General features: G+C 41.8%; 1 protein-coding gene across 1 annotated transcript; it reads left to right on the top strand.

The window, feature by feature from the left end:
* The first annotated feature begins 664 nt into the window (after window positions 1–664).
* slc17a6a (solute carrier family 17 member 6a) lies at window positions 665–40,812 on the top strand. Its single transcript, XM_067993537.1, has 12 exons — window positions 665–750; window positions 2,496–2,748; window positions 3,230–3,348; window positions 18,827–18,941; window positions 19,613–19,700; window positions 19,818–19,904; window positions 23,002–23,144; window positions 27,751–27,900; window positions 29,361–29,493; window positions 35,134–35,244; window positions 37,328–37,455; window positions 40,455–40,812. The coding sequence occupies exons 1-12, from the start codon at window positions 665–667 to the stop codon at window positions 40,785–40,787; spliced, it is 1,746 nt and encodes a 581-aa protein (XP_067849638.1). The 3' UTR covers window positions 40,788–40,812.
* The last annotated feature ends 20,317 nt before the right edge of the window (window positions 40,813–61,129 follow it).

Genomic DNA, 61,129 nt, shown 5'->3' with positions numbered 1-61,129 from the left:
ATAAACTCCAACCTCCGTGAGGCTGCAACACAGCCTGGAAACCTGTGGCGAGATGATCGAATCTCTGATGTCGTTTCCATAGCATCCACAACCCAAGACAGAGCCTGGTGACGGTGAGGGATTTGCTGAATCCCGGTCAAATCCCAGAGAAAGTTGGCGATCAAACCAACACCCGCCCTCCCCCCCCCCGTTTCACCGCACTCCAGCTGCGGGCTGCCTCTGTCCAAGGTGCTGAAAACGCCACCAGTCACTTTCCCGTGCAAACTCCTCCAACAATCGATTGTGCCAGGTAGTTTTGTTTCGCCTCTGCCTGCGACTGAAAAGTCGTGCATATTTATAGACTTTATTAGCGGCGATCCACAGGCTACAACGGAGGATTTTTTTTTTTCACGCAGCAACAGTAAATTTCTGAAGCAGGATTTCCTAAACATCATGGCTGTTTCTGAATCTTCAGCAGTTGGGTGGGGACGGCTAAATAAGACTTTCTCATTTCCTCTTTGAACTTCGAATCGCAGCACCGTGTCGGTTCTTATGTGGGAGTCGTACGCTCCTCAGTAGCTTGAGAGCACTTGATCGTTCTACCAAATTAATTCTAATGAACAATCATTATCTCTAACATGACACTTTCATAAGAGCACATATACCTGAGCAACTTCTGGAGGGTATGGATACTGTTAAAGAACGGGTCTTTGCTCCTAGCAAACAGGGGCTCAAAAATTTTGCTGGGAAATCTCTTGGTCACCTGTACAGGTAAGGCTCCTAACAATATTTGTCAACATGTAAGTGAATAAAAGGGCTTAAAATATCCGGGGATGCATGTTGGATAAAGGAGTTTCTGAATCGTTTCTAGAAATGTTATTAAATGCAAGAGTTGATAATAAATGTATTTAATTATTGAGACTGTAGAATAATCAAAAATGCTTGTATTAACCTTGCTCGTTCCACATAGATGTATGTACCCAATGTTCTATCACAACCCTCTCTCGCTCCCCCTTTCCCCCATACTTGTCTTTTTAGCGTTTTCAGCTAAAAGGACTCACTCAGAGTGCAGTAAGTTAAATATGGCTGCTTACATTTTTGTTTTCTAAAATCGCGATTGCTACCATATTTACTATGAACTACTACAATGCGAAACATTCTTCGATTTAGCGTGGGTTATTAAGAGACCATAGTAAATGCGAGTTTTTCTTCGCTCTGAATTATATTCCGGTTTTGTAGCTCCTGTGTGTAATCTCCACATTAGGAATCAGCCATGGAACGTGTAAATAATTAATATTTGACGGGTTGTCTGCTTCTGCATTTGACGCGTCTTTGTGCATTAATCCATAGCCTTGCATATATATCGACCTGTTTAATAATATATACACCACTGTGCCTTTCTATCAAAACAACAATCGAGTATCATTTTGATGTAGACCTTTGCGGTGTAACCAGTCAAAGATTCTTTTGAAAAACTAAAGTTAATTCAGTCTAGTTAAGTGATTATTTCACAAGTACAGTGCTTTAGATATTTTTATTTTTTCAAAATATTTGTTTGGTAAATATATATAATTCTGTCCTAACCTCAGGCTTTATTTGAAGTACTAATCAATTATTGTCAGGTTAATCGCTTTATAGTTTTTTCACATTCAAACATTACCCTCTTTAATTTATATGTAGACTTTTTAACATTGTTTTTGTCATATTTGATTATATTTTGGCCAACAAGTTAATTTATAGACATAACAGTTCTTTTTCATACCCAAATATGATTGTATTGTTAGTCGAGCTAAAGCTCCTATCGTCTTGTTCTGAATGAACAGAGCAACAGCTTTTGACGGCTAGGAAATCGAAATTTTGATTCGTTAATTCTTCCCGTTATGTTACATGTTAGTTACATTATCTCTACCAATAATATTAGTATTTCCACCCCACAATAAAATCTGTATTGACATTATTAAAGTTAGTTAAAATGTACGTTCTTCCAGATTACCTTTTTACCAATAAATTTCGTTTCTATTTTAGCGAAGTTATATCATGCAAAGAATATTTGCTGTACAGTAAAGTAAGGTGTTTCATTGAAAAATAAATGTCCCAAAGGCACATATATAGTGCGCACTCCAATACACGCATATAATCAGAATATCATTTTTCGGTGCACGTTTATAAAAATTAAAATTCCGAATGATAATTATATGGAACTAGTTCTTATTTATATATAATTTGTATTCGAGAATTATGCAAGTCGATATGATATTATTTTCGGCGTGTATCTTATTCTTTGTCGGGTTAATGTATATTTTACGAACATTTAACAGTAACTAATGCATTATATGTTAGACTATTCTATATCAGTGCTCCCAGAATGCGAATTTCAAAAATAAAACCGCAACGGTCACAGAACAGAAAGAAGTATGTTTCTTAAATTCACAAATAGTTCCTTTCGATGGACGAAAGCAATAGTCAAGACATTAAAAGAATGTTTCTGTTGGGTGAATGTGATTTTTCTGGTGCAGAGTCCTGGAGAAGAGGCAGCAGCCTGGAGAAAACATCGAGCTGACGGAGGATGGAAGGGTGCAGGACGTCCAGCCGAAGAAACAGCCGCTCTGCGATTGTACTTGTTTCGGGCTACCTCGCAGGTACATCATCGCCATCATGAGTGCTCTGGGCTTCTGTATCTCCTTCGGGATCAGGTGTAATCTCGGCGTGGCCATCGTGGACATGGTCAACAACAGCACCACCCACCACGGAAATACAATTATTAAGAAGGTGAGGGCACCGCCCTTAGTCTGGATTCTAAACACTCCATGGAATTCAGCTAAATCACAGAGCATCGCAGCTCTCGTTTTAACCTATATTTAGTATGAGAAATTTTAGATAGTCTCCAAAGCTAAAAAAAAACGAGTAAAATATTATGATTGGAGAAATGGTCTGATAGCATCATTTCTGATCCACACCACTTTGCACTAAATCTGGAACATGTCAAAATAATTATATCTAGGCCCAACTGAGATCAAATCTTGCTCTCTACCCTGCTTCCTTTCCCTTCCCTGCTACCCGCTTACGGTAAATTGAACAGATCCCAAATCATTAAATGCAGCTCTAAGGTTGTTTGATTTGTTCGATTATTTTGGAGTTTATATGACTATCTTTGTTTCTAAATATATTGAAAGATTCACTTCAGTTTCATTATAATGTAATCTGACCTGCATTTCCCCTCCAACTCCGCTCTTTCTCTCTTTTCCACAAGAAAGCGAAGTTTAACTGGGATCCCGAGACAGTGGGAATGATCCACGGTTCCTTTTTCTGGGGATATATCGTCACTCAGATCCCTGGAGGTTACATAGCGTCCAGACTGGCAGCAAACAGGTAAAATAACTAATGTGAAACAACTTGGGAATTTGATGAATTTTACTGATGTGCTAACCTGGGCCCATTAATGCAAAACCCTGAAAATAGCGACTGCTATTTGTCACATCACATATTCGATTTTTATTTCAAACATTGAGGGGCAAGTCTTGCTTTTAGCAATAATCCCAGATTTTAAATTAAATATTTTGAATACGAAGCAGATTGTTAAACAGTAATTATTGAACGGAGAATTTATTAAATTAAGACGCTGTTAAATTACTTCACAAAGTAAATGATTGAAAACAACCAGAAACTCGACAATTTGAACACATACACCCCAGAGTTTCTTGTACAAAGTTAAATCCTTATTTAACGAACTCATTTCAACAATAAATAGTATTTGCCTTTTTAAATTTTAACATAGCTTATTGGCAAAAATATTGGACTCTCATAAACCACCATGTGCTTCCTTGATGTGGGGACCATCCGCACTAGGGTTGGATTATGGTTAAAAATTGAGACCTGATCTGTTTACTTCAAATTCAATTTATCCTGAGCGCTTCTCTGACACAACAACACTGTACAACCATGCCACCTTTAAACGCACGGGTAGTGGCTTAAAAAGATCAAATAATAGAATAAAATAGTATAATCATAACATTGAATCATTTTCTGTGGGCAATCAGGTCAATTGTAATTTCACGTCCAAAATCATTTTCTTTATGCTCTAATTGTTTTTTTAATCTCAAATGCAATAATTTAAGCAATAATTTTCGTAAAAATGAATTGATGAATGAAAAGAATGGGCGATTTTCTAAACCTATTTTTGATTTGAGAGATAACCGAGGGGTGTGAAAGACGTGTAAAATTCTGAATGTTGTGTCAAATGTAAACCCGAGTTGGGGAGCAGGTTGTGGACGATCCGTTTCTATGGTGTCTGCTAATATTTTGGTACACAGGGGGTTTCATCCAACCTGTTAATTAGATCCCCTGAGACTCAAACCTAGTTCATCTTAATCCGAGTCACGCACTGCGCCGACTGGATCCTAGCGCTCGTCCAATTCACTCTAGCCAGTATGAAACGTGCTCATTTTCATTATGAACAATATATTCAATCGCATATCAAATGTTTCGGTGCAAAATTTTATAGACTTCAGCTGCAGAGGAACGTGCTCAGTGTCGGTGGTGCAGTGAGCGAGATGATTTGCGTAACATTGCGACAAGATCGACCCTGGATAATTACTTGAGAAAGATAAAGGGGTTTTAAGATTGCTGTGATTTGAAAGCTGTGATTGTTAATGGATGATTTTCTGAAAATTGCAATACCCACCGTATTTAGAAAAGTCCCCTTTTCTTGTATAATCAAACAATGGAAATGTGCAGTGACTCGTTTACATTGCAGCCTATGTCATTTGTCTCATAACGAATATGTGTTAAATAATTTAATTTCACCTCAAAATCAATGACAGTAACGTGTGCGGTGTCGGGCAACAGGAAGCTGGATTCCGTGCATTCCGCGCTGTCTTTATTGCAGATATTTTTCAAACCCTGCAGCATACATAAAGCCTACAATTTTACCTACTGACAACACAATAAATGCGTACTGGGTTTTTAATGCATTGACACAAGAATGTTTAGGAACTGGATCGTAACTTTTTAGGAAACAGTAGAGGAGGTTGGATCGTTCGCTTGAATTAGATACGGGAAATAGGGTATAACTATAAGAATATGTGCACAAATTTGTTAAAGCACAGGCCTCAACGAGTCCAAAAATTATTGCATAAGTCGTTAATTTATCTAACGATATCTAAGAATTTCCAAGTGGTTTTTAAGCTTGAGGCTTTACATATTCATATATCCGCTTTATAACAAATATTATATATCATAATATATCCCAAACTTGTCGGGATGAATCATCCATATCGCCATTCTGATGGAATGTGGTATGGTTGATGATCTTTCAGCATTGCAATATGTAAGTGATCACCTATTGAATACCACATTTCAAATGGACTGTTCCTTACAAATATTCTAAGTTTCACTTTCAGAATAACTGCAAACACGTGTGTTTCGACAGATCCTTTTAACTTCTATTGTATCGTGTTGGCCCTTTCGCCAAGATAACATTTCTAAATACTGCTGGTGTCCGAAAACGGGTTCTGTAAGACAATCGCTAGAGCGCACTCTGGTGCACTGAATTAAGAGCTTGACAATGCAGCAGGGAACTTCAAAAGACCCTCTGTAACAATATATAACCCAAAACGAATGCACGAGGTCGTGTGGAAGAATGAGTTTACAAAACGCCCAAGTCTCAGTGATTCTGAGGTCAGATTTTTTTCGCCTCACAGAAAATGCCTCAAATTGTGACTTTTTAAGAGAGAAAAAAATCGCTAGAATTATTTTATGATTTAAAATGTGTTACGATCTTATGTTTTCGATACTATGCTGTAAAACATTCAGGCAGAAATCGTGAAATAAGATATCAAATCGGTTTTAGTGTCTGTTATCTGAACATGGGTTCGGTTCAGAAGGGAATTCTCATTTTCCAACAATTTCGCTAAAATTCATTTTTTGGGACAAAGCGTCTGTCTTGATTTGCAGGATACCTTGTGTAGCACCGCAGTACCAGATTAATCAGTCTGTCCCCCGTGGAAAATCGGTGGAGTTGATTAAGTAATGTCTGTAGAGATCCAAACCAAGAGTCGTGATGGGTTGGGCATGTAAACGGTGCGGGTACCGAGAAGTACGGATAAACAAAGCTTTCTGGTGACAGTTTATGCAGGTCACTGCTTGTTGCCACGGTGGTCAAGTTCAGGAGTTTGTAACAAGCCATATGTCTGAAAGGAGTCTGGAAATAATAAAGGGCTTGGACCAAGATAGCTCTTGTCACGATTTGCAATCTCTTGTTGGCTTTGTTCACTAAAGCAGTTGATGGACATTATGGATAACCGCCAGTCTGTTACAACATGTTAAAGCAGCATTGCTAAAGATTCGAGCTATACGCGCTCTAGTCTGCACAATTCTAAACTTGAGTTTTTAGCGTATTCTCTACAACTAACGATAGCCAGCTAATGATTTGTGTTGTGCCAATATTCGGTGCTAGCTAGCAATTGCAGATTAAGTGTACTTTCTATTATGCCCCAATTGAAATAGTAACTCCAGGGCGGCATTCAATCTTTCCCCACATTCCTACAGGAATTGAAAAGAACTCGGAGAGAACTATCACAATAAATTGCACCAATCTGTTGATGTACGGTATCCTGGATATACACACAGTATCCATCCGTCCATGCTTTTTTTGCCCCTCAATTAATCTTATGGTGAACTTGGGAGATAGCTTGAGCGCCATTTGTGCAAAACAAAATTCAAACACATTTCCCGACCTTTCCAAACATATTCACTGATCGCACTTGCGGTCCTTCTATGGTCCCCGAGAGAGTTTAGCAGTGGCATTGTTTCGATTGCACGACTGTGCCAGAGCTGCGGAGAAACTCCATAGAAACTGAAGGCTGAAATCAAAAAGATGTATTAACCTGTCGTCCTTGGCTAATGCCAATTTATGCACTCTTGCCCAAACGTTTTACTGGCGCATTTTAGACACATAGGGATAAAAAAAATTGGATAGGATCTATTATTGGGCGTGGGTAGCATGGTCCGCTATTACCCCACACCCAATGGCCCCTGCACAGGTAGGATGAGACATTCGTGAGGCCTGAGGGCTTACCTTCAAGCAGCCTTGGGGGATCGTTGACAAGAGGATTCAACGCTTTCCACCAGCAGGGGGAGCCCCAATCTCTTAAAGGCAGACTGTCCCTTAAAAATCTCTTAAAGGTAGCTTGTACCTGTTATTTGCTGAAAATAACATTCTGCTGTCTGCACGGAGTCTGAACAGAGATCAGACATAGCACATGCAAAACACAGATGCAGCTCCCATCCCTATGTTTACAAACTAATGAGTTATGTTAAAACATTGAATAAATGTTGCGCACTTCTAAATCCCACATGCTCCAATCTGCTTGCCAGACCTCACCAATCTGCCGATCTGAGTTTGTACCAAGCCTGTGAGAGTGTGTACACCAAGGCTCTCTGCTGATGCACTAGAGGCCTTGGTGCAAGGGATGCACAGAAGGAGGGACATCCTATAACTGCATGAGGCGGGGTGGGGCAGGGGGGGGGGGGAAGAGGCCCTCCAGACATATACCCAAAAGACAGTGGGCGCAGTGGGGGACGAAGTCAATGCCAGGCGCACAGCATCATGAACATGGATGTAGTGCAGGAAGAAATTCAATGCTTTGACATGAATGGTCAAGGTGAGTGAGGTCAACTGTCAAGTGGCATCTCCTACCAACTGCACCATTAGCCGTATCCACTGCTCCACGCACTACACCCCCATCACCCGCATACCAACAAACTCTTTCCATCTTGGATGTTGGAGAGGCCGCATAGTGCTGAAACAACGGGCACTACACGGCTCAATTTAGCATCCTTAGAGCTTGTAAAAAATAAATATAATATATTGCACTGTTTCTACCAAAAATTGCTTAGCCTTGTATACAGCAGTTACCCAAGTGGAATAAAATCTAATGGTAACACCAGCAAAATATAAATAATATATGATGTTCCCGATAATTATACAAGTACGACTCAATTTAGGAACAGCAGTTAGGAAAATAGCTTTCAAAATACCGAATGTTAAGAAAATAAACGCTTATATTTAGATTTGAAACAGTTCCTCTTTATTGTTCATGGCCTCAATTGTTCTCATTGACCATGCATGGGACGTCCAGCTAACATGTTCCGTTATACCAGTACGGGTTGTATGCTGGATTATGTGATGATATTATTCTCGGGAAAAGAACAGGTCTAAGTGGAATAAATATACGATTTTGTTCACTAGAATGATTATTGCAACAAAAGTATGAATTGCGCTTTAAAAATATAGAGTATATTCACTGTGCGTTAATGCATCTTCTACCTGTTTGCAACACAGAAAAGGGGGAGCATCACATGTTGAGCATGATATTTAAAAAATACGTCATTCATTGGTATTTCTGAGATGTTCAAATTTTGGATTGGTCATTTCCCAAAATGCAGAACCCTTTTTTATAAACTCACATTGATCAATTCCAGGTGTACATCAGTACTGTACCAACATCACAAATAATGAATTGGTACAAGTGAGTTCATTCATGGAGCACTGGTAGCTTGTCATCTTCTTCCTCTTGTCTCCAATGATGCGATTTTAATAATTGTTTTAAAAGTCCATTTCCCCTCTTCATATTTCAAGGCGATGCCTATCGCTTGAATTCCAAGTGACCATCCTGCCCCGTGACGTTGTCCATGAGGCAATGCATCGTTATCCAATCAGAAACTCCTAATAAACCGCTTCCGGTTTACGAATAAGAGAGTAAGCATCTCTAACTTCCGGCTGCGGCCTAGTAAGAAGTGAACAGTATAATCATGGGTAGTTCAGCAATGTAGAGACTTCATCACTCGATTGGAAGAAAGATTAAGGCAGCCTTCAGGCCTCCACATGCCTTCCTTACAAAAAATCTTTGTCACCTGGGGAAGGGGCGTTTCCTGCTTTGTGTCTGAACAAGTACCAATGAGCCTATGCTGTTGGAGGGAGGGAAACTCCCTTCAAAGTAGTTTAATCAGATGTCCAAGTACATCCTGAATAGAAGTAATTAATCAGTGCCCTAAATGTTAACCATTGCCCAAAGGGCCATTCACTGAACTGGCATGTCTTGGATCAGAAGCACAGAATTGTTAACTAAAATAATTCGACCAAATTAAATTTAGTATACATGAAGCATATTTATAGCTAGAAATCCGGGATTATATTTGACATGTTAATTAATTACGTGGAGAATAATGGATAATTGGGAGTGAGTAGCAGGCTGTAATCTCATTTGATGGGTTTAGGTGACATCATAAACCACAAAAGCAAAGTTGAAGCAGTTATTACTGTTATCTGAAATCTGGAATGATATTTCCATCTGGAAATCACTTCCATGATTCTTTGCTTTTTTTATCTATTCCATGAAAATGGTGGGCAGCTTTATTTTTCTTTGGCTTCGGTTTACTTTGTCATGGTAGGTATTTGCAGCGAGGACATGCCATGCAGTTGATGGGTAATGAGATCTAAACTTAAATATTAATAAATGTTACATAATCACTGCATCTTTATAAATGATACTAAGCCATTGATTACAAGTAAGTAACAGAGCCAACATAGGGTATCATACACAGATTAATACCTAATGTGTGATACATTAAAAAGTTGAGGGGGGGTTTTAAGGTTGTGTTTTAATAGTGGCTATGAAAATGGTGGCTAAGTGCAAATTCCCCATGGGCAATTTTATGAAATGTGACTTTATTAGCGGGAATCAAGAGAACTGGCCAATTGCTTCACAATTGCGATGAAGCTCATTTCATACTCCTCAAGCAGCCAAATAGTCAACAAGCTGGCATAAATGATGGAAAATTCATTTAGCCAGTTGTGGGGTGTACATTATTTATCTGTAAAGGTTTCGTGAAAATAAAGAAAATCCCAATGTGCCAACAAGGTCCTTAGTAAGATTTCCAGGACTCACTTCTGTGCTATGTGGTTAAATTAGCTGAAACACAGGTCACTTTTTGTTACTCAAAAGTTGTGACATCACAGATATTTTCATTTTGTAAAACTGGAAAATTCTTTATAGAAGAAAAACGAGCTTATCTACTAACTATCCTTCAGCACTGTCGTGGCCCAATAAACAACCCCATGCTTTGGATTCAGAAGAATTATCCATTTTTTTAATAAACAAAGGCAAAGCCTTCTGGTAGAATTGTTTCATGAAAAGAGAATATGCTATTGCAGGTAAGCAATTGATTGAGATATTTATACAACGAACAAAGTAACCTGATGAAGTATATATCAAATGTTTCATTTTTGTCCTTTTAATATTAACTTCAATTTTTGGCATCTACATAAGTATGTATATGCGCTGACATTTACCATGAACTAAATATTTTTGCAAGTACCTCCTCCCATTTTTGAGAAAAATAGAAAGGAAGTACATCAATTGTTAAATAAATGGACAATGAAAAAATAGTTAAGATAGGAATGTTGATGCACATCAACATTTTTACTTTGGAAACTTCAAAACCACAGGTGTGAAGTGAAGAAAGAACAACTTTGTTAATTGTATAAATATCTCAAGAAATTGCTTATCTGCAATAGCATGTTTTTTCATGAAATGATTCTAGCAGAAGGCTTTGCCTTTGAATATAGGAATAGTAGGATAAGACAGGTCAATGTTTGGCTGGAGAAATGGTGCAGGAGGGAGGGCTTCAGTTTCTTGGGGCATTGGGACCAGTTCTGGGGCAGAAGGGATCTGTTCAAGATGGATGGTTGCACCACAACAGAGCTGGGACCAATATCCTCACAAGGAGGTTAACTAGTGCTGTGGGGGAGGGTTTAAACTAATTTGGCAGGGGGATGGGCACAGGATGAAACATTAGAGAGGAGAAACAAGGTGCACAGGGAACTAGGAGAGACAAATAGCATTGGAGTAAAGAATAGATCATAAATAGGAGTGATCAGACAGGGGGTAAATGTGAGGCAGTCTAAGATGAGTTTAGAGTACATGTGCGTGGTAAATAAGGTTGTTGAGCTGCAGGCATAAGTTGCCATATGGGACTACGATACAGTGGCAACAACAGAGACTTGGCTCAAACAAGGGGAGGATTGGGAACTTAATATTCTTGCCCTACAAGGTATTCAGGAAAGACAGGATAGGAAAGAAAGGAGGGGAGGGGGGCAGTGGCAGAATTGATCAAAGAAACCATTATAGCACTGGAAAGGGATGATGCAGTTGTGGGGTCAAAGACTGAATCTATTTGGCTAGAATTAAGGAACAATAGAGGAACTATCATGCTACAGGGTGTATGATATAGGCCATCAATTGGTGAGCAGGAGATAGAGGAGCAAATTTTCAGGTAAATTACAGAAAGATGCAAGAACTATAGAGTAGTGATAATGAGACTTCAATTATCCCAATATAGAGTGGGATAGTAACATTGTAAAGGGCAAGGAGGGGAAGGAATTCCTGAAATGTGTGCAAGAGAACTTTCTTGATCAGTGTGTTTCCAGCCCAACAAGGAAGGAAGCAGTGCTGGATCTAGTTCGGGGGGATGAAATGGTGCAAGTGGAGTATGTTTCAGTGGGAGAGCATTTGGGGAACAATGATTATAATGTAATCAGGATTAGAATAGTTATGGAAAAGGGCGAGGAACAATCAAGCATAAAAATACTTAACTGGAGGAGGGCTAATTTCAGTGAGTTAAAAAGAGATCTTGCCCAGGTGGATTGGAATCAAATATTGGGAGACAAAACAGTAATTGAACAATGTGAGTTCTTCAAGGATGAGATGGTTTGGCTACAGAGTGGACACATTCCCACGAGGGGGAAAGGAAGGGCATCCAAAGCTAGAACTCCCTGGATGAATAAAGATATAGAGATTAAAATGAAACAGAAAAAGGAAGCTTATAATAAATAAGTATTAATAAATAATAAATAAATTCCCTTTCCAGTGCTATAATAATTTCTTTGATCAATTCTGTCACTTGGTCCAGATGGGATGCATCCTATGTTATTGAGGGAAGTAAGGATGGAAATTGCGGAAGCTCCGGCCACAGTCTCAAAATCATCCTTAGATGTGGGGGTGGTGCCAGAGGACTGGAGGATTGTAAATGTTACATCCTTATTCAAAAAAGGGGAAAGGGATAAACACAGCAATTACAAGCCAGTCAGCCTAACATACCGGTGGACAACTTTTAGAGACAATAGCCTGGAACAAAATTAATTAGCACTTGAAAAGATATGGGCAAATAAATGAAAGTCAGCACAGATTTGTTAAAGGCAATTAATGTTTGACTAACTTGGTGAAGTAACATAGAGGATTGATCAGGGTAGTGTAATTGATGCTATGTATATAGACTTTCAAAAGGCATTTGATAAAGTACTACATAATAGATTTGTCAGCAAAATGAAAGCCCATGGGATTAAAGGGACAGTAGCAGCATGGATTAAAAAAAATTGGTTAAGGGTCAGAAAGCAGAGAGTAGTTGTTAATGGTTGTTTTTCAGACTGGAGGGAAGTATACAATGATGGTCCCAGGGATCGGTATTAGGACCACTGCTCTTTGTGATATATATTAATGACTTGGACTTGGATATACAGGGTATAATTTCAAAGTTTGCAGCTGTCACAAAACTGAGAAATGTAATAAACAATGTGAAGGATAGTATCAGATTTCAGGAGGACATAGACAGATTGGGGAAATGGGCAGACACATGGCAGATGAAATTTAACAGAGAGAAGTGTGAAGTGATATATTTTGGTATGAAGAATGAGGAGAGGCAATATAAACCAAATAGTACGATTAAAGGGAATGATGGAACAGAGAGACCTGGGGGTGAATGTACACAAATTTTTGAAGGTGGCAGGACAAGTTGAGAAGGTTGTTAAAAAAGCATATGGGATCCTTGGCTTTATTAATAGAGGCATAGAGTACAAAAGCAACGAAATTATGCTATACCTTTATAAAACGCTGGTTAGGCATCAGCTGGAGTATTGTGTTGAATTCTGGGCACCATGCTTTAGGAAGGATGCCAAGGCCTTTGAGAGGGTGCAGAAGAGATTTACTAGAATGGTACTAGGTATGATGGACTTCAGTTATGTGGAGAGATTGGAGAAGCTGGGGTTGTTCTCCTTGAAGCAGAGAAGGTTAAGAGGAGATTTGATAGCAGTGTTCAAAATCATGAACGGTTTTGATAGCATAAATAAGGAGAAACTGTTCAGTGGCAGAACGGTCGGTAACCAGAGGACACAAATTTAAGGTAATTGGCAAAAGAACCAGAGGTGATGTGAGGAAACATTTTTTTTACGCAGTGAGTTGTGAAGGGAAAAAATTTACAGGTTTATGAGGAAAGAGCGGGTGAGTGGAACTAATTGGGATAGCTCTTTCAAAGAGCCGGCACAGGCACAATGAGCCAATTGGCCTTCTTCTGTGCTGTACCACACTATGATATAACACTTGGAGCCTGAAATTATACTGAGGTAATAAATATGAATGTCTGCCCTTTTATCTGAACTGAGGCATTGATCCATTTAAAATAAATAATTAACTCCTCCACTAAAACAGTGAAAGGAGAGATTTCAGATAAATGCATTGAGCATTTGTGCTTATTTTCCCGCAGTTTTAAGCCTCATTCAGGTTTCCAACTCCTCCCTGCCAATCACACACAGTCACCAACACACAGGCTCACACACACAAAACACATGCTTGCATTCATAAGTAGTTTCAAATATTTAATCTAGAATGAGATATTAGATTGTTGAACTGTCGGAATCTCTTATATACAGATTTTCCTTTTTCTAATGCTTCATTCTGATCATGCCATTACAACCTGAAGGCAGTCAAAAGCTCCTCAAACATGCTGTGTCCTTTGCTGTGTTGCTTTATTCCCAAGAGAAGTTTCCTTTTCTTATGTTGTTTCTGTTGTCCACCACAATATTAAATTATTGATCTAGATGTCAGGTTTGCACTCAAGTATATTTATTTCTCCTAACATCTCCAGTAATTTTGTTTTCGATTACTGGCAGATCCTGTCTCATCCAAGGCACAACCAATCTAAATATTTCAAGCCAACCACATGAAACTCATATCCACATTTCAGCATTATTTTCCTTTTTCCACCCATCACCATCAAGTTCCAGTAATGTGTTCCTAATTCTTTATTAGCATAAATACTGAAATGGAGCAACATTGCAGTAGTCCCTATTATTAAATTCTTATTTAGTAATTTCATTTAGTTTCATAATACATCATCTTCCTCATCACAACTAGTTATACCAATAGCTTATCTTTCTTGTTCTCCGTTTTATGCTTTCTTTTTTCTTCTTTGCCAAGTTTTCTAGCATAAATGTTTCTCACTGAAGTAAATTGTAATATCTATCTATCTATCTATCTATCTATCTATCTATTTATCTATCATCCTTTTCTTCTAAACTGCCCCAAACCTAAAGCTGAACTATGTAATCATGTTTTCACACTCCAACTTGCTGACCATGTTGTTATAGGTGACTATGATAAATTGAAAAGATCATTTCCTCCATCCTGATGTTATCAGAATGAGTCTTCAAAAGTGCAATGAAGAGCAGATGAAAATACTGAAGACTAACTGAGTTAGAGTTAGATCCATACTCATTTTATTAGAAACCTGAATAAAATGTCAATTATGTTGCAGTTCCCAAACATAAAATTGCAGAGATGCTGACTTCCTTCAGATGATTTCCTCAAGTTCTGACTTTGAGTTATCCCTCTCCCATGTCACGATGCACAATCAATCTCCATTCTCTTCTAACAAAACCACAACAGTCCATAACAAAGAAAAAATCCTTGTTAACTTCAGGTCACAGACCTTATATGGGACTAAGATTAGTGGTACAAGTACATGACTGCTGGTATAACTCAACTGTTTACTCATTTCTTTTTGTTAATATAATGACAAAAAACATTATCCCTAAGCGACTAAGAAGGCTTGAGAACAAATCTTGAGTAGTCCAGCAATATAATCTCAATTTCAGACATATTATATCTTTAAAACACCATTTATTAGTATCACAGTATTTCATTCCATGTTTTACTATTTTATACAGAGATGAGGTGTGAAATGGTGCTGAGGGTGGATTGCAGTTTTTGTACATATTTTCTTGCCTGTGGACAGTCTTAGGGTGAACAGTGAGAGGTGCAAGTTGCTGTGATCAAATCACTTTATTAGAAAGACAATGATTTTGAGCTTTCTTGCACTACAGGATGCATGGAATAGCTGATCCTTGATCCCCTATATACAAACTTTAATTATCATAAACAGAAGGTACAAACCATTTCTTTGAGGCACTGCTGTTACTTATTTAGCCGAGTTGTATAGTGACCATATTGATTTATTACTGTTCAGCCATTTTCGTTAGTTAAAAGCCAAAAAGTATACATATGAAATAAATATAGATAAGTATGGAACACACTGATTAACAGTGAAATATTAACTTCTCTAAGGTTATTTTCTTTTTTTAAAAAAGTCTTGTTATTTAAACTACGTTAAATTTCACTTGTACTCTATGTTCATATATATTCCAATAATTTTATCAAATCATATCTTCGTGCATTTCATTTAGAAACAGAAGGTCATATGAACAATTTACTCAAATGTTAAACCAGATGAAGAAGTGGACGAGTATCTCGGATAGTTGAGCTATACAATGTATTGGTTATGGAAGACCATATCATTCAAATACGTTTCAGAAAACCATTGTAAGCCACGGCGCATGAATGTTCATTCGTGTGTGCACCATCACGACCATATATCAATGATCTTTGCGTATTTGGTAAGCGAGCGACTGTTTTCAGAGCTGAGTGGAGAGACAGTATAATTCTGGTCCATCTGATGGGTGCGCACCCAAACGTGTACCGGTCTCAAACCATAAGTGTACTACAACTGCTTTCCGAGTGAGTAAAAAAAAACTTACCGTTGGAGTAATAATAAAATTGGGATTGGTCTAAAAGCTTTTCAGGCCTTTTGATCCTATTTAATGAAATGCAGGAGCTTCAGTATATAAAGGTCATTAATAGTAAGGCAGGCGACCTTGGGGGCGGGGGATTGTATCAGTGGAGGTGACAATCCGCCCCAGAGTGTAGTTTCGAATAAATCTCAGATAGCCGAACACAGGGATAAAGTCTAACTATGTGTCCGTATTCGACTGGCTTTCCTGTATAAAGGTGTTGAATGACTGCTACACCTTGAGGCTGCTACAGGTGATGGTAACTGTAGCACAATGTGTGCAGAGTTTCTCAGTGCCAGCATCCCTTCACTGTTATAAAATGCGCGGTTTATATTTTATATCATATAAGATCTCAATATTCTTTAGATTATACAATCATTTCCATTTTACGAATTCATACTTTAAGATAGGCAAATTTTAATGAAATTATCGTTAGAATTCGCTTCTTCTTTCAATGTCATTATAGAAAGAGAGCTCCGTTTGATTTTTTTGGCTTGTAAGGATCACAAGGTCACTTTCGGAATATATTTGTAAAAGATTAGGACGCCGAGGTACCACTGGGACCGTTCTATTCCTTGTTGTTTTGCCGCAGAATCTCGAGATGGAAAGGCTGCAGTCCCAAATCACACATGAATATAATACGTATTTGTAGTCATTAAATATTTAGTCGCTGATTTATTGTCCACTGTCGACAGAAAAGTATTTACATATTTATTGGATATTTCAAAAGATCATCAGTCACTGAGATTAGACTGCGAGTTTATGAAATACAGGGCAACATATTTGTTTGCAGAATATATATTGATATGATTTCAAAATTTATTTTAAATTTTAAAATAATTTTATTCTAGCGTGTAAGGATCGAATACAGAGTTTCCTTCCTCTCGTATTCTCGTTTGATTTGTTTCTTTAGAATTGGGAGGAGAGATGGGAATAGTTTTTAAAAATTTACTATGGAAGCAATGGTTTATATTGAACTGTGTTATTTATCCTTTCCTCGGAAGTTTGTCGCTGTGATTTTTTGATGGAGACTATCCTGGGAACCTTTCATCTGTCTCAAATCACAAAGTAACCGAGGCAGTTTATTTTTACTCATTCGTTTATTTCATCCGATTTTCGTCTCTCTAGCTCTGTATTATCAGTGCGGCTCGTCCCTATAGTACCTACAGTAGGAACATAAATATGTGTGGAAGCAGCCTTAGCATGTTAACAGGATTGTGATTTCTCCGAAAGAGTAGCCCTCTCCGCAGTCTCCGGTCTCTCTGGTATTCGTTGGCTTGAAGTGAATAGATGCAGCACCGGCTAGCGATCGAATATGCCTCGTTTAAATCCCCATTTTAATTTAAACTACTGGCTAGTAACATAGAATGAACACTCGTATTAAATACATAACCGCTAACGTTAAAATATTTGGTTCTATAAATTTCATAAAATAAAGCCATCTATCTATCTAACGGGGATGTTTCAGAATTCACGTACTGTAGTAGAAATATAACACACTAATGTACAAATAAAGCCTTCATCAGAATGCAGTTTTCGTTTTGCACATCAGCTGCCCAGTCAGCAGGAATTTGAACCATCTGCCAATGAGTTATGATGGACCAGTAAATAGAGACCCTATAATGTCTCTCTATACGCTATAAATTTATTTGTACATTAGGGCCCTTCTGGCTCCAAACCAACTCGCCTTTTGTATATTTCACACAAAAGCTTTGTTGAAGTGCACGTTGAGCTATTAAAAATATATTCCTGTTGCACAGATTAAACATCTAGGATCTTAGGGTATCCACATCCTGCGCCTGGGATTTTTAATATCGCCACGCCATATGTCCGAAGCCCATTCAATTTACATTTCAGATAATGAGATATTTTTCAGAATGTGAATGATACACTCAGAGTTTTTTTGGTGAGGGGCGGGGGGAGGTGGAGGAATAAACCATTCGTCAGTGGTCTCAGCTGTGAGAAAGTGTGATCTGAATCATTGGGTGAAACTTCAAGGAGCTCGGCGCAGATTTGAAATGAATGTGCTCAGGAGCTCTGCTTTAAATTAGTGCAGGTTTGCAGTGGTGATACAATCAATGTGAACAGTTATAACCTGAATCCTCCCCCATCACACACATGCACACTCAAACACATACACACTCAAACAGATATGGTAAGACCGAACCAAATAAAACGCAGTACGCAATTAGTCATCAGTATTATGATATTCATTCATTAATTATGATGTTAAATCATTCATAATTATGAAATTCATTTATTGAACAGTAACCCAGATAACCCATCGACGTTACGGATTATTTACTCGTTTAACGCCATTAATTTGGCAATGTTGAAACTTTGGGTGAAAGGAATAATTGGATAACACGGTAAAATGAGGACTTCGGAGACACTTTCAAATTCCCTGGTGCAATGACATTATTTTTCCTCAGACAATGTTAAAGGCAACGCTGATCGAATCAGTCTTGTGTAGTCTGCGAGAAGCTGCGCTGTTATAAATTAAACTGGAAAAGCCAAAGAAAAAATAGCTTCTATAATTATTGTATTTGTTGTACCAGTTGCTTCAGGCACTGATAAGTAGATAATCAACATTTACTGCAGAATATTTAAATATTTTAAAATCTGTTACTTTCATTTCTCTGTCATTCAGTCTGGTAACAGCAGCCTCCTTAAAACTCTTACCTCGTAGAAACCCTGTTGCATTTATCACGAAGTGCAAACAGTTCGTGCAGTTTATGAAAATATTCATTGTGAAAAATATTGAGCGTAATCGAGTGAAATATCTTAACGTGAGAGACTGTTTATCTCAGAGACCAATATTGGGAAGGGTTAATGAACATCTGTGAGGAGAATGTGTATAATAAGTATATTTCTGTGGCTCTGTTTCAGAGTATTTGGTGCTGCTATCTTTCTCACCTCCACTCTCAATATGCTCATCCCATCTGCAGCTAAAGTGCACTATGGTTTCGTGATTTTCGTCAGGATCCTGCAGGGACTGGTAGAGGTATGTTTGACTCTCTCGAGGTATAGGAGCAACATCGATTAATTCTCAGAAGCCCACAGAGTCCTCACAATACAATGTAGTAAGCTTTACAAAAATTACACTTCCCTCTGACATTGTACAGCTTGTCCGTCATACATCGCCCGTTTAAATTGATGAAAACTGCATTCCCCAAGCACATAGCTTGTCTTTCCTCTTTACAGATGTTGACTGACCTATTGGGTATATCCAGCGTTTTCTATTATTATTTAAGAATTCCAGCATTTGCAGTCTTCCCTTTTCATATTTCACCTTTAAATTGTTAATGTTTTATTAAAAATTATATATTGTCATGTTTCTGAACTATTTGGAAACCAATAGCTTTAACTGTATGCATATATTCAAATTAATATTACGATTTTTGTAGGAATACAGATATCTGACTACACGTAGGTTCAATTTAAATAAAGTGTAAACTCGAGATATAGTTGTGTTATTCGGTAAATCTATAATAGTAACTGAACTGCAAGGTATGTTCACACCTCTCAAAATTCTTGACTGCTGATTTCCCTATTTTGTCCACATCAATAATTTAAAAGAGTACATGTATTGATTTTTACTTAGATGATTGATAAATTAAAGACCGGTTTGGCACTTACACTCTGTGTAAAAACATAAATGATGTATGTTTGCAGGGAGTCACGTACCCAGCCTGCCATGGCATATGGAGTAAATGGGCTCCACCATTAGAGAGAAGCAGGCTGGCAACCACCTCATTTTGTGGTAATTAGCATTTTGTTTCTCCTGTTAGTTTTTTTCTAAATGGATAAAATGTTGCTGAAGTGCAACCTTTGAATGGGATCTTACTTGTGTATTGATTTCACACTGATCTTCTTGCAGGTTCTTATGCTGGAGCTGTAATTGCTATGCCTTTAGCTGGGATTCTAGTGCAATATATCGGATGGCCCTCTGTGTTTTATGTGTATGGTAGGTTCTATATTCCAGTGAAGCAGGTGCTTGCTGACCAACATGTCTTAAATACATATTGGCCAATAAGTTTCAACACAACAAAGAACACTTGTTGTTTCTCTTATTAAAATAGTATTTCTTTTGCTTTTGCTGTTTTATTAATGTCTGGATTTATGTGACTATCAATACGAATATTACATTTCTGAAAACACAGGAATGATAACCGACAAATGAGTTTACTACTCCTAGATTGTTATGAACTTTTAATACACCAAAAATCAGTTCCCATGCCATTTAAAAAAAATCTAGAAAATTATTAAAAAGTGTAATAATGGAACTATTTTTAAGTCTAATGTGTGATCCATAGCTTTATAAATAGAGGCATAAGAGTACAAAAGATTGGCAATTATGCTAAACCTTTATAAATCACTGGTTAGATCTCAGCTGGATATTGTGGTAGAAATTTCGAATCTAGAACTAGGGGGCACAGTCTCAGGATAAGGGGTCGGCCATTTAAGACTAAGATGAGGAGGAATTTCTTCACTCAGAGGGTTGTGAATCTTTGGAATTCTCTACCCCAGAGTGCTTTGGATGCTCAGTCGTTAAGTATATTTAAGGCTGAGATCGATAGATTTATGGAATCTTAGGGAATCAAGGGATATGGGGATCGGGCGGGAAAGTGGAGTTGAGGTAGAATATCAGCCATGATCTTATTGAATGGTGGAGCAGGCTCGAGGGACTGTATGGTCTACTCCTGCTCCTATTTCTTATGATCTTAAATCCATCTTGGACATTATCACAAATGGGCAGTATCACATCAGCCGCCTGTTATACAGCCCACTTGATATTTAGTTCTATTGAAGTCAATGCAACTGATTATTGAGCGGGGAGTATAATGTGCGTCTGATTCGATACTGCCCAAGATGGATTTCTACCCCATTGTGTTTAATTCTGGGCACCACACTTTAGAAAGTTTTCAAGGCCTTGGAGAGAGTGCAGAGAAGATTTACCGGAAATGTTACCAGGGATGAGGGACTTTGTTATGAGGAGAGACTAGAACAGAGAAGGTTAAGGGGAGATTTAATAGAGGTGTTCAAAATTATGAGATGTTTTGATAGAGTAAATAAGGAGAAACTGTTTCCATTGGCGGGTGGACGGGTCACGGATTTAAGATAATTGACAAAAGAACAAGAGATGAGTTTTTTTTAATGCAGCGAGTTGTTATGATCTGAAATGCACTGCCTGAAAGGGTGGTGGAAGCAGATTCAGTAGAAATCTTCAAATGGAATTGGATATACACCCGAAAAGGAAAAAAATTGCAGGGCTATAGGGAAAGAGTGGCGAGTGGGACTAATTGGATAGCTCTTTCAAAGAGCCAACACAGGCATGATGGGCTGAATGGCCTCCTTCAATGATTTGAGGTGTTATTGTAGAATGTTTAAAAGCCAATATAGTAAATACAATTGAATTAGTTCTTCAAACTGGATGAGAGTGCTAACCATTCTTCTTGAAATCAACGGAAAGGAAAACTACACAATTTCTATAATGGGTTTCCGACTCACAACGCCAGTTTTACGTTCTGGCAGTAAGTTCATAATTACCCGCATGGTCCTTTAAATATTGTTAGAACTAAAAACCACAGTACATAAATCTGAAGTAATAAGTAACTCACTGGTGTGGCGGTTATTCTTACACCAAAAATGTAAGTAACATTACCCTGAGGGTAATTTTACAATATATGCTGCAGTGGGTGAGGTTTCTGCCACCAATGTGTATTCAGACTGTTACCCCGAGATGTTATTAGATTAGTGTATCTCTTATGCATATAAATATGCATAGTAACATTTTGTAATTGGTTTAGATGACAGCTTATGAGATCAAGGGCAACATCTGACTGGTACAAAATAACAGGATATAGCAATATGATATTATCAAATATAATTTGAATATAGAATTCTTAGTTTCAAATAAGGATTATTTATCTCGATTTCAGATACATTGATAATGCCATAATGTTGTGATGTGTTAATAAGTTCAATCACAGATATGGATTAGCGGATTTATAAACAGTAAAGCAAGCAAATTTAATATACTAAAACATATATAGTTGGTTTACAAAAATCTTCTAAGGTGTGATGGGTTAGCAATAATTGACCAAATGCATATTATGGTCCAATTGAGGAGCAGCTGGTTAATTAAACCCTCAATCTCAATCTTCATTTGGCACAGCACACACAAATGTCCATTAGACTTGACTTAAGATTATTAGGCAAAATGCAATTTACTCTTTCGAAATGTATGTTCTTATTTGGCAAATATAGCAATGAGATAAATACCAAATTGTACCCATCTGTTCCTAAAATTATCATAATTTTTAATATTGCTATTTATTAAATACATTAATTACAAAAACAAATGATTTAAATAAACCAGTGAAAGAAAAATCCTCAGGAACACATAAAAGTGCACAGCAGTTCCGTTAGTGTAAAATAGGATAGCATTTCGGGTAAGACATAAGAACATAAGAAGAACATAAGAAATAGGAGCAGGAGTAGGCCAATCGGCCCTTCGAGCCTGCTCCGCCATTTAATAAGATCATGGCTGATCTGATCCTAACCTCTAATCTAAATTCATGTCCAATTTCCTGCCCGCTCCCCGTAACAAAGACCCTTCATCAGAATCCAGGGTCTGTTCTCACAAAGGTTTCCACTCAACAGGGTTGATACTCTTGAGTTCTTGCCCACTGTCCATGATTTTCCAACGTGCTCTCATGGCGTGTGAGGTATTTTGCCATGTGTGTGAGGATTGAGAAAGTCTACCCTGAAATGTTAACCTGCTGTTTGCCTTTCAGATATTGATTGCCTGGCTGTGCAATTCTAGCATTATATGTTCTTATTTCAGATTTCCAGCATTCATATTTTCTTTCTGTATTAAATAATAAATTTGTTTTGTGAATATTAATAACTATTTGAATCAAATAGTAACTGAATAGTAAACTACTAAATGACTAGCAATTGTTTTGTTGCAGAACATTGGCATTTTGTACTATAACATCTAACTTCTAATTCTACATTGTTTATTTCCTATGTTTCTTCCTTTAATTTTTTTGGACTAGGGTCTTTTGGAATGGTGTGGTATATGTTCTGGATTCTGGTATCCTATGAAAGTCCTGCAGCACATCCAACTATCACAGATGAGGAGCGCACCTACATTGAAGAAAGCATTGGTGAAAGTGCCAAGCTTGTTGGAGGAATAGATGTATGAACACTTCTATCTGTTCTTAAATTTATGATTTATTTCAGTTAATTAAACACAAATACATCTCCGTGCAAAATTACTCAAACGTGCGCAAAGTTCTGTGCATATATAATCACATTTATTGAACTTTGTACATGCATACTTTATAAGTCCCTTGAGCTTATGTTCTTAAACATGTGCAGAACTCTGTGTCTACATCCTAAAACATGGGCACAGGGCTCTAGACTTACATACCGAAACACACATGCAGAGATCTGCTCTTGCATAAGTATGTGTATCATATTTTTTGCATACGTACTTAAATACATGCACTGAGCTGTGGGTTACATACTTTAACATGTACCCTGAGTTCCTTGGATACATATTTGAACACGTGTACTGAGCTCTAGGCATACTTACTTTAACATGTGTACTGAGCTTTGTGCATACATTCTTTAACACATACACTGAGTTCTGTGCATATATACTTAGAATCATAGAATGGTTACAGCTCAGAAGGAGGTAATTCGGCCCATCAAGCCCATGCCAGCTCTTTATAAGAGCAATCCAGTTAGTCCCATTCCCCTACTCTTTCCCCCTAGCCCTACAATTTTTTTCTCTTCAAGTATTTATCCAATTCCTTTTTGAAAGCCATGATTGAATCTACTTCCACCACCCTTTCAGCCAGTGCATTCCAGATCATAACTACTCACTGCGCAAAAAAAGTTTCTCCTCATCTCGCCTTTGGTTCTTTTGCCAATCACCTTAAATCTGTGTCGACTATTTACTTTATTTAAACTCTTAATGATTTTGAACACTTCTATCAAATCTCCTTTCAATCATCTCTGCTCTAAGGAGAACAACCCCAGCTTCTCCAGTCTATCCACGTAACTGAAATCCCTCATCCCTGGAACTATTCTAGTAAATCTTTTCTGCACTCTCAGAGGCCTATCACATCCTTCCTAAAGTGCGGTATCCAGTGTTTTATAAAGGTTCAACATAACTTCCTTGCTTTTGTACTTATTTGCCTCTATTTATAAAGCCTAGGATCCCATTTGATTTTTTAGCCGCTTTCTCAACTTGTCCTGCCACCTTCAAAGATTTTTGAACACAGTTTACCTTAAACACAGGCACTGAGTTTACACTTACATACTGAAACATTTGCGCAGAGCTTTGCACGTACATACATAAAAATGCAAATAGAGCTTTGCCCTTACATGCTTAAACACATGCACTGAGTTCTGCGTATAGTTCAACACATATTCAACACATGGACAAAGCTCTACTCACTGGCTGTTGACATTTTTGATGAGAAGGAAAAAAACTGACTTTTCCATCAGCTCTTTTCTAACAATAGATACTTAAAGCCAGTATAACAGATTGCTTGGACATTTTTATTATTTAAATATACATGTTTAAAAGGCTCGCTTTATATCGTTTGATGTAGGTAACTTTTTTTTAAAATTGTGTGCGTTGATCTCCTCCAGATAGCTTCACGTTCAGTGTAAGATGCCAAGCACGCTGATGTTGCACATTTTAAATTGCTATAATTCCGGAACCGCTTCACAGTAGCACAAGATGTGCAGGAATTACATTTCCAGTAGCCAAAATATGGAAAACTGGCATTTTTAAACCTTGTTTTAGCAGAATGAAAGGTGTTTGATAACACACCAAACATTTACAAAATAATAACTTCCTGGTCCTTTGTCATATAGGTCTGTAAATTGCTCTGAGTGGTGAATCAGCAGTGGTCACTGCTCATTAGATTTAAATTCATTCACTAAGTTACCTCATTCTTTTTGGCGGCAACTTTTTTGAACTGCGAGTTCAAATAACATCAGCGGTCTTTCCCGGGCTTTGTGAGTGGTGAGAGGATTGCTAAGGCCCCTCAACCAATGAGCTTGAAGCATGCCCCGCTATGGGAACCAGGAAGTGCAGTTCATAGACAAACAGCACAGACTAAAAATCTAGATGTGCCTGATAGGGTATTATAAAATGACATGGAGAAAGCAAAATAAAGAGAGGATGAAATTAAAAGACTGAGTTAAAAGAGACAGAAGGAAAAAGAAAAAGAAACTACATTTTTAAAATTATTTTTTTTTAAAAATGCCCAAAACTTATTAAAATCAGGAGTAATGCGACTCCACGTTTTTAAAAGTTAATTTTTATTTCCAGAGAGTTTGTTTGGCAGTTATTAAGACTTACCACATTGTTAAAACTTAGTTTAGACAAAAAAAAACTGAGCATACCTGTTTTGTGGCGAGATTAGTTCGTTTCCACCTAGGCAGGAGAGCAAGTTGGTGCTGGTCCATTGATTTTATTGATTCCAGCCAAAGATGTCCCTTTAAGGCGAAACTGTCAGATTGTCAGTGAACTAGGAAGAGCAAGTTTCGGATTTCTACGTTTGACTGCGCATGAACTTGCTCTTCAATTTTTGTCACTAATAATGGTGAGCGCTGTTCGGGTCACTGTTATTTTGAAAGCAATTTCCGGCCCAATAGTTATAGTAGCACACTGTTCTATGGAATATGGGGACATGGATTCTATCCACAAGGTACTTTATATTGCAACATAGATTATAATTTTCAATGTTACTTACTTATCATTAAGCAATATTATTGCTATATAACACATCAAGGCAGCATTTGACCGAGGAGTCCTAGTAAAATTGAAGTCAATGGGAATCAGGGGGAAAACTCTCCAGTGGCTGGAGTCATACCTAGAACAAAGGAAGATGGCAGTGGTTGTTGGAGGCCAATCATCTCAGCCCCAGGACATTGCTGCAGGAGCTCCTCAGGGCAGTGTCCTAGGCCCAACCATCTTCAGCTGCTTCATCAATGACCTTCCCTCCATCATAAGTACAGAAATGGGGATGTTCGCTGATGATTCCATAGTGTTCAGTTCCACTCGCAACCCCTCAGATAATGAAGCAGTCCGTGCCCGCATGCAGCAAGACCTGGGCAACATCCAGGCCTGGGCTGATAACTGGCAAATAACATTCGCGCCAGACAAGTGCCAGGCAATGACCATCTCCACCAAGAGAGAGTCTAAGCATCTCCCCTTGACATCCAACAGCATTAGCATCGCCGAATCCCCCACCATCAACATCCTGGGGGTCACCATTGACCAGAAACTTAACTGGACTAACCATATAAATACTGCGGCTACAAGAACAGGTCAGAGGCTGGGTATTCTGCGGCGAGTGATTCACCTCCTGACTCCCCAAAGCTTTCCACTATCTACAAGGCACAGGTCAGGAGTGTGATGGAATACTGTCCACTTGTTTGGATGAGTGCAGCTCCAACAACACTCAAGAAGCTCAACACCATCCAAGACAAAGCAGCCTGCTTGATTGGCACCCCATCCACCACCCTAAACATTCACTCCCTTCACCACCAGCCACCGTGGCTGCAGTGTGTACCATCCACAGGATGCACTGCAGCAACTTGCCAAGGCTTCCTCGACATCACCTCCCAAATCCGTGACCTCTACCACCTAGAAGGACAAGGGCAGCAGGCACATGGGAACAACACCACCTGCATGTTCCCCTCCAAGTCACACACCATCTCGACTTGGAAATATATCACCGTTCCTTCATCATCGCTGGGTCAAAATCCTGGAACTCCCTACCTAAGAGCACTGTGGGAGAACCGTCACCACACGGACTGCAGCGGTTCAAGAAGGCGGTTCACCACCACCTTCTCAAGGGCAATTAGGGATGGGCAATAAATGCTGGCCTTGCCAGCGACGCCCACATCCCATGAATGAATAAAAAAAAACAAAGAATTGTACCCAACATAATATTAACATAATACTATAATATTACCCTACTTATTACGTTCAGAGAGTGCTGGGGGTTTCTTTTATCAATCAGCATAAGAACAAAAATAAATTTGAAATTATCTCTTCAGACAAACTTCCTGTTCTGATTTTAAAAAATAACCTATCTAAATAGCAAGATCCTTCAGTAATTATTCAATTGGTTCATTAAAAAGTAATTAATAAGAACAAAGGTGAAAAATTACAGCTCTGGAATAAAATAATCAAAATGTGATGATATTTTTTCTTATTGAGTGATGGTTGTTCATAAAGGTGGACCGTTTTGATTTTCCAGAGAAACGGTAATTTGCTCAACATAGAGCCACCGAGGTTCTTCCCAAAATAAATTGGAAATAACAGAAGCTAAAACACTTGAAGTGGAACTAATTCTCTGCCACTTTGTTTTGGTACTTAACCTGTTCAACACTATACTATAGAGCAGCCCAGCTGGTAATTAAATATTTATGTCCTAAGTTTTTTAATAATTAAACCTTTGGGTAAATTGGTTGTTGATCATTTGACACTTCCATTAGCCAACATATATTTAACATTTTGTTTTACAAATATCCATTGGTTAGATGTACTAAAGTCTTAATCTGCAGACTCTTTGCACGTGTTATAGGTCACTGGTTTTGGAGAGAGGGCAGGGATTTCTTCCTCAGGGACTGCAATTGTGATATCATTTTGCGATTTTATTACAGTGAATGGAATTTAATTTATAAATGGACTTGATATAATAAAATTGACTTGCAAATACCCCAATTTAACAATGACTAAAATATGATTAGGTTTGTACTTTTTGTTTTAGAAATACAAGACACCATGGAGAAAGTTCTTTACCTCTATGCCAGTCTATGCAATAATTGTGGCAAACTTCTGTAGAAGCTGGACTTTCTACTTGCTGCTGATTAGCCAACCTGCCTACTTTGAAGAAGTGTTTGGATTTGAAATCAGCAAGGTAACTTTAATTCAGAGTGACAATTGTTCATTACAAGATAGACAATTTGCCCAGTTCTGTTTCATTTTATACAGGAGACTGCGGTTAAAACAATGCTGTTAATCTCTACAGCCTGGGTTTAAATGTAGACAAATACCATAAAGGAATCTCCTCTTTGATCTGGTAGCCAATGCAATGATGACTAAGACACTCAAACAGAATACATCATATATCGAATTTCCTCTCAATAATGCCTTGGTAACACAAGAGTGACCTGCGCATTCCTGGCATCATTGCTGTTTGTGGGATCTTGTTGTTCACAATTTGGCAACAGTGTTTCCCTACATTACAACAGTTACTGCACTTCAAAAGTACTTCATTGGCTGTAAAGCACTTTGGGACAGCCTGAGGTCATAAAAGGTGCTTTATAAATGGAAGTTCTTTCTTTACCTAAAATATGTTAATTACTCTGACCCCAGAAAGCCGGCCAGGGTTAGAAGTGTGCAGTTGAGGCACACAGAACTCCCATGCTGCCTAAATTGCATCAGGATTCCACCAAAACTGAAAATCCTGGCTAAATTGTGTAGTGTAGTCATTGCTTATTCATTGATTTGTTTTTTGTAATAACCCAAATCTTTTTCAAAAGATCCCCATTCATTTTTGATCTGATGTCACCTTTTGTAAATTCATACCTGTTTTCACTTTCTACACAAACTGTTAGACCTGAATACTGAATACTGAACTTATTACCTTCTTGTCAGGTTAACTGCACATTAATGAGTATGAAACGAGAGGTCGGAATATGATTTTTAAAAACTGGTAACACGGGTGGCTGCTAGCACATTACATTGGATTTTTTAATAGACATGCAAGCCTTGCGGGAAAAAAAATTACAAGCGAAAAGCTCTATCAGAACAATATAGCTGAGCTAAGTGGTTTTTAATTCACATGTAAGTTTGCATGGCTTTTGTTCAGTTCTCCCACACCTGAAGCAAACGCAGACATTCATAACTCAGTCTGAATGTACAACACATCAAAATCTCGAGCCAATTCCTGCAATAGACGCTACGCTCTTCAGAGTTCATCCACCTTTCACCTTTGCCCTTCCCTCCCCTTCCTCTGCAGCACTTGGCAAAGAGAGAGACTGTTTTATTTTTTTCTTCATGAAATGAACTTTTTTGTCTCTTTCTGTTGTTCTTTTTCACTACCTTGTTTTTGCCAAGACATGAGATCCTATTGAAAGCTGCGTGCAGTTTAAGCAAAATCTTTTAGTATTTTTGTTTGAGATAACCTTGTTGCCATCAGAATCCTGTTATCCATTTGGCGATTTTGGATTTGATATCAGATTATCTTTTCTGGGTTGTCTTGTTAGAGAACATTTTCACTAAGTTAATTCCAACATTTATGTCTTCTCTGTTCAGGATACAGTAGTACAAATCATATTCCTTGTTGCCTTTAATTATTACATTTTATTATTCCAGGTGGGTATGCTATCAGCTTTGCCCCATCTTGTCATGACGATTATAGTACCCATTGGTGGGCAGATTGCGGACTACCTCAGAATTAAGAGGATACTTTCAACCACAAATGTCAGAAAGATAATGAACTGTGGAGGTACATCTTTTTTAGATTTCATTATGATACTTATAAATTTATAAGCATATTCCATTCAGGCTACACCTACAATATAACAGCGGGTATAGTCATCAGAATACAAAACTAAACAGTAGTTTATAATTCTTGATACTGTTGCACAGATTAAGGTGTTGGACACTATTGCATTCCACATATGAGTTCAAGTACATGCAGTAAGAGTGAAAAGAATATTTGCTATGATGCATTATTCTTTTGTAGTTCAATCACCGTAGTCCCATCATGTTGAAAGGATGGAAGCACATTCATTTCTAATTCTTACACTCGCAGAGAGCAGAGTAAGATGACAATGGCATCTACTCTGCCTGTGAAGATAGAGTCCAGTCTCTTTAATGTAGGAGAGTAACTGCAATTACTAACAAAGTAAAAGACTGACAGTAAGAGAATGACAATCTTTAGTTCAGCACTGAAGGTTTGAAATTGCCCAAGCTATTCCAAAGCTGTGTCATTGGCATTGTAAGACTGGCAGTATTTGATTTGTCTTTGATGTATATTTCCTAATGGCATTTCAGCTTAGCACAGGAGATCAATATATTGTATAGGGCACCCTTTCCACCCAGAATTTCAACACCAAGTGCTGGATGCCAGGCTAGCTGATTCAAGTATCTCTTATGAAGGGTTTTGAATGGACCAACTTAGTGCAGAACTTTCTTGCTGAAGACAGCATCGTCCTTCACCTTTATTTCTATTAATCAACACTTTCCTGTAGGCTAGGAATTTTCTCGGAGCTGCTCCTACACCATGCCGTAACTTCATCGGAAGTGCGACAGAAACCCCAAGTGTCTTCTTCTGTAGGCTCTGGTTGCTGAGAAGGACCTAGAGGAAAGAGAAAGCAGAGTTAGGATGGCACTGACAGTTGGGATAGTAGCAGCTAACAGTCTTCAGAACTTGCAGTTGGAAGTTGTCAAGCTGGCTGAAAGTGTGGTTTTCTGAGGTGAATGAAGGGTTATGAATAATATGCAGAAAATAAGCTACCAGCCTTGCTTTCCCTGATGCTCATAGATTTAGCAGGGCTACTAATCTCCAGGGTTTCATGCTCCATTTGGGTGAGGGCTAAGATATAAGGTGCTCCTCCCCCTGACTTTGTGTGCTGCTTTGTCCTGCAGAAAGACAGAGCAACAGTTAAAGAGTGCTTATTGAAAACGAAAATGGATATGTTTAGTGCTTTTGTGCATCTGCTGCGAGCTAGAGAAGAAGCATGGTGGAAGGTCTCAACATTTTATGTTGTGTGGTAGTAGGCAGAGAGTCTTCACATGGCCTAGATCTGCAGATGATGGTTAACTCTGCCTACAGGGGATGGAATTTGAGAACATAAGAACATAAGAAATAGGAGCAGGAGTAGGCCATACTGCCCCTTGATCCTGCTTCGCCATTCAATAAGATCATGGCTGATCTTCAATCTCAACTCCACTTTCCCACCCAATCTCCATATCCCTTGATTCCCCTCGAGTCCAAAAATCTACCTATCTCAGCCTTGAACACACTCAACAACTGAGCATCCACAGTCGTCTGGGGTAGAGATAACAACACTATCTAGGAGAAAATTCTTTAGACAGAAAAATTATGCACTGTCAGTTTTTTGCCTTGATACAGAATGTTGAGGTGTAGTTGCAGCAATTTCTCTGTTGCTGGTAAACTATTTGTGTCTAGCTTACGAGTGAGAACAATTTTAGAGCTGTTCCGGTGGTGACTTCATCGAGAATTTATGATCCAGATCTATGTAAGGTTGAAAACCATGGAGGAAACTTTCAACTGCTGGCTGCCTATTTATTACCTGAAAAACAGGCAACCAGTAAATGAAAGTTTGGTGGGGACTTTGTCCACCCAATTGCAACACCCGAATCAACTTTCAGGCAGGCCTTTAAATGGACCACAAGCCCGCCCCCAAAACGGGCAGGAGGCTGTTTAAATATGCAAATTAGGGTCCTATATGTGTTGTAGGACCCCGAGTACAACAAGGAGAAATGGGCAGAGTATGCCAGTCCCATTTCTCCAGGCATTGAGGCCTAACCAGCGATCCTTAAAGGGACCACTGGAGGCCACTCCAAAAAGGTAAATCTCTTGGAATTTTTAAAACGTTTTTGTGAAGCGAGGAGGAGCAGAGTTGCTCCTCTGGGCCTGACAAAAGTCTCCTGGCCCATTCACGCAACCCCCCCCCCTCGCACCTGCAACCCTCCCACCCCGCCCAAGCAGGCGTGGAGTAGGCTGCCGATTTTCCGCAGCAGGAAGCCAGCGAGCTGCAGAGGGATGCCCGTTTGGCATTCACAGCTCACCAAGTAAATGCTCATGAGCCCTGAACCTGAATGCCACATTGGGCGAGCGCCATGGACATATTGCAAATATTGCGCCCGTTCAGCACCCAAACCAAAAGTGCCGCCTGCGGAGTCTGAGAATATCATTTAGCCCATTGATAATATTGGCTTTAGACTGTACTTTAAAAAAAAAAGACTCCTCAGGATGTGGGCAACACTGATGAGGCCACATTTATTGTCCACCCATAGATGGACTGAAAAGGTAGTGGCGGTCCTTCTTCTTGAAACACTACAGTCTTTGTGATGATGTTGCCAGGTACAGAAGTCTTATTGTTCTGTCACTGATTGACTTGCTAGGCCACTTCAGAGACATTAAGGGGTAGAAATTGGAACTTGTTGCACCTGTTTCATGCTGTAAAATGGGGTGAGGCCCATTTTCGAGGAACAACATCCTGAGCCCCAAGGATGCCTAAAAAACGTCTGGCCAATAATTGGGTCAGGCCAATTTTCAGAAGTTAGGCCCATTGCATATGCTAATGACAGGCCTAAACCCTGTTTTAGGACTTCTCAGGGAAATTAGGCTGCCCTGAGTGGAGCAGGTGCTGGGCCTCTTCTGTTCATGTTTTCCAGGTGGTTGTGGCCTAGCCAGCAACTGCCACGGAAATGGTAAGGAAAATATTTTTTGTTTTTAATTCATGTGGAGTCAGGAGGCACAGTAGTGCTCCTGCCGGCTCCATGGCATCGCTGCCAGCTGTAATCGGCTCCTCACCCGCTGTTCCTCCCCCCTCCCCCATCTTGCTGGCACTGATCTGAGGGTCTCTGCCAGCTGGAGAGGCGAAAGGCAATGGCAGCTTGCCCAAATTATTTAAATAAGGCCCGAGGCCAGATGTGGTGCATGCTGCCTGCACAGTGCCTATTCCGGGCCCGTTTTCTGGCCCAGACGAATTTTTCCCTGTAGGAATCAAACAGGGGCTGGAGTCACAACTTTCCATTGGCGGGAATACACAACTTACGGGTTCCTAGATCACTTCCACAGCCACAAGGCTACTGTTCCTTTGAAGCAAGAGATAGGCTTTCTCTGCAGGCTGTCAAACATAACAACAATAGGAGCAGATTATTGATTATAATGGGCCAAATTTTGCTGTAGCAGGGCATCTAACAGCGTCTGCCATTAGTTAGACTTGCCCTTGCGTGTTTAGATTTTAAGATTTTTTGCCTGACAAGTTGCTGAAAGTATGAGCTGATAACGTCACAGCGAGGGAAACTGGGCATCTGGGACCTGAGTGAACAGGGCAAGTAACTGTGTATCTCCTTAACCAATCAGATTGAAGGATTGTGAAATTAACAGCACCAGGACTGAGAATGAAATGTAAATTAGAGAGGGTGAATTCAATGTCAGATCAGTTAGAGAGAGAGAAATAAAGATTGGATTAAAAAAGAGACAAAAGAGACAAAGGAAAAAAATAAAATATTTAAAATTTTACATTTTTAAAATCTCCATCAATTAAAACTTGTAATAGTTAATTTTCGTTGCCAGAGAGGTTGATTGGCAGTAATTAACACTTATCATATCGTTAAAAGGGTACTTAGACTTGAAATGACTTTGACTTAACTTTCTGTGGAGGGTTTAATTTGTATCTACCGCGCAAATACTGCAACTTCACGCCATTCAATGCATTTCAATGGTGAGGCAGACAGCGAAATGCCGTTTTTGTGAAGCTAACAGCGGAACGGTGCAACTCAGACAGCAACTTTTGGATATCGTGTTTAACCACACGTCTGCCCCACGCCTGAAGTTGCTATACCATTTGCACATAAATAGCAGCAAACACCATTAACCTCACCGTTATTTTGGCAACAAAATCTGGCCCAATAAGATCAGTTTTGGGGATAGGTAGGCAATGATATCATATTAATAATGTAGTGATCTTTAGGATTGTGTTTTTAACCGGTTAATTCATCCCCATAATGTACGCTATAATTAGATCCTTATAAGATCTGTTTAAGTTTGCTGATCGTTGATATGAAACCGGTGAAGCACAAAGGAAATGCTTCGGTATTAAAACCACTTTCAATCGCATCAAAAATCTACAACTCCTGTGATACTTTTGGTTCAGCTATTTCACATTTATCCATATGGAATAATTGTTTTACCTCCACAAATTTCCTTGGAGATTATTTAATTTGCTTTCTAATATACACCATGCTAGAATTTTGCTTCTGAGATTTAAAACTATTTTATTATACTCTCTTTTGAATCAAGTGATATGTATTCTGTAGTTATTACATCATAAAAGAATGTAAACACCTTCAGTAATTATTCCCTCACCATTGCTGTGACCTAGCAATAATATTATGAAATATTGTAAATTAACAGTAATGTGTATTTTAAAAAATATGGTTGAGCAAAAGAGAAACAAATGAGTAATTCAACTCCTTCGTTCCAAATGATATCCTTTGAAATTATAATCTTGTGTTAATGACATCTCTGAATACCTCAGATTACTACTTTATTACATTTGCTGTTTGTGGGACTTTGCTAAGCACAAATTGTCTGCCTTGTTTGCTCTATAACAACAGTGACAGCACTTTAAAAAGTAATTTATTAGTTGTAAAGCACTTTGGGTATTCTAAGGACACGATAAGGCTCTGTATGAATACAAGTTTGTTTCCTTCTCAATTTATTCATTATTGCATATATATTTTTTGTTTGGTCTCAGGATGTGGGTAACTGCATTTATTGCCCATCCTTAGTTGCTCTGAGAAGGTGGTGGTGGGCTTTCTTCTTGAACTGCTGTAGACTGTGTGGTGATGGTGCTCACACAATGATGTTTGGTAGGGAATTCCAGGATTTTGACCCAGCAATGATAAAAGAATGGAGTTCCAAGTCAGGATGATATATGAATTGGATGGGAACTTGCAGGTGGAGGTGTTTCCATGCCATTGTTGCTCTCCTTCTTCTTGTTGGTAGAGTTCACGAGGCTGGGAGGTGCTGTTGAAGTAAGCTTGGTGATTTGCTGCAGTGCATCCTGTAGATAGTATATATACTGCAGCCATAATGTGCTGGTTGTGGAGGGGATGGATATTGAGTTCATCGGCAGGGGTGCTGATCAAGTTGACTGCTTTGTCCTGCATGGAGTTGAGTTTCTTGAGTGTTATTATGGCTGTACCCATCCAGGCAAGTGATGAGCATTCTATCGTGCTCTGACTTGAGCCTTACAAATAGTAGAGAGGCATCAAGATGTCAGGAGATGAGCCATTTGGTGCAGAGTGTAATTACATAAATATCATAACACCAGAATTATTAACAGTTCTCTTCTGGAAGGTAACTACTTGTATTTCATTTCAGGTTTTGGTATGGAAGCAACATTTCTTCTTGTGGTAGGATACTCACATAGCAAAGGGGTTGCGATTTCATTCCTTGTCATGGCTGTTGGCTTCAGTGGTTTTGCTATATCAGGTAAGACAATATTTTAAAAAATTCATCAAAGTACATTGAGAGTATTTTGCGAATCAATTAGAATCATAGAAGTTTACAACATGGAAACAGGCCCTTCGGCCCAACATGTCCATGTCGCTCAGTTTATACCACTAAGCTAGTCCCAATTGCCTGCACTTGGCCCATATCCCTCTATACCCATCTTACCCATGTAACTGTCCAAATGATTTTTAAAAGACAAAATTGTACCCGCCTCTACTACTGCCTCTGGCAGCTCGTTCCAGACACTCACCACCCTTTGAGTGAAAAAATTGCCCCTCTGGACCCTTTTGTATCTCTCCCCTCTCACCTTAAATCTATGCCCCCTCGTTATAGAATCCCCTACCTTTGGGAAAAGATTTTGACTATCTACCTTATCTATGCCCCTCATTATTTTATAGACTTCTATAAGATCACCCCTTAACCTCCTACTCTCCAGGGATAAAAGTCCCAGTCTATCTAACCTCTCCCTATAAGTCAAACCATCAAGTCCCGGTAGCATCCTAGTAAATCTTTTCTGCACTCTTTCTAGTTTAATAATATCCTTTCTATAGTAGGGTGACCAGAACTGTACACAGTATTCCAAGTGTGGCCTTACTAATGTCTTGTACAACTTCAACAAGACATCCCAACTCCTGTATTCAATGTTCTGACCAATGAAACCAAGCATGCCGAATGCCTTCTTCACCACCCTATCCACCTGTGACTCCACTTTCAAGGAGCTATGAACCTGTACTCCTAGATCTCTTTGTTCCATAACTCTCCCCAACGCCCTACCATTAACGGAGTAGGTCCTGGTCTGATTCGATCTACCAAAATGCATCACCTCACATTTATCTAAATTAAACTCCATCTGCCATTCATCAGCCCACTGGCCCAATTTATCAAGATCCCATTGCAGGCTGGATTGTCAGCCAGGCTGTCTCTATCTAAACAACATTAACTATATTTGTATCATTTATAGTTTATTCTACATTATCTGAATCCATTGTAGCAAATACCAGGAACTGCATCTTTTACATATCTATAGATTTCCCAGTATTCCTTATCAAAATGCTTAATGATGCTGTGGAACAGTATATTATTTGTATGAGAATATTACTGGGCAAATGAGACTGTGTATTAGGCTAGCCTTATAAGAGGATGATTGAATTATTATGTTGCATTGACAAGAAAATAATTTCGCAGTGCATACTATTGTAGACTGTGTGTGACCTGATGTTCATTCATGGTTAATGAATTTTAATGATGAAACTGAGCCAAATGTAATGAACAAAATTTGTCTCCTGCAAGCTGAAGGCCTGCAAATGAAATATCACTCTTAAACAGACATTAGCAATTGTCAATGTGAGGCGATCTCAGTGTTAGGGAATAAACGTCTTCTCAGTTTGGACACCCATTGTCAACGTTAAATACTTGCAGGACAAACATGGATGAAATGCAGAATGAAGGACCTTCTGCTCTGTCTCAACAACATGCCTCAGTCAGAAGCTCACAAGAGCAATCCAGACTGTGTCAGCGAGAAATTTTCCATTTTCCACACTAGCCATCCTTCCAGCCTCTCACAGCGACACTGCCACTTTAGTACCAAGTTAAGGGAGGTGGGTTGAGTCTGCCCAAGCTCATTTCACACCTGGTGAAGATAGAACAATTTGATTCCATTAATCTATGCTAGATTTGAACCCAAGTCTCAGGAAGTAGGTTATTGTTAAAATATAGTTCAGATAAAGATGGTTTTTCCTTTATTCATAGTTTTGTATGGCAGTGTGCCTGCCAGTTGTAAATTTGTTCCAAGTCATTTTTGTACCATTGGCATCAACTGTTGAGACATAAAATATCTTAGATTACTAAGAAATTTTATTTCCGTGCATGTTAAATTTGGTTATTAGTTCAAAAAATGTCAAACAACACTTTTAAATTCCCATTTTGCATAAAAAATGAACTGAGTCAGTAGTTTTACATTGGACTGAAAAGCAATTCATTGCCTGACCCTGCCTTAGTTAATTGTTTAAGTCTACATTCCAGCACATGCATTTTCATAACCCATTTTCTACTTTCTGTTTAGGTTTCAATGTTAACCACCTGGATATAGCACCAAGATATGCCAGTATTCTCATGGGAATTTCCAATGGTGTGGGAACACTATCTGGAATGGTGTGTCCGCTGATTGTTGGAGCAATGACCAAAAACAAGGTACAGCAACTGTTAGATCAACAACTGTGGAATGCTATGGGGTAGATTTTCAACTTGTCACCCGGGATTTATACATGGAATTGTGGATCAGCTTTAGAATGGGATATTTTGGTATTTTCTACTTTAATAATTCACGAATCATAGCATGCAAAACCTTTCTCCCCAGTTTCTATTTTCTGTGCAATTGCATCGCCACATTTTTTTTGGTCTGAGCTACAGTCTTCTACGACACTCCCCACTATGGCTAATGTATTTTTTCGATAATAGTACTACTTTAAATAGTGTGAAGTCTGAGTTGAGTGGGTTATTATGTGCTTCTAAGAATAAAATGGCAGTGGGTTAACTGCATAAGCCTGTAACTGCATTTGCAGCATGCTGATGTAGAAGCACCTCAAGACTCAAACTCAATTTAAGTGGACCACACTCTGAACATGCATTCACCAGTGTTCCCTCCATGGGTCCACTGTATTCCATTCCTGAGTGTAAACTTTCTGCTTTATTTGGAGACTAACTCTCTTCCCCAATACATCAACACAGCATCTTCCCGCACCCTAAGCCTCGCCACTTGCCTTCGCGTTCTGTCCACACTCACCACCCTTGCATGTGGCTCCACCAGACACACAGCCTGACCTCTTCTTCAGTCCATGTTTAAGGCCAGATGAGATTTGCTGCTATAAATCAAAACATCTCCAACTTATCACACTTCACAAAATTAAGGTTATACCTTTCGGTGATAACTTGGAGATTTGTTTGGTTTATAACAGTGGATCTCGCATGGTGTTGAATGTGGGCTAAAGAGCAGGTCAGGCTGTGTGTCTGTTGGGGCCAGGTACAAAGGAGTTGAGTGTGCTCAGAGGGTGGAGGCCAGTGTCAAAGCTTAGGGTGAGGGTGGAAGCCATGTTGAATTTTGGAGCATGAGATAGCAGGACTTTTGGCGAAAAGGTTTCACTTCCAAAAAAAACCCAGAGAATTAAATTAAGAGAGTTCTTGCCTAAGAATGGAAGGACTGGAACACTGTTTCAAAAGACACATTCAAAACACTGACTGATCTCTGCCCAAAGACTGCTTATAGGCTGCTAATGTAATTCTGGAAGATGGAATCTCTGTCCACTGAGCTGTCAATCCAACCCTCTTCTCAAGTGCCTCACAAACTGCTGTCAAAGTTACTATCCAAGGCGGTTGGCTATTGTTTGAACTGTAGCCAAGCGCTTCCTCATAGTTTATCTGGCTGTGTGCCTTTTTTGATATATATTAATGATTTGGACTTGGGTGTACCGGGCACAATTTCAAAATTTGCAGATGACACAAAACTTGGAAGTAGTAAACAGTGAGGATGATAGTAATAGACTTCAAGAGGACATAGAGAGGCTGGTGGAACAGGTGGACACATGGCAGATGAAATTTAATGCAGAGAAGTGCGAAGTGATACATTTTGGCAGGAATAACGAGGAGATATATACTTGAAGGTACAATTCTAAAGGGGGTGCAGGAACAGGGAGACCCGGAGGTATATGTGCACAAATCTTTGAAGGTGGCAGGATAGGTTGAGCAAGCAGTTAAAAAAGCATATGGGATCCTGGGCTTTATAAATAGAGGCATAGAGTACAAAGCAAGGAAGTCATGTTGAACACTGGTTCGGCCACAATTGGAGTATTGTGTCCAATTCTGGGCACCGCAATTTTGGAAGGATGTGAAGGCCTTAGAGAGGGTGCAGAAAAGATTTGCTAGAATGGTTCCAGTGTTGAGGGACTGCATTTATATAGATAGACTGGAGAAGCTGGGGTTATTCTCCTTAGAGCAGGGAAGGTTAAGAGGAGATTGATAGAAGTGTTCAAAATCATGAGGGGTTTAGATAAAGGAAATAAAGAGAAACTGTTCCCTTTGGTGGAAGGGTCGAGAACCATAAGTCACAGATTTAAGGTGATTGGCAAAAAAAAACAAAGGCGACTTGAGGAAAACCTTTATTAAGGAGTGAGTAATTATGATCTGGAATGTGCTGCCTGAAAGGATGGTGGAAGCAGATTGAAACGTGGCTTTCAAAAAGGAATTGGATAAATACTTGAAGGAAATAAAATTGCAGGGCTACGGGGAAAAGCGGGGGAATGGGACTAACTGGATTGCTCTTACAAAAGCTGGCATGGGCTCGATGGTCCTACTGGCTTCTTTCTGTGCTGTAACCATTCTATGATTCTATGGTTCCATCACTGAATGATTTGGCAGTTTGGGGATTTACGCCAGACTGCTCAACATTCCTTGTTACTTGTCCAAGTGGATGCTTCACTCACTACCACTGTAATATTTCTCTGCAGAGTGATGTCTCAAAGTCTTTGATATCCTTTTCCTGTAAGCAGCCACCATACCACAACTGAAGAATAGCCCCATGATCTAAATTCAGTTTTATCTGAAAATCTTAAGTTGAGGAGACTTGTCAGGGTAGCATCCACAGTTGTGACCATTCAGCATGACCAAGTAAGAATCCAGATATGATCGTAGAATGTTACATCTGCACCTACTTCAGGAGAGGAGGGCAAGGAGAGAAATGTATGAAGGAAAATTGTAGGTGGAAAACAGAGAGAGCAATTATAAACTGGAATGCTACAGAATGTTACTATACTGTCATGAAGGATTGGTAAACACTAACACAACATACACATATTTATAAAACATTTTGGTTTTTGTTCATTGATCTCCATGATTGCAGGCGAGAGGCTATTTCAACCATATCGATTTGTTTGTCATAATATTCTTTTTTGTATCAGAATTTATAAGTAGTGCATTGGTATGACAGGAAGAAGAGGTTAATTATTATTCCAGTCTGTGATTACTAAGTTGTTTGAATGCAGGAAGTAACATTTGGAGAAAACAACAATTCTAAGCATGGACTTTCCTAACTTGAAATTGAGATTTTTAACAGTGGATATTTGTAACACCTCAATCTTAACGCTACTCAGGTAAATTATGGGCGCACAAATAGGTTTCATTGTACTTTTCGTTCACAGAGTCAGGACGAGTGGCAGTATGTCTTCCTAATTGCGGCCCTGGTCCATTATGCAGGAGTCATATTTTATGGGTTATTTGCATCTGGTGAAAAACAGCCTTGGGCGGACCCTGAACAAACAAGTGAAGAAAAATGCGGTTTTATACACGAAGATGAACTGGCAGAAGAAACCGAGGACATTACTCAGAATTATGGCGCAACAAAGTCTTATGGGGCCACCACCTGTAGTAACGGTGGCTGGCCCAATGGATGGGAAAAAAAGGAAGAGTTTGTACAAGAGGAAGTTAAAGATTCCTACTACTATAAAGAACATGACGAAGGAGACTATTCATAACAGGGAGGGAAAAGAAAAGTCTGTTCGATATTTTGTAGTGTTTGTGTTCAAGATTCATTGTGATTGTTTGCACAGAAATCTGTGGTGTGAATATCCACACATAAGAATGACAATTGTTAACAGTGTACAAATTTAACAAAGCAGCATTTGAGTGCAATCTGTACAAAATGGTGGCGTACATCATCTCAGTCCAGGCTTAACCATTTTAGAAGGACTTGGGCTTTTTGGGGGTCTGCTGGTTGACCTGTGAACTGCCAGGAGATTTAACAGGAAACAAAATATCTGAACGATTAGCCATTCAGAAGAAGAAGCTTCTGACAGTTAACTGGTTCCTCATTCAAATAAAAGATAAATTCCAACTGAAGTGCTTGAAAGAATGTTTAGGTTTTGAATTGTTTTTAGTTTCAGATATTACAGTAAATTTTAAATAATTTCAGTGGATCTGAGCCAAAGTTTAATGCATACTATATGGATATTCAGATACTTGGGACATGAAAATCTCCGATAAATGATCAGGAAATGAAAATCCCATATTCTGAGTACTACCCAAAATACGCATTTTTCTTAAATGAATAATTTTATCTATAAAACCCCACTGAATCAGTACATTTACATCCTGGTTAGATATTTTATGCACTTGATAGCCAAAATGCACATCTCATTATGTCCATCTTGGCTATGTCGCAAGATTGCCTTCGATTTTCCACTAAACCAAACAAACGGTTTATATTTTACAAGTCTCGCCATTACTATGAAAAAAGTATGCAAGGAAGATTTGCTATAGAGCACACGAACTAATAATTTAATGTGAACTATTGATATTCTAGATAAGTAAATAGCTTTTATAATGAAAAAAGACAGATCACATATTTAAGAGCTATCTGCATTTGAATACTGTTGGCACTCCAAAGTAAGAGGTTATTTATCAACTACAAAGCAGTTAATGCTTTGCAAAGTTTTAACTTACTGTAAAAATCTTGAACAGGAATTTATTTTAACCCCAGATGTAGGATTTGCATCAAAACATTTGACTGAAAAACAGAAAAAGAAGGTTGGAGTGACAATCCTCATCAATAACCAAAGGTGGCATGCATCATCAGGTTTAGGAATAGCATCACTCAACATCCTTATTAGCTAAAACCATTTCCCCTCCACATTATTGGATTCATCAAGGACTGCAGCATTTGTGTACAAAGCAATAAATCCACATAATAGACTGCATTGTCTTGTACTCTTGTATGTGCTCCACTAATGTAGTTTGATATCGTTTTTGGTTGTAGGTAACAATTATGCTGGACTCTGCAACACCTCGTGTTGGCTTGAGACAAGCCACATTCTAGATTGAAATTCTGCTCCATAGATGATCACAGTCCTACTGATTATTCCCAAGATGTGTCAACCATTTGCTGCTATACTGTGCATCCCAGGTGGCGTAGGGGAGGGGGTTGTTTCTATTTGTTGGCTATGCCGTACTAGTGGATGGAGGCTGTTTTAGTGTCTGTTGTCCCAGTATACAAGTTGAGAATGGCTTCTATTACTAATGGGGGAAACCTACTTGACCTGGAGGTATTGCCCTTGCTTTGTGCCTCAAAGTGATGTGAAATGTGGTCATGCCGTTGCTGTGTACTTTGGAAAGATGTGGACTGTGTCACTTTTGTTGCTGCAAGAAGTGTTAATAAAAAACTCTATCTATACTTTTATACAAAAGTTATGTTTTTTAAGCAAGCAGTTTAAATAGATACATTTGCACTTACCTGCATGTCACCAACAATAGCAGACAGCATCACCTACATTGGGAGTTGTAAGCTTGTCACGAGCTTTGACCAATAGTTTTGAAAGATTTATTATGATGTTTTTATCATAAACTGCTATTGAAAAGAAAATATCCTTTCTGTAATTTTGCACAAATATGGATCATAGTGACAGAGGAATGAATCTCTGGCCACGTCACTATAGTTTTCTTCCCGACAATAAGCCTGATTTTGAAGTGTTGTGGGAGATGCAACAGTTTTTTTTGGCGGTGGTTTTCCCCTGTAAAAGACATTTCTCCTCTCTTTTGAGTTTTTGCTTCATGGGTTTGGGTATCTCTTGCAACTATCACAACTTTACTGGTTGCACAGCTCAAATTGCCTTTTCATTTTGTCTGTACCTGGTGTAGGAAAAGGTGCACAGTGGAAGATTTAAACGCCCTACAGTTAGTCTCAGGTATGGTTTCCACAGTTTGATTTTGTCTCCAAGGTCACCATGGTCCAAGAAAAACGTTCTGAACATATTGTGAATGGTGTTTTGAAAATTCCTTTTTGTACAATCATGGAATATGTCTACCTATGATTTGCACAAAAATAAGATGCATGTCCATTTGTGAATGAATACAAGGTTAACAACATGAACAATTATGGAGATAGGTGCTAGGAAGGCATACCTGGAGAAAGAATGGAACAATGAAGCTAGATCATTGCATTAAATTCAGCACAAACACATTACTGTTCACTGTTTTCTCTGTCTATTTCTAATAGGATTTGAAAGGACTTGATGCTAAGATGTTTCTTAGTGTATCACTGTATCTTTAATGGGGATCAGATAATTGTTTCTGTGGATCATGTGGTGAAAGGGGGAGTTTAAAGAGACTGAGGAGTGTTAGTTGACTTGTTGCTCACTATGCCTAAACAGTATGAGGGGCCAAAAAATGAAGCAAAAAGGATGCTGGCTTACATTGACAAATCAGTTGAGTTCAGATCCCCAGAGGTCATGCTGAAGCTCAACAGTGCCCTGGTCAGGCTGCACTTGGAGCAATGCCACCTGTTCTTGTTGCTGCAACATAAAGGGCCCTCCACCTCCGAGATGCAGCAAAGAGGAGAGCAACGAGTCTGGTCCCTAATGTCAGAGGGAAGAGCAATGAGGATCGACTTAAACTCGGGCCCCTCATTTTTATGTAAGATCCGTAAGATATTTAATGGGATACGGAAAGTAAACCTGAAACAATGTTTTCAGATATGCAGGGTAACAGGACAAGGGCACAGGTTCAGGATTGTGAAGGGCAAATGTAGGTGAGACGTCAGGAAGCTTTTTTTTATACACAGAGAGGGAATTTTTTTTTAACACAGTGTGAAAAACACATTACCAGGAGGGTGGTTGAGGCCAAGGCATTGGATTAATTTAAGGAACAACTGGATGCGGTGATAGATTTTTATTAGGCAAGTCTGTTAAGGGTTACACAACCAAGGTGGGTAGATGGAGTTAAGATACAAATCAGCCATGATCGAATTGAATGGCGGAACAGGCTCGAGGGGCTGAATGGCCTACTCCTGTTCCTATGTTCCTAAACATTGTAGGGCTGGTATTCTGAAAAGAGGAGATCAAGGACCTTTCTTCATCTGAACTTATCTTGTGACCTTGATCAATGAGAGTCTGTGAATTGACAGAGTAAGAGAAACAAAACTTTCTGTGTCACACTTAATCGTATGGAAAATCCTAGACAAATTTCTGTGTCACATGTGCAGCTGTAGGCTCATATGCAAATTTATTGCCGCTGATTGGCTCGAATGCATTTAATTTTCATATAAAATAGCAAGAAACAATAACTGAACAGTATCAAGTAGGGAGGTCATTTCCACCATCATTGCCTGGGTTGTAATCTGGTGGAACGGATCGCCCACCCGTTAGAGAACCCGCCTGCTTGTCATTCCATTGGAATCATTGGGATAGAAATCGGGCGTGTTCTGCAACAGGCCGGTGACCAGCTCCACCAGATTACTGTTCAGGTGGTGAAGGTGAAAATGACACATCGAGCAATCAAAACCCAAATTTACGGGCAAGAGTAACATTTAAAATTCATACTTAAATCTTAACACTCAACTCAAACCCATAAAAATTAATTTTAAGAATCCTTATTCATAAATTTACCCATGGGGGTAATTATAAACCCCCTACAACAGACGGGAGAGGGTCTGGGGTGGGAGGGGTTAAATTGGTAAAAATGTGAAACCCGATCCCAGCCCGCCGCGAACGTGCCCACTTCCGGATTTACCGCGGTGGGTTTGGGGGAGGACAAGTCACCCTCTCTGGAAAGGCGAGTCCGTAATTACAATATTTAAATGAGATTCCATTCCTCAGATTATAGCAGCCATTTGAATTTAACAGCTGTGGGCCGGGTTTCCCAAGGCTCGGGAAACCTGGTAGCTGAAGGGAGATGAGAACTGCCCAATCCAGCAGGTAAGTGCTTTTCTGGCACTGCTTGTGGGCCAGGAGGAGCAGGAGTGCTTCCCCCAGCCCCCAAGCACACCTTCTGCATAATATTTCTCCCCCCACGCGATCTCACCCCTTCCCGCGATCTCTCCCCTTCCCGCGATCTCTCCCCTTCCCGCGATCTCTCCCCTCCCCGCGATCTTTTCCCCTGCGATCTCTCCCCTCCCCATGATCTCTTCCCCCTCAGCGATCTCTCCCCCCACGATCTCTCCCCGCGATCTCTTTCCTCTCCCCGCGATCTCTTCCCCCCGTCATGATCTCTCTCCCTCCCCATGATCTCTCCAACCCTCCCTTCCTCCCTCCTCCCTACTGCGCTCCAAGCCCTCTCCCCCACCTCCCCCCCCCACCCCCCACGACCCCTGATTTTCTCGATTGCTGGGGACCATCTCCAGTTGTCCACGGCTGTGGTCTTGTACAGCAGGCTTTTCCGCCCTCTCAATCTGGCCAGCTGCCGGGAGGGAAACGGAGTAAAAAATTCTAATGAGGTGCTGCTTCCCTACTCCCTCCCCGTCAATATCGGGGCCATACAGTATTCGAAATCCCAAAAAATGTTCTCTCCGTGATGCCTACTCATAGTTCCAGAGCCTAAGCCTCAGTTTCTGTCCATTTTAATTCTTTCCCTGCCACCCGAGTCCTTTTTTCTTTATGCCACCCAACATTTTGGCCCTGATTTTAACCCTACTTGCCCGGACTGTTAAAATTGGGAGGAAATCCACTCACGGAAATCTGTATTCCTGCCGTGAACTCACCAATGCCGATTATCTCGGAGCAACTGAGTCCATTTGGAAACGTGCCATTTAGAATCGGGGGTCCCATGAAGTCATTGGGACCCCAATACTATTTTAACTGGGCAGACGGAAGTCCCACCATGTGGCCAACCTCTTCAGTAAAAGGTTGGGCCTCAGAAACTGACTGACACAACTGGAGCAAAACTTAAAAGAGCATTCTCCGGCACCAATTTGGATGAATAGGATCTTTGTGCTTTCCTGATTAGTGCATTGCCAAGCCATTTCAGAGATTGGAGCACGCGCCTTTTTGATTTGTTTGCCTTATCACCCAGACTAAGCATTTTCAGCTTATCATAGGTGCCATTCATGCTTCATTATTCTCATGGACAAACAGTTGGAGGAAAAGTGACTGCATCAGCAAACAGGACGAGCAGCATCTGAGCCTTTTCGAACACGGCAGGTGAGGGGGCTGCTCGTAGAAGGCCTTACCCAGCTCGTAGGTTCTATTGGCCAAGAGTCACTTTCTTGGACATCTGCGGTGAGCAGTGCGTCAGGAGATCGCCCTTCAACAGGCAGGCCATTACAGATGTGTGCCACATCCTGCAGCAGGACCTCCTGCCCGACTGGACCAGATGGCCATGCTTTGCTGGTGGCTGGGAAAGTCACCACTACTCTGAACTTGTTCGCCTCATGCTCAAATTATTTTGAAAGGGTGAATAGTGAAAGAATGGTTCAACTGGCTGGTGAATCAGTAACGAAGTTGGATAGACTTGGAAAAACAGGCGGCCAGCAATTCAAAATCAGGGTGTAATCTCACTTGCCCCATTGATGCCCAAAGCCCGCTTGATGCAATTTTTATGTGGGCTGCAGTAGATAGGTGTAGAAAGACAGCATCGGAGATAGCAAAGCTGGAGGCTTGTCAGTATCTTCCTTACTTCCTTACTTCTTTTTCTACTTAACTCCTTCAGTCACACACTCACTAACCTCCGAAACAAGATAACCTGATGTGGCCTAGTGCGGCCAAAGATGTGGCAAATGCTTGACATTGAAATTACATCCTAAACCTTGTTCCTCTCCTGTTTCTTTAGTTTAATCAGAAGATTCAAATACTAGTACCAAACAGAAGGATGCTGAAAACCTTGATGATGATAGTCTTATTGTACCAAGCATCAATGCAGAAAAATGGCATCCTGTGTGACTTAGGTAGTGAGTTTGGGAGAAGAGCACTGGGGGATTCACCAAGTACACATGAGCAGGAGCAGGTGGAAGTAGCGAGGAAGGCTAAAGGAAGAGCGAAGCAGAGGTTCTGGCTCATGTCCTAGCTCTGCTGAAGAGGACAGAGATGCACACTTCAGAGGCCTGGAAGTTTAAAAAAAACACAGATTTCTGCTGACCGTATTGGATTGTCTGCAAGGGTGCTTCCAAAAGATGTCAGATAGTCTGGTGGAGTCCACTACCCAGATATGTAGGTTCCCACACATGACATCGACCACCTGCAGTCAACTATGGAGTATTTGGTCAACTCTGGCTCCCCCAACCCCGCAGGAATCCGTGGCACCATCTCTCAGGGATGCTGATACTGAAGCCGTGCAGGCTCTGGGCTCAACCATCTCCTCTGCCTTGACAAGGCAGGTAGAGCGAATGGATAGGGGCGTCACTCAGATCACCAATCTCCCAGAGTCTGCTGACCCATAGATTGCTGAGCCGCAGCCCAATAGCAGGGGCGGTTATGCAATGTTAACGGAGAATGATGCCCTCTTGCCTGATGACAACTCCCCTGGACCCTTGCGACCCCTTGAATCAATGCCCTCCCTAATGTCAGAAAGCAAACTGGGCCAGATTGTCCCAGTGGATGCCCAGTTGTTGCAGTCTGCAGCTGGGCCCTCTGAGGTGTGAGCTACTGGAGATTGCCAACCACGCGCATGTCAAGAGCCTTTTAATGAGTCACAGCAGCCTACCACCTCCCATGTTGAAACCACTGGGAAAGCACCTCAGAGAAGCACTGGAGTGGGTAAAAGAGTACTTCAGACAGCCACTAGGATTCACGCCAGGATGAAAAATAATATGTAAGCCTTTCTGTAAGCCATTAATACCACAATTCTATTTGAAACCTTTATATGCAGACTGTGCTCCTGTAGTGGCTGGTGATGTTGGAATGTGACATGAATAGCAATTTTGGTATTTGGGCAGATGTTGTTGATTGCAGACTGGAACAGATGTTGGACCTGACTGTTAATGTAGGGGAACTTGCATTGGTCTGCTGAAGTTCTCTTTAATGAGTTGCTGTCAACAGCTCTGGCTACGGGTAGCTGTTGGACCCTCCCTCTTTCTCGCCATCCTCTACGTCACCTGTATCCTCTCCCTCATCATGATACAGACCCTTGCCCAATGGTGGCTCTATGTGTTCTCCTCGTTGCAGAGCAAAGTAATGCAGCATTCAGGACACATCAATTAGACAGGACACTCTTTCACTGCTGTATTGTAGGAAACCACCAGAGCTGTACAGGCATCAAATTGACAAGAGTCTGCTCGATGATGGCTCTAATTAACCCAAGAATCCAAATGAAGGGGAGTTCTGTTGCTCATCTTGAGTTCCTAAAAGATGTCGTAAGGCAGGTGTGCAAGCAGCCAACTTTTGATGTGTTGCGCAGAGGCAAATAGCGGGGGAGTGGATGACTGACAAAATGTAACTGCATCCTTGTTATAGTCCGATGGTGAAGGATCGAATACTGGAGCCTGGTCTTCAGTTGTTTCCAAGCCTTTATTCACAGACCTCCCATTACACACCCTCCTATAAATGGATACAAGAAAGTCCCCAATTGATACACACGACCTGAATACAATTGACACTAATTGATATAAATCACATGGATACAATTAACAGATTCCCTTCTCTCTCTTTAATTAAAATAAAAAAGAAATTAAACTTTATATATACAATACAAACAAAATTTTCAAAAATTAAAAACGTCCATACTCTGAGCATTACATTGTGAGGCGACTTCTCCAGGACCCCTAATAATTTCTTCGTACATTACCCCTTTTAGTAAAACAATCCAACAGTTGATGGCTTGAATCCACCCATTTAATTTTAGAGATTTCCTTTCTCTCCAGCATTTGTTTCAAGCCAATAAGGTCAATCCGTAATCTTTTCTCGCTCACATTTTTCGTAGGGTGCACATTATCCCACAATAAACGATTGTCTATATAACATTCAATGGGTATACTATCTTCAGTACTCCCATTGTACAGGATGTCACTCAAAATATTTGCCAAAGAGAATCCCATATCCACTGTGTCGACAAGAGCCAGTATTTCAGCAGCCAGAGTACTTCGAACAACCCTTTTTATTTTCTTAGCTTCACAAGCTAAAGAACAACATTTCCCATTCTCACCCATAAGAAACACTATGAGCCCGATTTTAGCACCCGCTACCGGGTGCGTTCTCGGTGGGGGGGCCCCGAAAATCCCGAAATCCAGGTGCGGGACCGGATCACGCCTCGATCCCGCCCACTTCCGGGTTCCCCGATGACGCGCCGGCGTGCGCGCGCAGCCCCCGCTCGTGGGAATCCCGCAGGCAATCAAAGCCAGCAGGATGCCACTTGAGTGTATTTACTTTGCTTGTTCAGGTCATTAACTGACCTGGGGCTCGATTTTAGGGTCGGGTTACCTGCGGGTTTCCAGCGGGGGGGGCCCCGAAAATCCCGATCTCCGATCACGTGACCGGATTCGGACGAAATCCCGGCCACTTCCGGGTACCGCGCTGACGTGCGGGGCTGCGCGCGAAAGCCCCGCTGGTGGGAATCCCGCAGGCAATTAAAGCCAGCGGGGTTCCATTTGAGAGTACTGAACTTGCTCGTTGTGGTCAGTTAATGAGCTGAAGCAGCTGTCAAAAGAGGAAGTGTGGGATTTTAGGTTCAAGGCAGTGAGTTTCCCACACTGGGGGAAACAGGACCCTTCAAACCAGGCGTGTTGCAGCCAGCAGCCTGTGGCAGGTGCCAAGGTGCGCTCCACGGGGGAGAGCCCTCACCCACGCAGGAGGCCACCGCGTCACATAGGGCAACCCCTGCCCCCCACCACCCCCCGGCCAAGCCAGAGGACAGACCGACACGAAACCGCAGCCCCAGTCCGAGGACCCACACACCTACCCTGCACAACCCCTCAGACCAACACCTGCCAGTTGGGTGGTGTGTGGACACCCTCGGAGGACGAAGAGCATGACCAGCACCAGCAGCCTCGCAGTCCACGCCGTCCGCCGCAGAGACGTGGATCCCCCCAACACGGTGTGGTTGCACGCCCACCTGCACAGCAGGAGGGAGGGCTACCGCAGAGAGAGACGCGTCGCAGAGGGCACTACCCTCGCCACAGGGTCCACAGACCGAGGCGCAGCTCCCCGGACCTCTCCGAGCAGCAGTGCACAGGGAGGCGCAGATTCGCTCGACATGGAGTCGTGGAGATCTGCAGCCTCTTTCATGCCGAGCTGCTCCTGGCTGGCCCCAGCACCAACTGCTTACCTGTCGCTGGCAAAGTCACCACTGTCCTCCACACCTTCTCCTCCGCATCCTTCCAGGGTGCAGCCGGCTACACCGCCGATGTCTCTCAGTCGTCTGCGCGGACGAGCCCTGCAAATACACCTGCACCTACTCTGCAGTAACACGATGGGTGGCATCAGTGGTGGGTCCTCATAGTGATACCCAGGAGCGGGCATTATTGGACACAATGGACAGGATTCGCGGAGACATGGCAGTGGTGGTGTCAATATAATGTGTGCTGTTTGTGGCTCTGAAATTCAATATGGGTAACACCCATGACAAACCCTCAGACACCCTTGTGCACCCCCTTCATGCTGACGAGACGTTTGCCTTACCCTGCCTACTGCACATATGTGATGCATGCCCTGTGGCTGCAGCACAGGTGGTGGCAGGTTGAGTGAGGCTGGCCGTGAGGGAGATGCACGAGAGGGTGAGTATGGGATGGAGCCATGAGATTGTATGAGGATTGGGTCGCGTGTTAGTGGCAGGATGAGTACTGGCGAGGTGAGTAGGTGGAGGTAAGATGAGGATGGGGTGTGAGTGGGCATGAAGGGTGATGTGACAGAATAGTGTTGGCGGTGCCGAAGGAGATTTGGGGTGGGGGCAGTGTTGTGGCAGACGGAGTGTAGGGGAAAGACTTTGTGTTCTCACTGTGGCTGACCGACTGCGGTCATTGCAGCGCCTCCTGTACTGTATGCAGGTGGGCCATATGTTGGTGGCGCAGGTGACCCCCTCTGCCACCTCGAGCCAGGCCTTCTTGGTGGCAGAGGCAGGCTGCTTCCTCCCGCCCGCCGGGGGGAAGATCTGTGTCCTCCCCCTCCTCCTCACCCCATCTGATGATACCTGGGGTGAGGCATCATTAAACTGGGAGCAGCCTTCCCCCTGGGCTGCTCCATGCTGCAATTTGTCCCATTGGTTGCAGCATCTGTCAGTGGAGGACTGCCCCTTTAACTAGAGAGCCTCCAGCTGACAGATCGTACTGCGCATGCGCAGCCCGACCGACGCGCAGGCCAGCGCCGTGGACCCCGGAGGAGCAGGTAATTGGATCCTATTAATGGGTTGCCTGCTACGATCGCGTGGGCAACCCACTAATTTCGCCGTTCGCGTTTTCGACGCTCCCGGAGGACCACCCGCTGGGAACCCGCAGGCCTGCTAAATTCGAGCCCCTGATTAAGGGACTGTGTGTGATTTTGGATAAACATGGGACTGTTTCACACACTGGGGGAAACACTCCCAGTTGAAATGGACGTGTTGCAGCCGTCAGCCTGTGGCAGCTGCAAAGGTCCATTTGACAGGTTGGGGGGAGGGCGGGGGAGACCCTCAGCCATTGCAGGAGGCCGCTCTGTCACTTGGGACAAAGTGTGGCCTCCACCACCCTCCTCCTGATGGTCGAAGTCACCAACCTGCACACTTACCCCGGGGTCCGGAGACATGTACCTACCTTGCGGACCCCCTCAGATGTACATCTTGCGGATGGGGGCCGCCGTAGCTGCAGTCATGACCTCCTCAGAGGGCGAACAGCATCACTAGCCTCACCAGCCTCGCCATCCACCTCTGACACATGGAGCTCCACAACAGAGTGCTGTGACACATCCACCTGTTCAGCAGGAGGGAGGGCTACCGCAGAGAGAGATGCGTCGCAGAGGGCACTACCCTCGCCACACGTTCCACAGACCGAGGCTCAGCCTCCTGGACCTCTCTGAGCAGCAGTGCACACGGAGGCTCAGAGTCAGTCGACATGTAGTCGTGGACATCTGCAGCCTCCTTCATGCCGAGCTGCTCCTGGCTGGCCCGTGCACCATCTTCCTACCTGTCGCTGTCAAAGTCACCACTGCCCTCCCGAACTTTTGCTCTACAGCCTTCCAGGCTGCAACCGGGGACATCCCCGATGTCTCTCAGTCGTCTGCGCAGAAGAGCCCTGCAAATACACCTACACCCACTCTGCAGTGACACACTGGGTGGCATCAGTGGTGGGTCCTCATAGGGATACCCAGGAGCGGGCATTATTGCACAAACCGGACAGGATTCGCGAAGACATGGCAGTAGTGGTGCCAATATAATGTGTGATGTGAGTTGTTCTTTAATTCAATAGAAGTAAGAACCATGACAATCCCTCAGACACCCTTGTGCATCCCCTTCATGCTCACGACACGTTTGCCTTATGTTGCCTACTGCACATATGTGATGCATGCCCTGTGGCTGCAGCACAGGTGGTGGCAGGTTGAGTGAGGCTGGCCGTGAGAGAGATGCACGAGAGGGTGAGTATGGGATAGAGCCATGAGATTGTATGAGGATTGGGTTGCGTGGTAGTGGTGGGGTGAGTACTGGCGAGGTGAATAGGTGCAGGTAAGATGAGGATGAGGTTTGAGTGGGTATGAGGGGTCATGTGACAGAGTAGTGTTAGCAGTGCTGAAGGAGATGTGGGGTGGGGGCAGTGTTGTGGCAGACGGAGTGTAGGGGAAAGACTACGTGTTCTCACTGTGGCTGACCTACTGAGGTCATTGGAGCGCCTCCTGCACTGTATGCAGGTGGGCGATATGTTGGTGGCGCTGGTGACCTCCTCTGCAACCTCGAGCCAGGCCTTCTTGGTGGAAGAGGCAGGCCGCTTCCTCCCGCCTGCCGGGGGGAAGATCTCTGTCCTCCCCCTCCTCCTCACCCCATGTATTGATACCTGGAGTGAGGCATCATTAAACTGGGAGCAGCCTTCCCCCTGGGCTGCTCCATGCTGTAATTTTTGCTGTTTGTGGCAGCATCTGTCAGTGGAGGACTGCCCCTTTAAATAGAGCGCCTCCAGCTGACAGATCTTACTGCGCATGCGCAGCCCGCCCGACGCGCAGATCAGCAGCGGGGAACCCGGAGGAGCAGGTAAGTGGATCCAATTAGTGTGTTGCCTGCTACGATCGCGCGGGCAACCCACTAATTTCACCGGGCGCGCTGGCCCACCCGCCCAGAACCCGGACCCCTGGTAAAATCGGGCCCTATGAAACCAGCTGCACTAGAATACCCATCAGGAAGATTAGCATGTGAAGCATTGCTAAAGATAACTAGCTTCATTTTCTTTGGGTCACCTAAGGATGGGAACTTACGTTCGCATTTATCTATATTACATTTTCGTAATGTTTTATTTGCCCTAAAAACATTCTCTACTATGGGGCTGTTTCATTAAAGTCCTTAACTCCAACATATCAAAACTAGTATCTGGTCCAGCCTGAGTGCACAACCAGTTCAACTGACCAATCAAGCTTCGTAATCTGGCCAATCACTGCCCCATCAGTCTATTCTCAATCATCAGCAAAGTGATGGAAGGTGTCGTCGACAGTGCTATCAAGCGGCACTTACTCACAAATAACCTGCTCACCGATGCTCAGTTTGGGTTCCGCCAGGACCACTCGGCTCCAGACCTCATTACAGCCTTGGTCCAAACATGGACAAAAGAGCTGAATTCCAGAGGTGAGGTGAGAGTGACTGCCCTTGACATCAAGGCAGCATTTGACTGATTGTGGCACCAAGGAGCCCTAGTAAAATTAAAGTCAATGGGAATCAGGGGGAAAACTCTCCAGTGGCTGGAGTCATACCTAGAACAAAGGAAGATGGTAGTGGTTGTTGGAGGCCAATCATCTCAGCCCCAGGACATTGCTGCAGGAGTTCCTCAGGCAGTGTCCTCGGCCCAACCATCTTCAGCTGCTTCATCAATGACATTCCCTCCATCATAAGGTCAGAAATGGGGATGTTCGCTGATTATTGCACAGTGTTCAGTTCCATTCGCAACCCCTCAAATAATGAAGCAGTCCGAGCCCGCATGCAGCATGACCTGGACAACATCCAGGCTTGGGTTCATAAGTGGCAAGTAACATTCGCGCCAGACAAGTGCCAGGCAATGACTATCTTCAACAAGAGAGAGTCTAACCACCTTCCCTTGATAGTCAATGGCATTACCATCGCCGAATCCCCCACCATCAACATCCTCGGGGTCACCATTGACCAGAAACTTAACTGGACCAGCCATATAAATACTATGGCTACAAGAGCAGGTCAGAGGCTGGGTGTTCTGCGGCGAGTGACTCACATAAGAACATAAGAACATAAGAAATTGGAGCAGGAGTAGGCCAATCGGCCCCTCGAGCCTGCTCCGCCATTCAATAAGATCATGGCTGATCTGATCCCAACCACAAATCTAAAGAACACAAGAAGTCGGAGCAGGACCCGGCCACATAGCCCCTGGGCCCTCTCCGCCACCCACAGGGCATTGACCGATCCGAACTCAGCTTCATGTCCAATTTCCTGCCCGCTCCCCATAACCCCTAATTCCCTTTACTTCGAGGAAACTGTCTATTTCTGTTTTAAATTTATCTAATGATGTAGCTTCCACAGCTTCCTGGGGCAGCAAATTCCACAGACCTACCACCCTCTGAGTGAAGAAGTTTCTCCTCATCTCAGTTTTGAAAGAGCAGCCCCTTATTCTAAGATTATGCCGCCTAGTTCTAGTTTCACCCATCTTTGGGAACATCCTTACTGCATCCACCCGATCAAGACCCTTCACAATCTTATATGTTTCAATAAGATCGCCTCTCATTCTTCTGAACTCCAATGAGTAGAGTCCCAATCTACTCAACCTCTCCTCATATGTCCGCCCCCTCATCCCCGGGATTAACCGAGTGAACCTTCTTTGTACTGCCTCGAGAGCAAGTATGTCTTTTCTTAAGTATGGAGACCAAAACTGTATGCAGTATTCCAGGTGCGGTCTCACCAATACCTTATATAACTGCAGCAATACCTCCTTGTTTTTATATTCTATCCCCCTAGCAATAAAAGCCAACATTCCGTTTGCTTTCTTGATCACCTGCTGCACCTGCATACCAACTTTTTGATTTTCTTGCACTAGGACCCCCAGATCCCTTTGTACTGCAGTACTTTCCAGTCTCTCGCCATTAAGAAAATAACTTGCTCTCTGATTTTTCCTGCCAAAGTGCATAACCTCACATTTTCCAATATTATATTGCATCTGCCAAATCTCCGCCCACTCACCCAGCCTGTCTATATCCCCTTGCAGGTTTTTTATGTCCTCCTCACTCTCTACTTTCCCTCCCATCTTTGTATCATCTGCAAATTTTGATATGTTGCACTCGGTCCCCTCCTCCAAATCGTTAATATAGATTGTAAAGAGTTGGGGACCCAGCACCGACCCCTGTGGAACACCACTGGTTACTGGTTGCCAGTCCGAAAATGAACCATTTATCCCAACTCTCTGCTTCCTGTTCGATAACCAATCCTCCACCCATGCCAGAATATTACCCCCAATCCCGTGATTTTTTATCTTAAGTAATAATCTTTTATGTGGCACCTTGTCGAATGCCTTCTGGAAGTCTAAATACACTACGTCCACTGGTTCCCCTTTATCCACCCTATACGTTATATCCTCGAAGAACTCAAGCAAATTTGTCAGACATGACTTCCCCTTCATAAAGCCATGCTGACTTTGTCCTATTAAATTATGCTTATCTAAATGTTCCGTTACTGTCTCCTTAATAATAGACTCCAAAATTTTACCCACCACAGATGTTAAGCTAACTGGCCTATAATTTCCAGCCTTCTGCCTACTACCCTTTTTAAATAACGGTGTTACATTAGCAGTTTTCCAATCTGCCGGGACCTCTCCTGAGTCCAGGGAATTTTGGAAAACTATCACCAAAGCATCCACAATCCCTACTGCCACTTCCCTCAAGACCCTAGGATGGAAGCCATCAGGTCCAGGGGATTTATCCGCCTTGAGTCCCATTATTTTACTGAGTACCATCTCTTGAGTGATTTTAATCGTATTTAGCTCCTCCCCCCCGAGAGTCCCCTGTTTGTCCAGTGTTGGGATATTCTTAGTGTCCTCTACTGTAAAGACTGAAACAAAATATTTGTTCAGCATTTTTGCCATCTCCATGTTTCCCACCATTAATTTCCCGGTCTCATCCTCTAAGGGACCTATGTTTGCCTTAGCCACCCTTTTTCTTTTTATATAACTATAGAAACTCTTGCTATCTGTTTTTATATTTTTTGCTAATTTCTTTTCATAATCTAACTTCCCTTTCTTAATCAATCCTTTAGTTACTTTTTGCTGTCTTTTGAAGAATTCCCAATCTTCTATCCTCCCACTAAGTTTGGCTACCTTATATGTCCTTGTTTTTAGTCGGATACTATCCTTGATTTCTTTACTTAGCCACGGGTGGCTGTCATTTCTTTTACACCCTTTTTTCCTCAGTGGAATATATTTATTTTGAAAGTTGTAAAATAACTCCCTAAATGAACACCACTTGTCATGTACCGTCTTACCCTTTAATCTATTTTCCCAGTCCACTTTAATCAATTCCGCACTCATACCATCATCGTCTCCTTTATTCAAGCTCAGTACGCTTGTTTGAGAATCAACCTTCTCACCCTCTAATTGGATATGGAATTCAACCATGTTGTGGTCGCTCGTTCCAAGGGGATCCTTAACTAGGACATTATTAATTAATCCTGACTCATTACACAGGACCAGGTCCAAGGTTGCCTGCCCCCTTGTAGGATCAGTTACATACTGCTCAAGAAATCCATCCCTGATGCACTCAATGAACTCGTCCTCAAGGCTGCTCTGCCCAATTTGATTTGTCCAGTTAATATGATAATTAAAATCCCCCATAATTATGGCTGTTCCCTTATTACATGCCCCGACTATCTCCTGATTAATACTTCTTCCAGCAGAGTTGCAACTATTAGGAGGCCTATATACTACGCCCACTAATGTTTTTTTTCCCTTATTATTCCTTATCTCCACCCAAACTGTTTCATTATCTTGATGCTTTGTCCCAATATCATTTCTCTGTATTACAGTGATTCCTTCCTTTATTAACATAGCCACCCCACCTCCCCTTCCTTCCTGCCTGTCCTTCCTGATTGTTAAATACCCTGGCATATTTAATTCCCAGTCGTTGTCACCCTGCAGCCATGTTTCTGTAATGGCCACAAGATCATACCCATACGTAGTTATTTGTGCCGTTAACTCGTCCATTTTATTACGAATGCTACGTGCATTCAGATAAAGAACTTTCAAATCTGTTTTGTGACGCTTAGTTCCTGCTTTTTCCTTTTTTAACACTTTACCTATTACTCCATACCTTCTGTCCCTTCCTGTTATGCTTTCCTCTCTCTCCCTGCTCAGGTTCCCAACCCCCTGCCACTTTAGTTTAAACCCTCCCCAACAGCACTAGCAAACACTCCTCCTAGGACAGCGGTCCCGGCCCTGCCCAGGTGCAGACCGTCCGGTTTGTACTGGTCCCACCTCCCCCAGAACCGTTTCCAGTGTCCCAGGAATTTGAATCCCTCCCCCTTGCACCATTCCTCTAGCCACGTATTCATTTGAAATATCCTCCTATTTCTACTCTGACTAGCACGTGGCACTGGCAGCAATCCTGAGATTACTACCTTTGAGGTCCTATTTTTTAATTTACCTCCTAACTCCCTATATTCTGCTTTTAGGACCTCATCCCCTTTTTTACCTATACCGTTGGTGCCTATGTGCACCACGACAGCTGGCTGTTCGCCCTCCCCCTCCAAAATGTTCTGTAGCCGCTCCGAGACATCCTTGATCCTTGCACCAGGGAGGCAACACACCATCCTGGAGTCTCGGTTGCGGCCGCAGAAACGCCTGTCTATTCCCCTTACAATTGAGTCCCCTATCACTATAGCTCTGCCACTCTTTTTCCTCCCAGCCTGTGCAGCAGAGCTACCCGTGGTGCCAGGAAGTTGGCTGCTGCTGCCTTCCCCTGATAAGTCATCCCCCCCAACAGCATCCAAAGTGGCATATCTGTTTGAGAGGGGGATGGACACAGGGGACCCCTGCACTACCTGCCTGCATCTCTTACTCTTCCTGGTGGTCACCCATTCACTTCCTGCCTGTATACCCTTTACCTGTGGTGTGACCAACTCGCTAAACGTGCTATCCACGAGTTTCTCTGCATCGCGGATGCTCCACAGTGAGTCCACCCGCAGCTCCAGCCCCGAGATACGATCGGTCAGTAGCTGCAGGTGGACACACTTCCCGCACACATGGTCGGCAGGGACACTGGTAGTTTCCATGACTTCCCACATCTTGCAGGAGGAGCATATCACGGGTGCGAGGTCTGCTGCCATGACTTGCCTTAGCTGAGTTACCCCTTTTAAATTACGTTGAAATTAGAAAATGTTAACTATACTAGGGACCTAGGTTCACTAAAAAAAAACACTACCTGCTATAAAACCTGCAGATCTTCCCTTTCTTATTACTTTACTTACAGTAAAATGGTAGAAATACTCACCTGAACCTACTCACCAATCAGCTGCCTCCCCTGTGCCGCGTCACTTTCTGACTGGTGACGTCACCCCGAACTGCCGCTGGTCTCAGAGTCTCGCTCTCAGAGTAAGCTCTGGTCTCGCTCTCTCCGCGCTGTTTATATCTCCGCTCTGGTCTCGCTCTCTCCCGCCGCTCACCGACTGGACTCTCGCTCTCTCCGCGCTGTTTATATCTCCGCTCTGGTCTCGCTCTCTCCGCGCTGTTTTTATCCCCGCTCTGGTCTCGCTCTCTCCCGCCGCTCACCGCTCTCAGGTCCACTACCGCTCTGCAGGAAAAGCAAGGCAAAGCAGCACCTCCTTCCCCCACTTCACCTAACTCCCACACGTACCGAACTCTCAGCACACTGTGTAATATCCGCACACCATGCAGTCCGCACTGACAGGCCCCTCCTGACTCCCCAAAGCCTTTCCACCATCTACAAGGCACAAGTCAGGAGTGTGATGGAATACTCTCCACTTGCTTGGATGAGTGCAGCTCCAACAACACTCAAGAAGCTCGACACCATCCAGGACAAAGCAGCCCGCTTGATTGGCACCCCATCCACCACCCTAAACATTCACTCCCTTCACCACCAGCGCACAGTGGCTGCAGTGTGTACCATCCATCGGATGCACTGCAGCAACTCGCCAAGGCTTCTTCGACAACACTTCCCAAACTCGCGACCTCTACCACCTAGAAGGACAAGAGCAGCAAGTACATGGGAACAACACCACTTGCACGTTCCCCTCCAAGTCACACACCATCCCAACTTGGAAATATATCGCCGTTCCTTCATTGTCGCTGGGTCAAAATCCTGGAACACCCTTCCTAACAGCACTGTGGGAGAACCTTAAACACACGGACTGCAGCGGTTCAAGAAGGCGGCTCACCACCACCTTCTCAAGGGCAATTAGGGATGGGCAATAAATGCTGGCCTCGCCAGCGATGCCCACATCCAATGAACGAATAAAAAAGAAATTGCTTTGTCTTTTCTTTCGGTATAACATCACCTTTCTGTGATGACCGAATACGATTCACTGGGATGGGAATAACACTCTCTAAATAGGACTGTTGATTTAAAGTTATACCAGACCCATTCTGCTGAATATCTAAACCAATATATTTAAAAGTCTCACATGCCTGACTCCCAATTTGAAATTCTACTCTCATCTTATTAATGACGAATTTCTCAAATTCCGCAGTACCACACCATAAGAAATCACCAACATGCATCATGAAGATGCCTGAAAGTTTTCCATTATGGTACCAATAAAACATTGCGGGATCTGCTTTTAGTTGAACACAACCTAGTTTCAGCAAAACAGATCTCATCGAAAAATACCATACCCTGGAAGCATCATTCAGGCCATGGATGCATTTGTTTAGTTTTCCTTCCGCATCTGCTGCCTCTTTAGACGGTTTCAGAAACACTTCTCTCTGAAAAGTATCCCCCTGCAGAAATGTGGCTTTTATGTCAATTGACCTACGATCCCATGAATATGTTGCCAAGAGCCAAAAATTTTTTTAAGGTTACCTTTCCAGCAGTGGGAGAAATCCACTCGAACATCTGTCTCACCCAGTTTCTCTTCAAAACTCCGAGCTACCAACCTCGCTTTAGCCTTATAAGTCCCATCTGCAAGGACTTTTTCAATACAAACCCATCTATGAGACAAAGCTGGTTGAACATTATCCGTTACCTCAGAATAAACTCCAACTTCTTTCCAACTATCTAACTCCCTTTGTTTTGCCTCTCTTACTCGTTTATCCTCAATTTTATTGGCAGCCACCAAAACTTCACGATCATGAGGACTTCTGCTTCTAGTTCTGTTACTTGACTGTTCTGTGGTCTTTATTTCATTGTCTGACCTAGTCAAGCTACATCTTCCACTTCCACTTTTATGTCTGTAGGGACTATTACTGCGAGATCTCCCTCTTTCATCTCTAGTTTGCGATCGTTTTCTGATGTGAGATTCACTTCCGGACTCCCTATCACTACTTGTACTCCGCTTTTATACTCTCCACTCTTTTACCTCATTCTGCCAGTCCACGGACCTTGCTGCATGGTCATCATCCTGAATATTCAACCAATATTTAAACCTGCAGTAGCTTTGTCTGCACATCCCAAAATTGTTGCATCCCTCCATTCATTACCCGTGTACCTACTTTGGGTAATTGTTCTGTGGATGTGATAGCTCTGTCATGTGTTTCTTGATCACTGGCATTATCACTGTCCAGCCCTGGATCTACCTCAGTCTGTTCCTCAGGAACCTAATCAAAAAAATCATGAACATCTGAGGCACAAGATGCCTCGTTTACTTCTATCAATTGCTCAGAGTCTGAGATTTTATAATTCATTCCAATTAATCATGAGGAATGAACCTTAACAGTTTGATTACCATTTTGGACAATTACTGTCTTACCACCATGAGCTATTACCTTACCAGGGCCTTTCCATTCCCTATGACCCTCTCTTTTATGGTATACCAAATCTCCTGAATTGAA

The sequence above is a fragment of the Heptranchias perlo genome, chromosome 12 (genome assembly GCF_035084215.1).
Source record: "Heptranchias perlo isolate sHepPer1 chromosome 12, sHepPer1.hap1, whole genome shotgun sequence".
In the NCBI taxonomy this organism is placed as follows: domain Eukaryota; kingdom Metazoa; phylum Chordata; class Chondrichthyes; order Hexanchiformes; family Hexanchidae; genus Heptranchias; species Heptranchias perlo.
The sequence above is the reverse complement of the archived record's forward strand: the minus strand, read 5'-3'. Positions and strand labels throughout refer to the sequence as shown.

What these genes read in the sequence shown, in the direction of transcription:
- slc17a6a (XM_067993537.1), top strand. Translation starts at nt 665, where the DNA reads ATGGATACTGTTAAAGAACGGGTCTTTGCTCCTAGCAAACAGGGGCTC. An exon ending in GAAATACAATTATTAAGAAG is followed by an intron (nt 2,749 to 3,229) that starts GTGAGGGCACCG and finishes CTTTTCCACAAG; the next exon opens with AAAGCGAAGTTTAACTGGGA. An exon ending in CTCTGTGTTTTATGTGTATG is followed by an intron (nt 19,905 to 23,001) that starts GTAGGTTCTATA and finishes TTTTTGGACTAG; the next exon opens with GGTCTTTTGGAATGGTGTGG.